Below are 71,652 nucleotides of genomic sequence, written 5' to 3' on the forward strand. Positions count from 1 at the left end.
GGCTTTACTTGGCTCATTTTCATTGGCTCTCTAGCAACTCCTTGTGGTGGGCCAGGTGCCTGCAGGCCTACTTCCGGTTGTCAGTTGAACAGTGTTTCCTCCAACACATTGGTGCGGCTGGCTTCCGGGTTAAGCGAGCGGGTGTTAAGAGGCGCGGTTTGGTGAGTCATGTTTCAGAGAACACATAACTCAACCTTCGCCTCTCCCAAGCCCATTGGGGAGTTTCAGCGATGAGACAAGATCGTAATCACGAAATTGGGGAGAAAAAGAGGGGTCAAAAAATTCAATAGGAAATAATAGGATGTAGTGCAAAATCTACATATTTCTTGCTTTTAATTGGAAATCCTCCATACTCCCTCCATACTCCTTCCATACTCCCTGCTCCCTAATACTGGTTTGGCAGCAGAGGCAAGTTGTGCCTCTCTTCCAGCAGGTCGCAGGGCTGCAGCATGTTGCGGCAGCCACTCCAGCTCCAGCTGTAGGTGGAGAATGTGTCAGAGAAGGCATTGTGGCCCAGAGAGTTGTGGTAGCTCTGCAGCGAGCCCCAGGAGTCCCAGGAATCCCGCTGCTTATACTGGCTCAGCGTCTCCAGGTAGGTGTTCAAGCCCTCTTTGGACTGGGGTGAGAGAGGGACGGAGGGAGGAGATTGAGGGAGGGAGCGAGGGAGATAGATAAATATATGTACTGATAAAGAGAAGTAGAGGGATACAGAGATGGAGGAGAGAGAGAGGGAAGTAGAGTAACTCCCTTTAACCAGACCTTTCCAGGTAGAGATATTGTTTGTACAGTAGCCCTACATTGTATTCACACGTATTACATAGCACATAGCACACTGTTACACAAAAATGGCAGGGATAGAGAGAAGAGAGAGGCATATTTGCTGAGAAGATTTGGAATAGATGGAAGGGGGAGACAGAGACAGGAGGAAAGAGGGGAAGACTCAAACATGGCCATTTCTAACTGAAATACTGCAAAGGTATTGACTAAAATGGCAAATGCATGATGCTGTTGTTATAGTGTGAGCTGGAGCACCTTGATGCGTATTTGGTTGATGTTGTCATAGGTGAGACGTTCTCTGTCCTTCACTTGCAGGTCCACCTTGATCTTGATCGGAGTGATCATGTCCTTAGTCTCCTTTCCTGGGTACTTGATTGATAACTGTGGGAGAGACGGAAGGAAGTGGAGAGAGTGAGCGAGAGAGAGAGTGAGCGAGAGCGAGCGAGAGTGAGCGAGAGAGAGAGTGAGCGAGAGAGAGAGCGAGAGAGAGAGAGAGAGAGAGAGAGAGAGAGAGAGCAAGAGCGATAGGGAGATGAGTAACCCACAATCTCCTCCCTATAGGCTGTGTCATTGTCATTGGTGATTAGGCCTACCAGCATCGTGTCGTTTGCAAACTTAATGATGGTGTTGGAGTCTTGCGCGGCCACAGAGTAGTGGGTGAACAGGGGGTACAGGAGGGGACTAAGCATGCACCCCTGAAGGGCCCCGTGTTGAGGGCCAGCATGGTGAATGTGTTGTTGCCTACCCTCACCACCTGGGGGCGGCCCGTCATGAAGTCCAGGATCCAGTTGCAGAGGGAGGTGTTCGGTCCCAAGGACCTTAGCTTAGTGACGAGCTTTGACGGCACTATGGTGTTGAACGCTGAGCTGTAGTCAATGAACAGCATTCTCACGTAGGGACTATGGTGGTCTGCTGAAACATGTAGGTATTTCAGACGGGGTCAGGGAGAGTTTGAAAATGTCAATGAAGACACTTGCCAGCTTGTTAGCGCATGCTCTTAGTATGCGTCCTGCTAATCTGTCTGGCCCGGCGGCCTTGTGAATGTTAACCTGTTTAAAGGTCTTACTCACATCGGCTAAGGAGAGCATGATTCTACATTCGTCCGGAACAGCTGGTGCTCTTATGCGTGGTTCACTGTTGCTTGCCTCAAAGCAAGCATAGAAGGAATTTAGCCCGTCTAGTAGGCTAGTGTCACTGGGTAGCTCGGGTTTGGGTTGCCCTTTGTAATCCATGATAGTTTGCAAGCTCTGCCACATCTGACAAGCGTCAGACCGGTGTAGTAGGATTGGATCTTAGTCCTGTAGTGACGCTTTGCCTGTTTGATGGTTGATTTCTTATAAGCATCTGGGTTAGTGTCCCACTTCTTGAAAGTGGCAGCTCTAGCCTTTAGCTCAGTGCAGATGTTGACTGTAATCCATGGCTTCTTGTTGGGATATGTATGTCCGGTCTCTATGGGGACTATGTCGTCAATGCACTTAATTAAGCCGGTGACTAATGTGGTAAACTCCTCAATGCCATTGGATGAATCTCAGAACATATTCCAGTAAAACAGTCCTGTAGAGTAGCATCCGCTTCATCGGACCACTTCTTGAGCGTGTCACTGGTACTTCCTGTTTGTTCTTGCTTGGAAGGAGGAATCAGGAGCATAGAGTTATGGTCAGATTTGGGGTGAGGGAGAGCGTTGTATGTGTCTCTATGTGGAGTAAATGTGATCTAAAGTTTTTTTCCACTCTAGTTGCATAGGTGACATGCTGGTAGAAACAAGGTTAAACGGATTTCAGTTTTCCTGCATTAAAATCACCGGCCACTAGGAGTGCTACCTCTGGATGAGTATTTTCTTGTTGGCTTATGGTCCTATATAGCTCGTTGAGTGCGGTCTTAGTGCCAGCATCGGTTTGTGGTGGTAAATAGACAGCTACGAAAAATATAGATGAAAACTCTCTTGGTAAATAGTATGGTCTACACAGCGTATCATAAGGTATTCTAACTCAGGAGAGCAGAACCTCGAGACTTCCTTAATATTAGAGATTGCACGCCTGCTGTTGTTAACAAAGAGCCACGCCCCTGAGTTTACGAGACGCTGCCGTTCAGTCCTGCTGGTGCATAGGGAAAAAACTGTTGAATTGACATAAACCATGTCCTCGTTCAGCCACGGACTCTGTGAAGCATAGGATATTACAGTTCCTCAGGTCCCGTTGATAGGATAGTCTCGAACGGAGCTCGTCCAGTTTGTTCTCCAGTCATTGTACATTCGCCAATAGAACAGAGGGTAGAGGAGGTTTATTTAATCACTGCCGTAGTTTCATCGGGTGCTCCCACGTCGGTTTTTATATCGCCGTCTTTTCATATACTAAAATATACTAAACTTCCCCTGCTATTATCCTTTTATTTTTAGATTCATAAATAGGGATAATAACGAATGAATTGCTGATTCAGAACTGAATTAAAGATAAGAAGCCAGGGAAGATAACATCTAGATAAAGTTTGGTTACATCAATGAAAAACACTTGACAATATTCAACACAGCATGCAATACAGCGGTGATCCAGATGCATTTTCAGTCAATTCAGGTCGTTATTGTAAAATATAATTGATTTATTCTCGATGACTTACCTGGCTAAATAAAGGCGCAATAAATAAAATAAAGTAATAACCGAATTTACTGAATTTAAGTGGAATTGTCTCCAACCCTTCTGTCGTTCTAGCTCATACCTGTCTGATGCGCTCCTCGATCTCCACGGTCTTCCAGGTCTTGGCAGAGGGGACACTTCCCTGTGTCGCCACCCGCTTGCCCACCATGACCTTTGACTTGACGTTCAGGCTGGGCCGCTTAGAGTATGGGCTGGTACTGGGAGCTGAGAGAGTCACACACACAACGCAGTGATTCGGATTCAATTCAATTCAGGAATCCAATGTTGCCAAATAAGGTTTAGGGTCACTTAGAAATGTGCTTCTTTTTGAAAGAAAAGCACATTTTTTGTCCATTGAAATATCATCCAATTGATCAGAAATACAGAGTAGACAGCTGGAAAACAGCAGATTTTTTATGGAATATCTACACAGGTGTTCAGAGGCCCATTATCAGCAAACATCAATCCTGTGTTCCAATGGCACGTTGAGTTAGCTAATCCAACTTTATCATTTTAAAAGGCTAATTGATCATTAGAAAACCCTTCCGCAAATATGTTAGCACAGCTGAAAACTGTTGTTCTGATTAAAGAAGCAATAAAACTGGACTTCTTTAGACTAGTTGAATATCTGGAGCATCCGCATTTGTGGGTTCATTACAGGCTCAAAATGGCCAGAAACAAAGCACTTTCTCCTGAAACACGCCAGTCTATTCTTGTTCTGGGAAATGAAGGCTATTCCATGCGGGAAATTGCCAAGAAACTGAAGATCTGGTACAACGCTGTGTACTACTCCTTTCACAGAACAGCACAAACACGGGCTCTAACCAGAATAGAAAGAGGAGTGGGAGGCCCCGGTGCACAACTGAGCAAGAGGACAAGTAGAGTGTCTAGTTTGAGAAACAGACGCTTCACAAATCCTCAACTGGCAGCTTCATTAAATAGTACCCGCAAAACACCAGTCTCAACGTCAACAGTGAAGAGGCAACTACGGGATGCTGGCCTTCTAGGCAAAGTTCCTCTGTCCAGTGTCTTAATCTTTTCTTTTTATTGGCCAGTCTGAGATATGGATTTTTCTTTGCAACTCTGCCTAGAAGGCCAGCATCCCAGAGTCACCTCTTCACTGTTGAAGAGGCAACTCTTCACATTAACAATGTCTACACTGTATTTATGATCAATTTGATGATACTTTAATGGACAAATATGTGCTTTTCTTTCAAAAACAAGGAAATGTCTAATTGACCCCAAACTTTTGAATGGTAGTGTACAGTGTAAAATTGAAAGATAGGTAAGGAGTACAGGAGGTTGCTGAGGGGAGGACGGCTCATAATAATGGTGGAACGAAGAAAATGGAATGGCTTCAAACACATGGAAATAATGTGTTCTGATGTATTTGATACCATTCCACTGATTCTGCTCCAGCCATTACCACGAGCCCGTACTCCCCAATTCAGGTGCCACCAACCTCCTGTGCTAAGGAGGGGAAGTAATATACACAAAATCGAACCAGGAACTGAAATGATGTAGTTTAGATATGTTTCTCAAACACTGGTCAAACGTGGTTCAGATGTTACACAGACATTGCTCACCATTGGGTTTGATGTACTTCATCAGCTGCTTGGGCTGCAGGCCCACCAGATGGGCCCCCTTGGCGTAGTAGGTGATCACGTGACCCCTGCTTTTGTCCTGATGCGGCGCCACCCGCAACACATGACGCAGCGACTTCTTATGGTAATACCTGGGTGGAGACAGAGAGACTCAAAGAACGAGAACTTAAGCTGACAACATTTTATTTTGGGGCTTTGTTCTTCATATTTTGTCATGAGCAACAGTTTAATCAAATGATTTACTCTAATATTTATTCTCATAATAAACCTCAACATTCTTGGGACCTCCCGAGGGGCGCAGCTGTGTAAGGCACTACATCGCGGTGCTTGAGGCGGCACTACAGATCCCAGGCTGTGTCACAAACGGCCGTCACCGGGAGTCCCATAGGGCGGCGCAAAATTGTCCCAGCATTGTATGGGTTGGGGGAGGGTTTGGCCAGGGGGGCTTTACTTGCCTCATCGCGCACTAGCGACTCCTTGTGGCGGGCCGGGCACCTACAGCCTGACTTTGGTCGTCAGTTCAACCGTGTTTCCTCCGACACATTGGTGCGGCTGGCTTGCGGGTTAAGTGGGTGGGTGGTCATGTTTCGGAGGACACATGACTCGACCTTCGCATCTCCTGAGCCTGTTGAGGAGTTGCAGCGAAGAGACAAGATAGTAATTGGATCGTAATTGGATATCACGAAATTGGGGAGAAAAGGGGGGTATATCTTTTTTAAATATATATAAAAAATTATAAAAAATCTTGCATACATGTACTGCTAGTGTATATTTTCAGAGAACGTTTGTATTTTACCGAACTATCTCCCCAGTGGCACTGCTGGGAATGAGGCCCGCATTCAGCATCTGATTCAAGGCTTTGTAGAATACAGAGTCGGACTGATCCACACTCTGAGATGGGTCAGGGGACTCTGCTACGGGGAGAGAGAGGGAGAGAAAGAGAGAGAATGGAGAGGGAGAGGGGAGGTTTGATGGAGAGGGAAAGGGGAAGAACAGAGGGTGACAATGGAGACTGCCACTTTGTTTACATACTCATCTCATATGTATATACTGTACTCGATATCATCTACTGTATCTTGCCTATGCTGCTCTGTACCATCACTCATTCATATATCCTTATGTACATATTCTTTATCCCCTTACACTGTGTAGTGACAGTAGTTTTGGAATTGTTAGTTAGATTACTTGTTGGTTATTACTGCATTGTCGGAACTAGAAGCACAAGCATTTCGCTACACTCGCATTAACATCTGCTAACCATGTGTATGTGACAAATAAAATTTGATTTGATTTAATTTGATTTGAGAGGGATAGAAAGGGAGAGATTAAGGGAGGAGGAGTAGAGGGAGCAGTTGGCACCTGTTTCATGGCTTGAAAGAATTACGTCATTGTGAACATGTGCATGCCATCTAAAATCTGTCAAAACACACTTCTCTCTCTTACAGGCTTTTTACCGTTTATACACCTGGCGAACTTCTGACTGTCTGTCATCACACACAGAAAGTCTTGAAAACCTACCTCACCATCTCCTAGAAACAAATCACATTTGAATTATTGTTCCTTACAATAAAATTACAGATAGCTTTCATATGTTCTACTAGGGATGGGGATTTGAAAGAACGTCTGTGTTGGAGTACTCTCATCGAAATAATTTTGAGTCATCAAGTTATTGCATGTTAGCGTGAAACGGGGCTGATGGCAAAAAAAAAGTATCCTATTGGATCTTCCAATTAAGCCTGTGGTTGTTCTGATACACAACTGAAAATGTAATTTAACATAATTACTGCACTTGACATACTCATACACATTTAAAAGTTTGAAATGTCCTCTGTGCTTATACATTGTACCTGATAAATAGCTGCATTTGTACATTTTTGAATATTTGTTAATAAGCAATTGAGTACAAACCTTGAATCGACTACTCACACCCACCCCATATTCTACCCGTCTTTGATTTCACAAACATCTGAAAGGCTAGTTTGGAGTAAATTTTTAGTTCCTAAATACATTTAAAATGTATTGGAAGCAGGTTATAAAGGCATTCCACATTCAGTGGAACATGTTAGAATTGCAAATGGAATGTTTTCATCTTGTGAAATTTCCAATAGCGTCATTCCTTGATCCCGCATTGGGATACATTGCATGTGTATGTCCTTGTGAGTGACCTCACCGTCATAGTCGGCCCTATGTAGGGCAGCCTCAATCTGCTCAGGGCTGAGTCTCATGTTTACTGTGTCCAATAGGGAAGAGAGACCCACTACGTCGATGCAGCCAAGACTATCGGTGGCAAACAACTTAAAGACAGCCTGGAAAGCTATGGGATAGGATAGAAAAGGAAAGGATTAACTTGATTGTCCCCGAGGAGAAAACAAACTCCTTCTGGTTGAAAATGGCTGGTTTGTACACTGATGAAGGTCCTATAACCAAAACTTAAGCTTGAGATCCCTTAAATATACAATTTTTCCAATTGTATTATTTTTCTGTTTGTTCTACTGGAATTAACTAACCTTTTCATTTTAAATTCTTTCGACAGGCATGCATAGCGATTGACACTCATTTAAAGTATAGAAATGATTGTGTTTGTCTTTTTTCACTATTGGTGTCACAAGGTGAATTTTGTCACCTTCAACTTGAGCATCCGACAGTGGCTCCTCTGCAACCATGGTTGCCAAGTCCTTGAGCTGACCCACACCCCTGTTGGTCAGAGCCATGGTGTGACATTGGTAACTAAGAAGGGACATTGTCATCAAACAGTTCTAAAATTCTAAAACCTCTTTATATTCAATAATACCGACTCAGCACTGTTGGCATACTTGCTCAATGAATCTCTTCTAGATTCCTCGCCTCCTCCCTCCTCGTCTCCTTGCCAAGACGCCTTGAAGGAGAAGGTGCGAGAGGAGGTACCTTGGACCTTCTCCTCCAATATAATTGACAAGGAGGTGAGGAAATAGGATATGAAAATTGCGGAAAGACAAATTGAGGTAAGAGATGTAGTTACAAAAATTTGGAATGATAAAACAGACTGCACTTTACACTGTGTGTACAAAACATGAAGGACACCTTCCTAATATTTTGTTCCCCCCCCAGAAACTCCAGAAAGTTGAGTGAAATTCAGTCTCGTGCTTTTCTATGCAGGCTGATACTTCTTCAGCGCTGCAGCTTAGAGGGAACATTGATGCTCGCCCATGTTGACTCCAATGCTTCCCACAGTTGTGTCAAGTTGGCTGGATGTCCTTTGGGTAGTGGACCATTCTTGATACACACAGGAAACTGTTGAGTGTGAAAACCCCAGCAGAGATGCAGTTCTTGACACAAACGGGTGTACCTGACACCTACTACCATACCCCGTTCAAAGGCACTTAAATATTTTTGTCTTGCCCATTCACCCTCTGAAAGGCACACATACACAATCCATGGCTCAAGGCTTAAAAATACTCTAACATGTCTCCTCAACTTCATTAACACTGATTGAAGTGGATTGACATTGATAAGGAATTATAGCTTTTCACCTGGATTCACCTGGTCAGTCTGTCATGAAAAGAGCAGGTGTCCTTAATGTTTTGTACGATCCATTGGAGGAGTAGGCCTAGTAGCATATAATGCTTGTCTGATTCAAGTTGTTCTGATCAAAAATCTGAAGAAGAAAACAACGCGTACTCACAGAGAATCTAGGACTTCCTTCAAGTCTGAGGTTATCCTGTTGGGGTCTATGCCTCTGCTGCCCTGACCCACAGGGTTTTGGGTGCCCTAGAAATACAAGTGATAGGTGAATTATTTAGGAAATGTTTTTTTTTAATGAAAAATGTTGTAATTATTATTATATCAATAACCTGTTTGTTTTTTTCTCCAGTAGAATATGTTTGGCTTATTATATCAATAGCCTATCTTTGTCTTACTTTTTACTTTATCACCAATATAATAAAAAGGCTAAATAGTGGGAAATGTATGTTACTAGCCTAACCTTCATCCTGCCTGCTGGGGTCTCTCTCATTGTGACAGGTATGGGATGGTCCATGCTTTTCAGATAAGCTCACATAGGGCGTTGACCCTGCAGGAAGGACAATTGGAGAGTTTTAGTGCAGTGATGGGAGTATAAAATGATATCAAAACCATGACGTCACAACCAGACCTACATCATAGAGGTCCTATTAAATAACGTATTCTTGATCCTAATTCTATTGCCTAAAAAAACACGTTCAAAATAAGCTTACCATCTAAAATGAAAACGCTGAAATAAACGCTCAAATGACCACATTGGTTACTTATAGACCGTCTAAAGTTAACGATCAGAATTGCCCATTTTGTGTTCTCACGTTGAGAGTAAAAGGAATGGTTTCCAACATCACTTCCCAAAGCACCTCTTATAGAAACAATCGAAGGGACTCAGGTTCTCACAGCCATTTCATTTGCACTAATTTTGGGGACACGAGTGTCATGGGTTACCAATGACGTACGCATCAGTGACGTTTCTTATTTATTCGACAAAGTTGCAGAAATCCCAATTACTCCGTCTCGCACCTGCCGTTTTATCTTGAACATTTTTTTCCTCAACAACAACAAAAAGTGTTACAAAAGCATAATACTGTATCTAATGTAGGTTCATTGTCCTGTCATGGCAAAAGTCATTTTTTATAATAATGAAAAATGTTTAACTAGGCTATAACACTTGATAGTCAAACTATCATCGCTGTAGAACAAGTTTCTCAGAGACCTTTGCATAAACCGTGTTCAATACCATTCGTCAGATGCGTAATTTGTTTAGGTCTGGTTCACAATTTCGGAAAATGAGAATAGGATAATTCTATATATTCAGTGGAGACATCACCATTTCCATCCTTTGTTCTCCGCTAATACCCTTACATTTGGAATAATAATTTAGCCTACGGGGTAAGACATTTCATTTCGTGATCAGAATTGAATAACCTTTTTTTTTGTGTCACCAAAATTCTAAGAATATTCTGCATTAAGTTCCTTTTCATTTGATTTGTATATATAGCCTACCATTAGTCTTTACCATTCATCTTAATAAAGCTAATAACTCACCAAAAAAATGTATTGAGAAATAATGCATTTACTGTATATGGTACTATATATAAAAGCCTATGTGTTATGGCATGAAGGATATATAATTCTTCAGAGCACATTGCAAGGGCTAAATGGCAGATTACTATGCCAAGGTAAATGCTCATTCATTGTAACAAAATGTAGCCTATACTTTTTTATGATACACTCTATTTAAAAATAAAAAAGTTCCAAACACTTTGATAGGATATTTTGATATGAGGATATGTCTTCAAGTCTTGTCTTGCCAGAACTAGACGAAGTGTATTGACTTTCATCACATCTTTCTTTTTTTGAGGGTCAAAATACTAATATAGGCCTACGCTCAACTATACTTAGACTTGTGTCTCAAACCACTTTTAAATGTTTTAATACAACATCTATTTGAAGCAGTAATACTCTTATTGTCAATGGGTCAATGTCGCTCTCGAAATACACAGAGATAGCGACTTTCACCGGCAGTGGTCTGTCCCGCACCTCCATGTTGCTTATCGCACAGGGGCATCATCGTAGTGGGCATCACAGTCTCGGTCATCTTCCTTGGGTGCTTCGGGGCGCGGACCGACAGTCGCTCCCTTCGGGCCTCAGTGAGTAACATCCAATTAATTAGACCTACTGCATTTTTGCCCTGTAACCATTGTTAGCATTACAGCCCCTTAAAGTTCCAGTGCAGTCAAACTTGATTTTCCTGTGTTTTATATATATTTCCACGCTATGAGGTTGGATTCATACTTTGGAATTGTGAAAATGATGATAATGCCGTTTAAGTGTAAGAGCTGTTAGAAAAGACCTGACATTTCAGCCTGTTTTGGATGAGAGGGAGTTTTGGCCTTTCAAGATGACATCACCATGAGGTAAATGAGTTAATTGACCAATAAGAAAAAAAGTTCCAAACCTCTCTACCCATAACAGCAAATGTTCAGTTTCCCCTCCCCACTCAAACCACTCCCAGACAGTCCTAGCAAAATTCTTGCTTGGGAAATAGCTTTTTGCTAAGAAGCTATTTAAAAAAAAGTTTTTAAAACTATTTTAATTGAAAGCAATCACAGTACGGTACTTAATTGTTACCCAGAAATAATTTGATATTAAGATTTTTTTAAATCTTGGACCTTGGCATTGGACCTTTAAAGCTAATTATTTTGGATACCATGAGTGCAGGCTGAATCAGGTTGGAATCAACACCTTGTGGTCATCAGGACCAGAATTAAAGAAAGCCCCATGAGCTTGCAATACTCAGCAGCATACACCCTGCTGGCTTGCTTCTGAAGCTAAGCAGGGTTGGTCCTGGTCAGTTCCTGAATGGGAGACCAGATGCTGCTGGAAGTGGTGTTGGAGGGCCAGTAGGAAGCACTCTTTCCTCTGGTCTAAAAAAATATCCCAATGCCCCAGGGCAGTGATTGGGGACACTGCCCTGTGTAGGGTGCTGTCTTTCAGATGGGTGTCCTGACTCTCTGAGGTCATTAAAGATCCCATGGCTGGAAAATAATAAACATATTATAAAAAATAAAATAAAAAGATCCCATGGCACTTATTGTAAGAGGAGGGGTGTTAACCCCGGTGTCCTGGCTAAATTCCCAATCTGGCCCTCAAACCATCATGGTTGCCTAATAATCCCCAGTTTACAATTGGCTCATTTTTATTTTATTTATTTTATTTTACCTTTATTTAACCAGGTAGGCAAGTTGAGAACAAAGTTCTCATTTACAATTGCGACCTGGCCAAGATAAAGCAAAGCAGTTCGACAGATAAAACGACACAGAGTTACACATGGAGTAAAAACAAACATACAGTCAATAATGCAGTATAAACAAGTCTATATACAATGTGAGGTGAGAAGGGAGGTAAAGGCAAAAAAGGCCATGATGGCAAAGTAAATACAATATAGCAAGTAAAATACTGGAATGGTAGTTTTGCAATGGAAGAATGTGCAAAGTAGAAATAAAAAATAATGGGGTGCAAAGGAGCAAAATAAATAAATTAATTAAAATTAAATACAGTTGGGAAAGAGGTAGTTGTTTGGGCTAAATTATAGGTGGGCTATGTACAGGTGCAGTAATCTGTGAGCTGCTCTGACAGTTGGTGCTTAAAGCTAGTGAGGGAGATAAGTGTTTCCAGTTTCAGAGATTTTTGTAGTTCGTTCCAGTCATTGGCAGCAGAGAACTGGAAGGAGAGGCGGCCAAAGAAAGAATTGGTTTTGGGGGTGACTAGAGAGATATACCTGCTGGAGCGTGTGTTACAGATGGGAGATGCTATGGTGACCAGCGAGCTGAGATAAGGGGGGACTTTACCTAGCAGGGTCTTGTAGATGACATGGAGCCAGTGGGTTTGGCGACGAGTATGAAGCGAGGGCCAGCCAACGAGAGCGTACAGGTCGCAATGGTGGGTAGTATATGGGGCTTTGGTGATAAAACGGATTGCACTGTGATAGACTGCATCCAATTTGTTGAGTAGGGTATTGGAGGCTATTTTGTAAATGACATCGCCAAAGTCGAGGATTGGTAGGATGGTCAGTTTTACAAGGGTATGTTTGGCAGCATGAGTGAAGGATGCTTTGTTGCGAAATAGGAAGCCAATTCTAGATTTAACTTTGGATTGGAGATGTTTGATATGGGTCTGGAAGGAGAGTTTACAGTCTAACCAGACACCTAAGTATTTGTAGTTGTCCACGTATTCTAAGTCAGAGCCGTCCAGAGTAGTGATGTTGGACAGGCGGGTAGGTGCAGGTAGCGATCGGTTGAAGAGCATGCATTTAGTTTTACTTGTATTTAAGAGCAATTGGAGGCCACGGAAGGAGAGTTGTATGGCATTGAAGCTTGCCTGGAGGGTTGTTAACACAGTGTCCAAAGAAGGGCCGGAAGTATACAGAATGGTGTCGTCTGCGTAGAGGTGGATCAGGGACTCACCAGCAGCAAGAGCGACCTCATTGATGTATACAGAGAAGAGAGTCGGTCCAAGAATTGAACCCTGTGGCACCCCCATAGAGACTGCCAGAGGTCCGGACAGCAGACCCTCCGATTTGACACACTGAACTCTATCAGAGAAGTAGTTGGTGAACCAGGCGAGGCAATCATTTGAGAAACCAAGGCTGTCGAGTCTGCCGATGAGGATATGGTGATTGACAGAGTCGAAAGCCTTGGCCAGATCAATGAATACGGCTGCACAGTAATGTTTCTTATCGATGGCGGTTAAGATATCGTTTAGGACCTTGAGCGTGGCTGAGGTGCACCCATGACCAGCTCTGAAACCGGATTGCATAGCAGAGAAGGTATGGTGAGATTCGAAATGGTCGGTAATCTGTTTGTTGACTTGGCTTTCGAAGACCTTAGAAAGGCACGGTAGGATAGATATAGGTCTGTAGCAGTTTGGGTCAAGAGTGTCCCCCCCTTTGAAGAGGGGGATGACCGCAGCTGCTTTCCAATCTTTGGGAATCTCAGACGACACGAAAGAGAGGTTGAACAGGCTAGTAATAGGGGTGGCAACAATTTCGGCAGATAATTTTAGGAAGAAAGGGTCCAGATTGTCTAGCCCGGCTGATTTGTAGGGGTCCAGATTTTGCAGCTCTTTCAGAACATCAGCTGAATGGATTTGGGAGAAGGAGAAATGGGGAAGGCTTGGGCGAGTTGCTGTTGGGGGTGCAGTGCTGTTGTCCGGGGTAGGAGTAGCCAGGTGGAAAGCATGGCCAGCCGTAGAAAAATGCTTATTGAAATTCTCAATTATGGTGGATTTATCAGTGGTGACAGTGTTTCCTATCTTCAGTGCAGTGGGCAGCTGGGAGGAGGTGTTCTTATTCTCCATGGACTTTACAGTGTCCCAGAACTTTTTTGAGTTAGTGTTGCAGGAAGCAAATTTCTGCTTGAAAAAGCTAGCCTTGGCTTTTCTAACTGCATGTGTATAATGATTTCTAGCTTCCCTGAACAGCTGCATATCACGGGGGCTGTTCGATGCTAATGCAGAACGCCATAGGATGTTTTTGTGTTGGTTAAGGGCAGTCAGGTCTGGGGAGAACCAAGGGCTATATCTGTTCCTGGTTCTAAATTTCTTAAATGGGGCATGTTTATTTAAGATGGTTAGGAAGGCATTTTTAAAAAATATCCAGGCATCCTCTACTGACGGGATGAGATCAATATCCTTCCAGGATACCCCGGCCAGGTCGATTAGAAAGGCCTGCTCGCAGAAGTGTTTCAGGGAGCGTTTTACAGTGATGAGTGGAGGTCGTTTGACCGCTGACCCATTACGGATGCAGGCAATGAGGCAGTGATCGCTGAGATCTTGGTTGAAGACAGCAGAGGTGTATTTAGAGGGGAAGTTGGTTAGGATGATATCTATGAGGGTGCCCGTGTTTAAGGTTTTGGGGAGGTACCTGGTAGGTTCATTGATTATTTGTGTGAGATTGAGGGCATCAAGTTTAGATTGTAGGATGGCTGGGGTGTTAAGCATGTTCCAGTTTAGGTCGCCTAGCAGCACGAACTCTGAAGATAGATGGGGGGCAATCAGTTCACATATGGTGTCCAGAGCACAGCTGGGGGCAGAGGGTGGTCTATAGCAGGCGGCAACGGTGAGAGACTTGTTTTTAGAGAGGTGGATTTTTAAAAGTAGAAGTTCAAATTGTTTGGGTACAGACCTGGATAGTAGGACAGAACTCTGCAGGCTATCTTTGCAGTAGATTGCAACACCGCCCCCTTTGGCAGTTCTATCTTGTCTGAAAATGTTGTAGTTTGGAATTAAAATGTCTGAGTTTTTGGTGGTCTTCCTAAGCCAGGATTCAGACACAGCTAGAACATCCGGGTTGGCAGAGTGTGCTAAAGCAGTGAATAGAACAAACTTAGGGAGGAGGCTTCTAATGTTAACATGCATGAAACCAAGGCTATTACGGTTACAGAAGTCGTCAAAAGAGAGCGCCTGGGGAATAGGAGTGGAGCTAGGCACTGCAGGGCCTGGATTCACCTCTACATCGCCAGAGGAACATAGGAGGAGTAGAATAAGGGTACGGCTAAAAGCTATGAGAATTGGTCGTCTAGAACGTCTGGAACATAGAGTAAAAGGAGGTTTCTGGGGGCGATAAAATAGCATCAAGGTATAATGTACAGACAAATGTATGGTAGGATGTGAATACAGTGGAGGTAAACCTAGGTATTGAGTGATGAAGAGAGAGATATTGTCTCTAGAAACATCGTTGAAACCAGGAGATGTCATTGCATGTGTGGGTGGTGGAACTAATAGGTTGGATAAGGTATAGTGAGCAGGACTAGAGGCTCTACAGTGAAATAAGCCAATAAACACTAACCAGAACAGAAATGGGCAAGACATATTGACATTAAGGAGAGGCATGCTTAGTCGAGTGATCAAAAGGGTCCGGTGAGTGGAGAGGTTGGTTGGTGATTTAGACAGCTAGCCAGGGCATCGGTAGCAAGCTAGCATAGGATGGAGGTCTGTTGTTAGCCACCTCCTGCGCTCCGTCAGTAGATTAGTGGGGTTCCGTGTGGTAGAGGGGATCAATCCAAATCACACAACAACAACAAAAATAAAAACAATAGATATAGTTATAGAGGCCCAAGAAGAAAACATAATAATAATAATAAAAAATAAATAAAAAAATAAAAAAATAAAAAAAATATCATTCATCCCTCTCCCCTGTAACTATTCCCTAGGTCGTTGCTGCAAGTGAGAATGTGTTCTCAGTCAACTTACCTGGTAAAATAATGAATAAATAAATAACATAATTTGCAATAACACATTTTCTTTGCTCTGCCATTTAATAATGCTGAGATCCTTGTCATGATCCTGACTATGGAGATTGTAGCAGGGATTTCCCTGTAATGTCCTTCGAAGTATGGTGATATATGTCAATTGTGTGTTGCATTTTGCAAATGCTTTTCAGTATTGAAGATAAATATTTCACAATAAACAGCACTGCTTCTCGAGTTCCCATGCATTTTGTTGGGCAGAAAGCTACGCCCCTCTGCCTAGCTCTGCTGCCCCCTACCTCAAAGCCCACAATAGTTTCAATAGGAAAGGTTTGTGGTTGCTGCTGCAATTGTTACATCTAAAGCCTCTGTGCGGCGCCTTGGACGAAATAGTGGGGAACGGATGAGCTGTTTTGGTGAATTGTGCTGTATATTTGCAAATGTAATTAATTATGTCCTATACTGCCCTCTGCAGGTGGATGAGACAATCAAAAAGAAAGCCCGCTCCGTGATCTCAGAGTACAGCGTGAAGAACAGACCTGTCATAGATGATGTTCAGGATGAGGTGACACAGTTACCACAGCTTTATTCAACCATTGGCCTATTACTATTGACGAGAACAATGATCACCTGTTGTATCCGTCAGTAACTTGCTGTGATGCATTATGAAAAAGGAAATCCATCCATTGGAAGTTGTATATTACACACAACTGTAATTGGTTGGACCTGTGTGTGTGGGTGTGTGCGTGTGTTTTGCATGTGTGTGTGTGTACTTCATATGTTGCCCTGTATGTTGCTGTGTTGCAGTACCACTGCTGTGGTGCAGAGAACTACACCGACTGGTTCCGCAGTAAGGGCTGGGCTGGGGCAACAGAAGCTCAGTCCCAGCCTCATGCTGCCTGGTAGAGTATGATTTCTGTGGCCACGTCATCAGTAAAACCACTGTATAACTGAAGGTCAGCAAATACACACACACACACACACACACACACACACACACACAGAGAATGAGAGAGCCATCATAGTGTCATCATATTGATTGATGATAGTGACTGTATGATCCTTAGGGTTGTGTCCAAACCATCAGACAATGCCCGGGGAAGAACCTGGAATGGGTGGCTGCTGCCTGTATTGGTCTGGGGGTTGTGGAGGTAAACAAATGTCAATCTGTCCATCATGTTCTATTTTGACAGCATAAGACATGCGTTATTGTGTCATTTTCACACAAACAAGAGGCATATGTAGAACATGTGTGTCAACACATTCACAGCTAACTGACTAATTTGTTGTGTCCTCTAGGTCTTTGGAGCCTTACTCGGAATGTGTCTATTTCAAGACTTGAGACGAAGAAGCTACGAAAAAATGTACTTAAAAATGATACTATCATGACAAATTCCACACATCTGCTACTGTTAGTAAGATGCTGATATTGTGTTTGCTTGGCGTGCTTTCTGTCCACATATATTTTACCCTGTCATTGGAAACTTTCTTAGCTTGAAATGTATTCTTTGTTGGGAATAAAGTTTATTTGATGATGTCATGCTTTATATTTGTTTATTTATAGCCAACAACATAAACATAAAAATATAAGATATAGCTGCCTAAAATACCAATGAGTGTCAACAATGAACTGCAACTCCCAGAAACCCTTAGAGGAAATAAGTCCGTCTAGAATTTGCGTCTGATTCAGAACGAACTGAAGCGTTATTTCCAAGGTAGAGGCACGAGTTAAGCATGCATTGTCACGTTTTTACCAAAGTATCTTGATAGGGAATGATAACCTTACTCATCAAAGCTACACGTCAAAGTAAAGGTAAAATATGTTGATATTATTGTGCTGATGCAAGCAGAAACTATTTTCACTGGTGCCTCGTTCTCAGAATATAGCTAGCTAGCTAACTAGCTACCACTCGAAAACACGTTTTATTCATGTGTAGCGCAGAAGGTTGGTGGCACCTTAATTGGGGAGACCGGGCTCGAGGTAATGGCTGGGGCGAAATAGGTGGAATGGTATCAAATACATTGGTTTCCATGTGTTTGATGCCATTCCATTTGCGACATTCCAGCCATTATTATGGGCCGTCCTCCCCTCAGCAGCCTCCACTGAGAAGGTAGGGTTTTCAGCCGTTACATTCGCCTGCATTTGGCTCCACATAAACTACCATTCCGACGCAGTGTTTTTACGTTTAGAAAAGTAAACCTTCGCTTTCAAATAAAATACAATTTCAAATAAAAATAGTTGTTGTAGCAGTTTTGAACAGATACTCAAGCCTTGTGTTCCTCCAGTTGACGGACTACATTACCTCCCCAGTTATGCTTACACACAGGTGTTCAGAGCAGTTAGATAACTAATTAGCACATGTGGCTGCCTATGTCTTCCATCTGTCTTCAGTAAACAAGCAATGTAACATGGAGATATGGCCGTGTGGGAACAGTAAACCTAACCAATATAAAGCTGTGTAGTGATTTAACCTTTTTTACATTTATTTTATTTGATAATTTCTTGCTGATATGAAAGATGCGATCCTTATGTTTCCAAAAATGTATGTCGTGGAAATTCTAATTCAATAATGAGGAGAGAGGAGGTCAATCACCAATCGGGATATGACTTTATGCTCTCCTTATTAATAAGTTTTGAATAGAGTAATTAATTGCTTCTGTAATAACGAGGCTGGTCATCTCAACACTCCCGTGTTGTGGCAAGCAAATTTGATGTACAAAGAATACAAATATATTTTACAGCAAAGTTATGCCCTTTTAGTCTACATGAAAAACAATAGATGTATGGAATGGATCACAGGGTGAAACTTGATATATAAGAAAGGAGTATCCCGGAGCCAGATAGTATTTGCTATGAAGGTTGTTCTTATTGTTCAGAGTTTGGCCCCTAAGACGAGGCTCTGATCTCATCCCTGTTACTTCATAACACAAACACCAACTCATTCTATGGCATACATCCAATTGTGAACTCCAGACACCCCTATCTCAAGTAAAACCCCTTCTTGACCACACGCCTGGACAAGCTCACTGAGGGGAGTGAGCCTCTAGGTCATACATTATCCCAGGATAGGTGCAACATCCGAGATGACATACAATGGTTCGAGACACTACCCCACACATCTTGTCTCAGACCTCATCTTGCCCAAGGCCAAAGGAGGGAGTGACTGGTGCACAGACATTGTGGAGACAAGTAATTGGCTCCCCATTAATCACACCATCCCTTCACGTGTTTTAAAATAGTTAGACACATTCACATATGAAGACGATGTTCCCTCCTGTCCTTCTCTTTCTGATATTCTGCATAGCACCAGGGACAGACAAGTGATAGACAAGCCTGACTTCTCCTCTCTCTGGGCCCCAGGTGACTGAGCCCCAACTGAGGGAGGAAGTGCAACTGCCAACACCAGAGTCCGAAGGGAAACATTCTAATAATGAGTTAAACCATTCAATTATATAAGCATATTATGCAGTTAAGACATCTTAATTATCTATGTCACCTAACTAATTCTGACTCTTCCGCCACATGTACTGCAAGTAATCCGTATTAATGTTTAGAGCAAGCGTCAGGGCTCTTAATAAAACTCCGGTCAGAAGATACTATCGTCAATAGGTGCTAAAGCATTTACCGTCAGTGAATGGGGTAGCTAGCTAGCTAACATGCTAACTACATCTGAATCACATACTAGACTAATTCAATTTATATATCTTTACACAGCTAGCAAGCTGACCTTCTGCAGCAGACACATGTGTAGGTTAAGTTCGTATGTTAGATTTGTCACTGTCTGGTGACTAACTAAATCAGAAATACTCTAAAAAGGAATGTCTTAGTTACTAGCTACATTCAAACACAGTCCAACTCTTTGTCATTCTAACTTACTTTCCAGATAAGTTATTTTGCCGTTTGCAAAGCAACATGTCTGAGGAATTACTACAGAGAGTGAGAGACCTGGAAGGAGAGGTGGGGAGACTGAAAGCACAGCTAAGAGAGAAGGTCAAGGAAGGAACTGGAGGTGAGATGGCGGTGTCAACCAACTCTGATGGAAAGAAGGATACCAGCAAGCCTGATGCTGGTGGCAGGAAAAAGGGCAAAAGAGGGAGTCGGGACCGACCATTTGATTTCTCTGCCCATCCTCGGCGCCATGTTGCGCTCCGCTTAGCCTACCTGGGCTGGGCCTATCAGGGCTTTGCTGTCCAGGAGAACACAGACAGCACTGTGGAAGCCCGGCTCTTCGAGGCTCTTCTAAAGACTCGACTGATCCAGGATCGCCAGAGTTCTAACTATCACCGTTGTGGCCGCACTGACAAAGGAGTCAGTGCCTTTTCCCAGGTCAGATAACTTGACCTACTACACCTCCAACAATAATAGTTCTTGAAAACATTGGCACAATAGCGGGCAACCTCTCCCAACCCAACTATGTTACTTCAAATCATATGGACAAGTTTGTTATGCCTTAGATTAAGCTAGCAAGGCTATATGGTTTCTAGCTGTCCATGCATGGACATAAACATGTATATTGTAACAAATTCCCAACTCCCATTTGTTTTTTGCCCTCATGTAGCCTTAACAGTATATATATTTTTTTCTTGACATAGGTCATGTCCATAGACTTGCGCTCCACTCAGTTTTGTGGAGGCCTAGGAGTGACTCTCCCGTCCAATGTCGACGCTGGTGTCAAGAACGAAGTGGACGTGGCGGAGCTACCTTATGTGAAGATGCTGAACAGAGTCCTGCCCCAGGACATCAGGATTCTTGACTGGTCACCTGCTCCGCAGGGCTTCAGTGCACGCTTCGACTGTCAGTCTAGAACCTATCGGTACTACTTCCCACGCGGGGCTCTGGATGTAACGTTGATGGCAGAGGCTGCCAAACGGTGGGTGGTGCCAAATTATCCTGCATGTAATTTGAAGACGGGTCAAATAAACAATGAGCTATATTGTCTTGTTTACCCTAGATTCTTTCTAGGGCAGGTTGCAAAGCTTAGGCCTTCTAAACAATATTTTCTATGGAATCTAAAAATGTCAAATGATGCTGACTGAAGCTAAATTATTTAGTCAGGTTGGCAGCAGTTTGGGTAGGCTGGGACAACCCGCCCTGCTAGATTAAAAAGCAGGTGAAACGCTTCCTGTATGTTCTCACCACCACAGTTTGAAACAATAGTCATTTTAGAAGCTGAACTGAAAGCCCCGCATCTTCTCCCTACTCATTGGTCTACAGCTACGAGGGCACTCACGACTTCCGCAACCTCTGCAAGATGGACGTGGGCAATGGAGTGCTGCAGTTCCAGAGGACCATCCTGTCTGCCACGGTCCAGCCTGTCCATCAAACTCCCCCTCCTGCGCCCACTACCGCAGACCCATACGACCTCTACATATTTGAGATCAAAGGACTGGCCTTCCTCTATCACCAGGTCAGAGAATGCTCCCTGACTCATTGGGCATACATGTTTTCATCTGTGGCTTATTGCATATGTTTATAGCGCTTTGGGTTTTTGAACAGCTCGTTACAAATAAAATGTATTATTATATCACCCAGTACTAACTCCATGCTATGTTGTCTTGTTGTTCTTTCCACCAGGTGCGGTGCATAATGGCAGTGCTGCTGCTGATTGGCCAGAAGCTGGAGCCCCCAGAGATAGTGGATCAACTCCTGGATGTGAAGACGAATCCCAGGAAACCCCAATACAGGTGAGTTGGTCTAGGCATTGCTATCCAGAGACTCTTCCAAACACTTATTAGAAAAGCAAATAACATCTATTTTCGACACAAGACAAGTCATTAGAAAACATGTCCACCATAGTGCTTTGTCGTGTTCACCAAACGAAAGAAAACTCTCAAACAGGGAGGTAATATCTGAACATGTCCAAAACTTGTCATTTATCCATTGTAAAATATTTTGACTTGGTGTGCCCTAATGAACACAACCCAGTACAAAAGCGAGTGGTCTTTCTATTTTTCATTCAGCATGGCGGTGGACTTTCCCCTGGTGCTGTTTGACTGCCATTTTGAGGGGTTGAGTTGGCGCAGGGAGGCTGAGGAGGTGGAACATGCCCTGGCCACGCTGCAGCACCACTGGACACAGACAGCAGTCAAGACCCAGGTCATTCACGGCATGATCCAAGGCCTAGACAGCACAGGTCTGTCAATCCTTCATTGAAATCCCTATATGTATCCCTACCCTATCCTATTGTCTAGCACTGCATAGGACTGTGGTCAAGAAGTATAAAAGCTACAGGTAACTGACAAAATAAAGGAAACGCCAACATAGTGTCTTTAATAGGGCTTTGGGCCACCACGAGCCAGAACGGCTTCAATGCATCTTGTCATAGATTCTACAAGTGTCTGGAACTCTATTGGAGGGATGCTTAACCATTCTTCAACGGGAAATTCCAGTGGTGGAAAACGCTGTCTCAAGCGCCGCTTCTAAATCCTCCGTAAGTCTTCAATTGGATTGAGATCTGGTGAACGAGACTGCCATGGCATATGGTTTGCATCGTTTTCGTGCTCAAACCTTTCCGGGACCATTCATGCCCTGTGGATGGAGGCATAGCCATTGTTTTGAAAATAATGGCCTGCCCAGCACAGTGGAACCTCATAATAATGGCCGGAACGGAGCAAATGGAATGGCATCAAACCCCTGGAACACGTATGTTCTGATGTATTTGATACCATTCCACTGATTCCGCTCCAGTCAATACCACAAGCCCGTTCTCCCCAATTAAGGTGCCACCAACCTGTGATTTTTATACATGACCCTAAGCATGAGGGAATGTTAATTAACTCAGTAACCATACCTGTGTGAAAGCACCCTTCTTTCAGTGTACTTTGTATCTCTCATTTACTCAAGACTTACCATTATTTTGGCAGTTGCCTGTATGAGCAAGTGCTAGTTGTCTTGTACTCAGGTTACATTGGGATTTTGTATGGGGATGTGTAATGGAACAACCCATTTTCTCCATCAACAGGTGGGACCTCCTCTCCCCATTGCTGGCTGATGGAAGGTACCAAACAGCGGACCTATCGGCCCTTGCTTGAGCGTCCACGCTGCGAGAGCCTGGAGTCCAGGATAGAACACTTTGTTAAAAGAGGCAGGCTTGAACGAGAAGAAGGGGAAAATGGTGGCGAAACGGTACACAAGGGCAAAAGGCCAAAGCACTCGCACAATACCTCCATTTCGTCTGTCCTCCCCGACGTGTCGCCGTCCTTCTGACCCCAGGGCCAATCAGAAACCATAAGATTGACACCTGCTAGAGAAATTGGACTTATCATATAATATTGTCTGAATTCTTAATGCTGTTATTTTACTTTTAGATAAAAAAAATATGTAATGGAGAAACAATTGTAGGTTTTTGTTATTCTCTGGAATAAATCAATTTGAGATTCATCCGAAAGGGTTTAATGTCTAATGGAGAACTTGGATAGGGGATTACAATAGCCTTTCATCATTGAAGATTTGTCAAGTTATGTGGCCTACCCATAGAATTAGAATTAATTATAGTAATTTAATAGGATCTCTGTTCCCACCAAGCTCAAGTCGAAACATTTGTCACAATTAGGCAGAACCTTTCGTAGAATTTGAGTGAATACCGGGAGCTTATTATCGATGCACTGAGCTAAACTAGCTCGTAAGCTAAAGAAAGTTGACTAGCTAACTTAGATGTTTCTTACCTAACCACAGATAGAACAATGAACCAGATGTATAAATCTGAAGCATCCGGTTGGCATTTCCAATCACCACCAAATATGTTGATGAGAGGAAGCCCAGTGGCCGGCATTGGGAGAAGATGGCGCGAGATGGATTTTTCCAACATTCTGCATATTTTCTCATCTATTAAACACTTGATTGCAATAGCTCTGCCTCCTTTCAACGCAGATGCGGAAGTGCGACATCGGCGGATGCAGTGGATTGAGAGGCACCCAGATATCTCTAGCTTAAACTAACAGATTTTGATGATCATTTTTTCCCAAAAGGATGTTATATAGATTGACATGTAACATTCTCAGAACACCACCAATTGTGTGCTATTCTAGGTACCCAAGGCAGAGCATCTATCCTCTCAGAACAGAGATTATGTCATTGTTGGCTTGCAAAAGAATCAGGGCACATCAACACAAAGTGATGCTCGAAATGAGATTTTACAAGTTCAAGGTAAACATTAATTATGTTATCACTGAACCAATTTCCATTGCTTATTGTATCAATATTCTCAGCTGTGAATGAAGACAGTTTCCTCTGAGTTGGCTTAGTCGACTAACCTGTACCCCAGCACATTGACTCTGTATTTATTTTGATTTATCCTTTATTTAACCAGGTAGGCTAGTTGAGAACAAGTTCTCATTTACAACTGCGACCTGGCCAAGATAAAGCAAAGCAGTGCGACACAACAACAGAGTTATACGTGGCATAAACAGCGTGCAGTCAATAACACAATAGTAAAAAAAGAAAGTCTATATACAGTGTGTACAAATGCCGTGAGGAGGTAAGGCAGTAAATAGGCCGTAGTAGCGAAGTAATTACAATTTAGCAAATTAACACTGGAGTGATAGATGAGCAGATGATGATGTGCAAGTATAAATACTGGTGTACAAAAGAGCAGAAAAGTTTTAAAAAACAATATGGGGATGAGGTAGGTAGATTGGATGATCTATTTACAGATGAGCTATGTACAGCTGTAGCGATCGGTTAGCTGCCCTGATAGCTGATGTTTAAAGTTAGTGAGGGAAATATAAGTCTCCAGCTTCAGAGTAAAAAAAAAATATATATAATATTGCAATTCGTTCCAGTCATTGGCAGCAGAAAACTGGAAGGAAAGGCTTTGTGGATGACCAGTGAGATATACCTTCTGGAGCGTGTGCTCCGGGTGGGTGTTGTTATCGTGACCAGTGAGGTGAGATAAGGCGGAGCTTTACCTAGCATAGACTTATAGATGACCTGGAGCCGGTGGGTTTGGCGACAAATAAGTAACCATTTCACGGTAAGGTAACCTGTTGTATTCGGCGCATGTGACTTGTATGCCTTTTATGTTAAAGAATCACATTCCTTGCAGTTGACAGTGCATAAGTGAATGACTTCTTTCAGACCAAAGTGGAGAACCTCTACACTACTTATGTGGTCCCTTGTGGCTCAGTTAGTAGAGCATGGCATTTGCAATGCCAGGGTTGTGGGTTTGAATCCCATGGGGGACCAGTACAAAGGAAAATATGCACTCACTACTCTAAGTTGCTCTGGTTAAGAGCGTCTGCTACATTATTAAAATGTCAATTGCAGCTAGACAACGTGTCTTTGTGCAGCTATTTGTTGAGTGATTCAAATCTATAGCCCACTGATGACTCATGTCTCAGTGCAGTTTACGTGCCAAAGATGGTTGTGACATGAATACCCATTTGTGAAATTGTATATGTCTGAAAATGTGACTACTGGACAAATTCTATGTATGTTTGATAAATATGCAAGGTAGAGGAAAGCTACTAGGTAATTTGATCCTAGCCATGTCCATTTTTACAAGCAAAGTCTGTGGGGCATTGGTTACATAAAAGCTCATTAAGAGCCTTTTGAGTTCTTAGATATATTGTGCACACTTCTCTGTCGATTCGAACCAACAAGGTATTTCTTGCGGCAGAAATGTCCCTGGGTTCTATCAGTTTTGTAGTCTGGCCATACACTGCCTGGGTATCACACTGACTGGAAATGTTTAGACTGTGAATTTAGAGAATATCATTTGCGGGTGGAATTTCCTGAACACTAATGTTCAACTATGTCCTTTACACCACTGTAATGCAGTTCTTGAACCGTGGGTTGTGAAAATGTCACTGAATTCAATGCTTCAAACTGGGAAATTTGACTTTTTGAAGTGAGGAGACGGTTTCCATTGGTTAGCTCTAAGTAATCTATTATGGCAGCCAGAGAATTGTGATGCGGTATTGAGAAAGATGTAAATGGGTAACATTTTATCTACTGTGTGACTGGAAAGTATTCATACTGTGGAATTACAGAAATTATATCATTTTGAATCAAGTTTTGTTTGTGTCTGATGCTCATTTAACTACTTCATAGAAATATAAAACCCCTTCTGTCCAATCCCTTCCCTAGTCGTGCCAGCTGAAATGTGTAAGTCATTTGCCCGTATCTTAAGTGTTCAAATCTAGCTCTGACCAGAAATGCCCCCTTGTTGATTTTGTGCCTGAGTGAAATATTACAGAACTCAATCTGTACATCTGTTTCTTGTTGCCAACAACTGGGATTTCAATTGTACTGGATGGAAAAATGGGGTCTCTTAACTGTAACATTTTCTGCTACATGGGTACAACAAGAACAATTAGTATCTGGTGTGGTGGTCAACTACACTGTAAATTCTGATCATTGTTCATCCCGGTCTTTTTATTAAGACTGAACGATTTAGAATGTATAGCTGGAGGAATTTGAAAAGACCTTCAGAGATAATTTGGTTCTTTATTTTCCTTTTTCACAGCTTTCCTCAGGTTGGCAGCTTTGTGTTTTTTGGGATTGCGAAGTTTGATTTCCTCACGTCTCTCTGGCCAGCTTTATGCAGAGTATACAATTTGACATTACAATAGTCAATTCTATGTTTTGTTTCATCAAGAAATAAAAAAACAAAAGACGTTACCTCACTAATTGCTGTACTTATTCTGTCTTGGGTTTGACTTGTATAAGGCTGAAAACATCTGTAAATCTTCTGCCAAAAGGTCAGATCAAATTGGTATTACAAGGAGGATGTTTTTGAAAAGTGTGTCCAACATCCCTTAAAGGTTTTGATCTGTGCATTGGACACTACTACTATTGTCTTTGATGATTTTTGTTTCTTTCAGAACTTTGCCCAGTTGCTCAGATAAACTGCAGCGCAGTTCATCCATTGCATTGCGTGGTTCACTTAAGTAACTTTTTCACTGGCTCGTATGATACAGGAGTCCAGATCTTTTGCCGTGGCTTGTCCTGTGACTATTTTTCAGCAGCGCCGCAAATACAGCAACATACTGTCGCTATTGAACATTTTCATAGCTGTATTCAACAACACTTATGGACCTACCACCATTTGTACAGATACCGTTTTACTGTCATGCACCAGCCTTTCTTTGTCCCTCTGTCACGCCCTGGTCGAAGTATTATTGTGTTTGTCTTTATTTATTTGGTCAGGCCGGGTGTGACATGGGTTTATTGTGGTGTGTTTTGTCTTGGGGTTTTGTTAGTTATTGTGTGTGTGGCTTAGTGGAGGTATCTAGCAAAGTCTATGGCTGTCTGGAGTGGTTCTCAATCAGAGGCAGGTGTTTATCGTTGTCTCTGATTGGGAACCATATTTAGGCAGCCATATTCTTTGAGTGTTTTGTGGGTGATTGTTCCTGTCTTTGTGTTTGCACCAGATAGGGCTGTTTCGGTTTTCACATTTCATTATTTTGTAGTTTCTTCATGTATAGTTTTTTTCCTTCATTAAAATATCATGAAACATCATCACGCTGCATTTTGGTCCGACTCTCCTTCACACCTAGAAAACCGTTACACCCTCATTGCATAAAAAAACTGCTCTATTACAATTTGTGTGTGATCCTCGCTTACTATAACTGCTACAGGGGCATAGTAGTTTGCTGCGGCAAGGCAAGCTACAAGCATCATAGAGCAAAATCCTTATTTTTATTGACTCTAGACTTGATCCCACCACCAGTGGTGTCCCAGAATACTGCACTGTGCTTTGTCATATCATGCCAGAGTCTGTTTTTTTTCTCCCACCCGCCCCCCCAGTAAAACAAAGAACCTTTTTTAATAGGATTTACTTGTAAAACATAAACCCCTTGATAGCTGTATTTTGGTAATCTTCAAGTTCTTTCTTTCAGTAATTGCAGTGATTTGATTTCATCAGAATCCCAAAAGTTGTTTTTGTGCGTCGTTCAGATGTTTGTCAACACTGATGTATCTAGTCCAATGCCACTTCTGTTCTGAGCAGCCAAACATCTGAAGTCGGCATTGGCTGTTAATACAGCCCCATATAAAGTTCACAGGAAATTATGTGATGAAGTCGATCCCTCTCTGGAGCTCGGAATGGTCTTCATACCATCATCTGAATGTGTGATATCGCCTGAACATAAAACAAGGACATCAAGTGCATTCAGTGTCCACAACACATTTTAGCTCGCATGACGAAAGGCCACAGTATCCGTTTATTTTTAAATGTTTTTTTTTACATAGCCTTTTCTGAGCGACTGACATTAGATATTGAAAATATACTACATAGTAAGGATTTTAATATTTCCTGGAAATAGGCCTACCCATGAGAACTTGCTGTTATTACAGTGTAACTATGAGTTATTACAATACTTGTTAGTGTAATAAGAACCCCTTAAAATTAAGTGTTACCACAAGTTCTCATGGGTAGGCATATTTCCAGGAAATATTCAAATGCTTACTATGTAGTACATTTTCAATATCCATTATTCATAGTTACACTAATAACACCATGTAATTGCAGTCTAATTACAGGAGTGAAACAGCGAACGCTTGTTACAAATGTTAATGATTCCGATAGCATCCCAATGCACCATAAACAGGTCAACATTCACAAGGCTGCAGGGCCAGACGTATAACCAGGATGTCTACTCAGAGCATTCGCAGACCAACTGGCAAGTGTCTTCACTGACATTTTCAACCTGTCCCTGACCGAGTCTGTAATACCTGCATGTTTCAAGCAGACCAACATAGTCCCTGTGCCCAAGAACCCCAAGGTAACCTGCCTGAATGACTACCGACCCTTCGCACTCATGTCTGTAGCATGAGTGCAGATCATCTCATCTGCACAACACGCTTGAAATAAAAATGACATGGAACGTGTAACACAGTGTTTTGGGTTTATTTGTTGTGTGACCTATTCTCAACATATTTATGTGTCACCTCATTTCTCCTTCCCACTCTGTGTTTGGTGTTTTTGTGCCAATTAGTGTACTGTCTTTGACTATGTTGCACTGACTTGGGTTTTATCTCCCATCTCCTTACATATGGGTGACAGGCTCAAAGGTTTGATGAACTTAATCTGATTAAGAAGACTTTGAATGTTACTTCTATTCTTGTTCCACAATGGTTGTTCCTTCTGGCCATTGCAAAGATTTGGCAACTGTCTTCCAAAATTGGAAATCAAATATTTGATTATACTGCCATTGAAATAGCATGATAATCCAAACATGTATTTTTTCCCCCTTTCTTGGGCAAGTCTTAACTTTCTGTTGCTCCTCAACATCACGACCACCCCATACAATGTATTTGTCAAATTTGGTTCAGCAGTGTTTATAATCTGTCAAATTATTCTGATCAATGGTCAAATTATCAGTACGGTCAACTCCACAGTTAAGTCTATCACCACAGACAACAGCATCACTATCTGTACAGTCATCTCCTACTATGGGACTAGGTCCACCCTACTACTCCTTCCTGTGACTCAATTCATTCAAGCACTTGATTACACCAGTGTTTGGCACAGACTCTTTACATAGTTATTGCCTCGGCACCTTACTCTGCTTAATCCTTCCTTTAGCTGCATAACACGAGTGCATGTATCACCATTCTCATCTTTCCACAGCCACTTAAGCTGCCTGACACTAATCTTTTCTGTGTTTTTTGTAGCAGTTGGCCATTGCAGAACTTCTTTCCAAAATGCATTATCAATGTTTTCATTGTGCTGCAGATCAGAATGAATTGCAAATGAAATAGCAGGATTATCCATGGGTCTCTGTCCTCTTTTTCAGTGTCTGAGCATGCCCTGATCTGCTGCCTTCTCCCTGACCTTACCCTGCTGCCTGCCCCTTCTCCCCCTGATCTTACCCTTCTGCCTGCCCCCTTCTCCCCCTGACCACTCCCTGATCTTACCCTGCTGTCTGCCCCTTCTCCCCCTGACCACTTCCTGATCTTACCCTGCTGCCTTTCACCAGACCACTCCCTGATCTTACCCTGCCGCCTGCCCCTTCTCCCCCTGACCACTCCCTGGGTTGGGTCTCTCTCTCAGAGGTTCCTTCTGAACTCTGTAGGACTTTGTGAAGCACAGCATGTCCACCTTTGAGGGTCAGCGTTTTTGCAATGGTTAGGTTTTGCAGTGATTATTATACTTTTATACTTTTATACTAACACATGCACTTAAAATAAATGTGGATGAAATCTCAGCCAATAGCAACAGTAAATAACATACCCTATAGATGTCCTGAAAGTACTTATTTGCACGCCACTGTTGCACAAAAAAACATCTTGCATCCACATGTCTGAACTGATGGAGAAGCAACAGGAGTAGGAGCATGTGGGCCATCAGGTGAGGCTCTACGCAGGGGTCCTAATGGGTATCCTCTAGAAGTGGGGGCCCTGGAGATCTGGACAACCTTGCCTCCACTCCATTGTGAAATCCTTAATTTTTATTTTATTTAACCTTTATTTAACTAGGACAGTCAGTTAAGAACAAATTCTTATTTACAATGACGGCCTACCAAAAGGCAAAAGGCCTCCTGCGGGGACGGGGCCTGGGATTTAGATAAATAAATACACATCACCACAGGACAAAACACACATCACCACAACACACCATGAAGAGAGACCTAAGACGACAACATAGCAAGACAGCAACACATGACAAAACATCATTGTAGCAACACAACATAACAACAACATGGTAGCAACACATGGTACAAACATTGTTGGGCACAGTCAACAGCACAAAGGTCAAGAAGGTAGAGACAACAATGGGATCATTGTGCTGAATTTGATTTGAAAAACGTAATTTGTGATCTGGACAGTGCTGAGAAAATAAGGAAACACTGTATTATTCAGAGGTCCTACTATAGGCCCTACTGCGTATTGCCTGCTAGAATAGTGTTGGCTCTATAAGCCAATATGTATTCCATACACAGTGATTTGGATTGTGGCCAATGGAATGGGTGGAGTAAAAGGCCAGCAATACTCCATATTATTCAGAGCCTCATGAAATGACACCATATACATCCTACTGAGTATTTCCTACAATACTTTTACTGCGGCACCTAGAATAGTTTTTGCTCTATAAACCAATGTGTATTTCATATACAGTGATTTGCTTTGGGGGCATTTATTTGACCTTGGAACATGTTTAAAAACCCACATTTAATTCAAATGTCACTTAAATATGAAGAAATATGAATCATTGTTAATGTTTAGACAATTATTTTTCATATATCATGAATACATACAGGCTATTGACACTTTTCTACTATTACGTGGGGGACTTTTATTTTGAATATTTTCTCAATTCTGTGACCCGGACGTTCTTTTTTAGTGTTGCTGATGAGACAGCGATCTGATGTGGTCTACAGCGGATTAGTTATAAAAAATATTTGACCTAACGTAACCGAACACTGTCAACTTTCGTCAAGCTGGGCTTGTATTGCGCTGAAATCGTCGACAACGGTATGCGTAATGTCTGTGGCCGAGATGGCAGTGACTGTGCAGACTTATTGGAGCAAATAGGTATGATTTTGAAAACGTGTTATCCAACAAGAAAAAGACTTGTCAACAACTGACGTCAGCTAGCGAGCTAACGTTATAGCTGCAGTGCAGTCTCTTGGACCGGATTGCCCTAACGTTACCCCTGCACACTTTTTAATTGAAAGAAAGGACTCTTGAGGTCAAAAGTAAGTTAATACAAAATGTGTTTACTGATTTAATCAGGGTTATCACAAGTTGCCACAAAGTAATAAACCCCGCCTATTTCTACAATTGATCTTGAAGTGTGATTTTTAAACCTAACCACACTGCAAACCTTATCCCTAATTACTTGTATTTGTGAGAGTTGTTGACATGGTGAATGCACCGAGCTGTCTGTTTGAACTACTGCCACACAGCTCAGACACCCATGCATCCCCCACAAGAAATGTCACCAGAGGTCTCTTCACAGTCCTCAAGTCCAGAACAGACTATGGGAGGCGCACAGTACTACTGCTGATCCAAGCAGTAGAATCAGATTTTTTTTAAACCGATACAAATGCACCTTATAGAACGGTGGGGACTGTGAAGAGACACACAGGCTCAGACACCTGCATACATACGATAACATGCATACCAAACAGACACGTACACATGGATTTTGTGTTGTAGATATGTGGTAGTAGAGTAGCGGCCTGAGGGCACACTTAATGTGTCGTGAAATCTGTTTTGAATGTATTGTAAGGTTTTTAAAATTGTATAACTTTCCTCAACTTTGCTGGACCCCAGGAAGAGTAGCTGATGCCTTGGTAGCAGCTAATGGGGATCCATAATAAATACAAATACCTACTCTGACCTATCTTCGTGTTTCTGTAGGATGTTTTTGGTGGGGTTGACGGGAGGAATCGCCTCAGGGAAGAGCACTGTGTCCTCTCTGCTGCGAGAGCTTGGCTGCCCCATTATCGATGCCGATGTGGTGGCTAGAAAAGGTACAGGCTATGGGACTGAAAGGGATTTCCCCCCCCCCCTCTCTCGCACACACACACACACACACACACACAATGTTGGGTCCATTTTGACATTCCACACACCTGTATTTGCATTCATTTTAAAAACCATTGTGCAGTTTAAAGCCCTTGCAAAATTTACTTGAGCGTGCCCCAATTATTTGTATTGATCACTATGTCATGCAAAGGAGGTTGGTGGGAGGAGATATGAGTATGGGCTCATTGTAAAGACTCGAATGGAATCGATAGAACAGTATCAAACATGGAAACCACATATTTGGCGCCATTCCATTAATTCCATTCCAGCCATTCTATCAATATAGTGGTTATGGAAAGTCATCACCCCCTTTCAAAATGTTCACCTTTTGTTGCCTTATAGCCTGAAATGAAAACACATAAATCTGACTTTATTTACACACAGTAACCCACAATATTCAAGTGAATTGTTTTAATACAAAAACATCTGAAAGTTAATACTTGGTGGAACTGCCGTTTGCTGGAATTACAGCCATGAGTCTCTTTGAATACGTCTCTGCTAACTTTGTACATCTAGACTGTGCAATATTTGCCCGTTCTTCCTTGCAGAGTTGTTCAAGGTCAGTCAAATTGCACGGTGACCACTCATGGACTGCACTCTTCAAGTCATTCCACAGGTTCTTGATGGGATTTAGGTCGGGGCTCTGATTAGGCCATCCTTGGACATTCACCTTCTTGTCCTTCAACCACTGTACGGTTGCTTTGGCGGTTTGCTTTGGGTCATTGTCATGTTGAAACGTGAACCATTTTCAACTTCCTGGCAGAGGGCTGCAGGTTCTCATGAATCTGTCAGTATTTTGCACTGTCCATTTTCCCTTCTTTCCTGACAAGTGCTCCTGTCTCTGCGGAAGAGAAACAACCCTACAACAGGATGCTGCCACGGCCATACTTTACTGTAGACATGGTGTTCTTTGGGTGGAAAGATGTATTGGGTTTTCGACCAGACCTTTTTACATTCAGCCCAAAAAGTTCAATTTTGGTCTCATCTGACCACAGCACCTTTTGCCACTTGGCCTCGGAATCTACAATGTGCTTTTTGGCAAAGCTCAAACGAGACTTGATGTGTTTTTTCTTCTTCTTGCCTCTCTGATCAGTCTCCTCCTTGCCCGGTCATCCAGTTCGGAGGGATGGCTTGATCTATGCATGGTCTGGGTGGTGCCATACGCCTTCCACTTCTTAATAATGGTCTTCACTGTGCTCCAAGGGATAGACAAAGCCTTTGAAATATTTTATATCCATCCCCTGACTTGTGCCTTTCCACAACTTTATCTCGTAGATCTTTTGAAAGTACCTTTCCGCCCATAGTGGATTCTTTGCTTTGAATTGCACTACTAAGCAGTGGAGTCCTCTATCAACAACTGCTTTTATTCTGAACTAATCAAAGTCACTACAATTGATCACAGATGGAAGCCAATTAACTCGATTTGTGATCTGGAAGGTGGTTGGTTATACCTCAGCAAGTTTGCAATTGCAATTCTAAGGGGGGGGTCAGTTATTACTGTTTTACTTTTAATTCGTTTCCAGAGTGTAAAAAATATGTTTTACTTGAATATTGTGGGTTACTGTGTGTAAATCAAGCTGGATGTTATGTTTTCATTTCAGGCTGTAAGGCAACAAAATGTGAATATTTTTGAAAGGGGTGGTGACTTTCTGTACCCACTGTAGCTCCTCCCACCAGCCTTTTCTGATATGCCATCATGAATCCAGTCGTATTCAATCCAGACTCATTTTGAAATAACTGTCCTGTTGACATATTTAAAGGGATTCCGTCTGTTTTGACAACACTAGGGTTGAATAGCGGGAACCGGGTTACCGAGAATTACTGAGATTTACATCCCAAACTCACTCCCTTTTCCAAGGATAAGTACCTGCGAAACTGGTATATTACACTAAACAAACGCAACATATAAAGTGTTGATCCCATGTTTCACGAGCTGAAATAAAATATCCCTGGAATTTTCCATATGCACCAAAAGCTTATTTCTCTAAAATGTTGTCCACAAATTTGTTTACATTCCCGTTAGTTAACATTTCTCCTTTGCCAAAATAATCCATCCATCTGACAGGTATCAGTTTGCGCTAGGGACAATAAAAGGCCACTCTAATTGTGCAGTTTTGTCACACAATACAGTGCCACAGATATCCCATTGAATTTAATGTTCATTTCTCTACCATAAGCAGCCTCCAACGTTGTTTTAAAGAATTTGGCAGTATGTCCAACCGGCATCACAACATCAGACCATCTGTAACCATACCAGCCCAGGACCTCCACATCAGGGCTCTTCACCAGCAGAATCGTCTGAGACCTGCCACCTGGACAGCTGATGAAACTGGGTTTGTACAACGGAACAATTTCTGCAGAAACAATCTCATGGAAGCTAACCTGCCTGCTCATTGACCTCACCAGGGTCTGGACCTGACTGTAGTTTGGCGTCGTAACCAACTTCATGGCCACTAGCACACTAGAGAAGTGTGCTCTTCACGGCTGAATCCCGGTTTCAACTGTACTGGACAGATGACGTTGTGTGTGCGAGTGGTTTGCTGACGTCAACATTGTGAACAGACTGCCCCGCGGTGGCGGTGGGGTTATCCTATAGGCAGGCATAAGCTACAGCCAATGAACACAATTGCATTTTAACAATGGCAATTTGAATGCACAGAGATACCGTGACGAGATCTTGAGGCCCATTGTTGTGCATTCATCTGCTGCCATCACCACATTTTTCAGCCTGATAATGCACGACCACATGTCACAAGGATATGTACAAAATTCCTGGAGGCTGAAAATGTCCCAGTTCTTTCATGGCCTGCATACACACCAGACATATCATGCATTGAGCATGTTTGGGATGCTCTGGTTTGACGTGTACACAGCGTGTTCCAGTTCCCACCAATATCCAGCAACTTTGCACAGCCATTGAAGAAGCCCCAATCAACAGCCTGATCAACTCTATGCAAAGGAGATGTCGCGCTGCATGAGGCAAATGGTGGTCACACCGGATACTGACAGTGTTTCTGATTTACGCCCCCCCAAAAAACTATTTAATAAATTTTAGAATAAGTCTGTAACATAACAAAATGTGGAATAAATGCACTGTATACACACTGAACAAAAATCTAAATGCAATATGCAACGATTTCAAAAAATTAATTAGGCCCTAATCTATGGATTTCATGTGACTGGGAATATGGATATGCATCTGTTGGTCACAGATTTCCATCGATAAAATGCAATTGTGTTTGTCTGTAGTTTATGCCTGCCATAGCATAACCCCACCTCCACCATAGGGCACTCTGTTCATAACGTTGACATAAGCAAACCGCTCACCCACACGAAGCCATACACGTGGTCTGTGGTTGAGGCCAGTTGGACGTACTGCCAAATTCTCTAAAAAGACGTTGGCTTAGGGTATAGAAATTAACATTACATTCTCTGGCAACAGCACTGGTGGACGTTCCCTGCAGTTAGCATTCAAATTGCACGCTCCCTCAACTTGAGACATCTGTGGTATTGTGTTGTGTGACAACTGTTCATTTTAGAGTGGCCTTTCATTGTCCACAGCACAAGGTGCACCTGTGTAACCATGCTGTTTAATCAGCTTCTTGATATACCACACCTGTCAGGTGGATGGATTATCTTGGCATCGGAGAAATGCTCACTAACTGGAATGTAAACAAATTTGTGCACCACATTTGAGAGAGAAGCATTTTGTTCATATTGAACATTTGTGGGATCTTATGAAACATTGAACCAATACTTTACACTTGCGTTTATATTGTTGTTCAGTATATATCAAATCCTACCCTACCTCTTTCAGGTAATAAATTGAATGCAGTATTAGCGTTATTTATCTAATGAATGATGGGTGATGCATAAACTTCTAACTTATAGCCTCTGTCTCTTGCGCAATACGCACCTGCGCTACGCTGGCCTCTCCTTTAAACGCTTCTTCCCACTGGGCGCACACTGGTTGAACCAATGTGGAACAGACGTTGAATTGACATCTGTGCCAAGTGGGTTAGCTCTTGGAGTCCCAGGAAAAGCTAGACTAAAATCTCTTGCTGGACATTTTTGTTTCTTTTCCGTTTAATAATAGACTATTCGAAGTGGGATGCAAGCTCTTGTTTGCTGATTGTTAATTACAGCAGCCAATAGAACTCGCGGGGAGTTTTGAAAGAAGAGAGAACACACGCAATGGGAATAGGCTACAGAAGTTAGGCCTATTTATTCAGACCATAACCATTCAATCTTTGTGAAAATAATTGAAAGCTGTCTGCATCTTATTCTAGTCCTATATTATTCATTATGTCATTACAATTATGAAGATAAGTACAACATATTTAATTTAGCTGTTGAAAGCGAGGAAGAAATGAAGCAACAATAGAGAGAGAAATGGGTAGGATTATTATGAAAGGTAGCCTATACAGTTGAAGTCAGAAGTTTACAGTCATTAACTTGTTTTTCACTCCACACATTTCTTGTTTACAAACTATAGTTTTGGCAAGTCGGATAGGACATCTACTTTGTGGATGACACAAGTAATTTTTCCAAAAATTGTTTACAGACAGGTTATTTCACTTACAATTCACTGTATCTCAATTCCAGTGGGTCAGAAGTTTACATACACTAAGTTGACTGTGCCTTTAAACAGCTTTGAAAATTCCAGAAAATTCCATCATACAATAGTACGCAAGTATAAACAACATGGGATCACGCATCCGTCATACCGCTCAGGAAGGAGACGTGTTCTGTCTCCTAGAGATGAACGTACTTTGGTGCGAAAAGTGAAAATCAATCCCAGAACAACAGCAACGGACCTTGTGAAGATGCTGGAGGAAACGGGTACAAAAGTATCTATATCCACAGTCAAACGAGTCTTATATCGACATAACCTGAAAGGCCGCTCAGCAAGGAAGAAGCCACTGCTCCAAAACCGCCATAAAAAAAATCCAAACTACGGTTTGCAACTGCACATGGGGACAAAGATCGTACTTTTTGGAGAAATGTCCTCTGGTCTGATGAAACAAAAATAGAACTGTTTGGCCATAATGACCATCGTCATTTTTGGAGGAAAAAGGGGGAGGCTTGCAAGCCGAAGATCACCATCCCAACCGTTAAGCACGGGGGTGGCAGCATCATGTTGTGGTGGTCTTCCAAATGCACCAGCTCTGTCAGGAGGAATGGGACAAAATTCACCCAACTTATTGTGGGAAGCTTGTGGAAGGCTACCTGAAACGTTTGACCCAAGTTAAACAATTTCAAGGCAATGCTACCAAATACAAATTGAGTGCATGTAAACTTCTGACCCACTGGGAATGTGATGAAAGAAATAAAAGCTGAAATAAATCATTCTCTCTACCATTATGCTGACATTTCACATTCTTAAAATAAAGTGGTGATCCTAACTGACCTAAGACAGGGAATTTTTACTAGGATTAAATGTCAGGAACTGTGAAAAGCTGAGTGTAAATGTATTTGGCTAAGGTGTATGTAAACTTCTGACTTCAACTGTATATGCTTAAAAGAAGCTCTATTATATTTCACAATTTAAATCAAATTCGCTAAACTTTGTAGGCTGCATATCCAGCACCAGCATCGCATGGTTTGAACGCGGTGTGTAATTCCAGTCCATGTAATGCAGCATAATACAGCCCACACTCAAAAAGATTAGCTTACTGGAGCTTGTTGCATTCATTTACCATTTAGCATAACTAAATCTATGGGCTTTTATGTTCTTCTGTCGTGCATAATGTGCGGTAGTCTATCTATCATGTAAATCATTGGTTAATGGCAAAATCGTTTGGGCATTTTTAGGCATGGGCTCATAAAATATCCTTAATGTAGGGTTCATCAGGCTCAGGTATCATCAGGCTTGAATTTTCAAACCGTTAGAAGCTCTAATCAAATCCAGACATATTTATATGCTTTAGATTGAGACTACCTGTTTTGGCGGTTAAATACTGGGTTACCCGTAGAAAATGTGTTAAATCTTGGGATGGAAAATTTTTGTAAAATACCGGTAAACTATTCAATCTTAGACAACACAGGCATCTTTATATTGGATGGCTGTGAGAAAGCCGTGGCAAGGGTTGTCGTATTCATTAGGCACCAAATAGGGGGAAAAATGTGACTGAAACCGAGAGGTACTTCATGGACTTGTCAATTTAAGAAATGCTCATTTTTGTTTTCCGATGCAAATGTTTGAGAACACATTCTGTTGCGTGCCTTAATGAACATGTCTTTAATCAGGTTAAGCTAACCGTGTCCTGTGTCTTTGCCAGTGGTGGAGCCCCACAGTCCGGCCTACTGCCGGATCGTGAAGCACTTTGGCCCCGAGATCCTGCTGGAAAATGGGGAGATCGACCGGCAGAAGCTGGGTCAGCTCATCTTCGCCAGCGAGGACAAGCGGCGCCTGCTTAACTCCATCACCCACCCAGAGATCCACAAGGCCATGCTCAAACAGATCTTCTTTTTCTTCCTCCGAGGTTAGCTAACTAAGTGTGGTCCTGGGGTGGTCTTCCCGTCTACAGCAAATGTATCATATATTGTAAAGCCACTAAATTGCATATGTCATAACAATCATATGAAAAAGTGTAATGAATTCTTAATGGGACATGGAGAATAAACCATGGAATACCTAACATTGTAACTTTCCATAGAGGGTGGATTGGTAGGAGCCACAGTACAGTACAGCAGTTCCACGGCTCTGGTGTGAGGGCTCTATTGTAGTGCTGCTGCTCTTTCCCCTCCAGGTTATCGCTACGTGGTGCTAGACGTGCCCCTGCTCTTCGAGACGAGGCGTCTCACCCGCTTCCTTAACCACACTGTGGTGGTGTACTGGTAAGACCAACTACGGCTCTCCGACCTTTCATTTCTAAAAGTTTGAACCTGCTTAAAGGTTTCAACCTAAAATATGATGTGCTTTAGCTTGGAAAATAAACGTGACAATATCTGTTTGCTTCCTACCTTAGGACTGTTTTCCTCAAGAAATGTGTTCTGCTTCATGTTGACTTTCCTTCCCATGATACATAGAGTTTTGTGATACTGAGTATCATGACAACTATTGCAGCACGGCGCTTTGGGGTAGTGCGCTGCGCTCAGAATTCAGGTAAATTGAATGCTGACCTCGTGTAGCGCACGACCAAGCGGCACCTTTTTAGCTTTCTTAAACCTAGACCAGAGAGAAGTTCAACAAGGACAAGTACTGTTTCCAAGAGACCATTTCCTTAATGTCAAACAGAACTTACCCAGAACGTGGTCACCATGACCTCAGAATATTCAATATTAATGTTCTAGACACGTTTCGTGAGAACGCTGCAAGAACATTTCTGTGTCCAGTTCTCTGAGGGTTATGGGAATATTCCTTCAAAGAATATTCCATGGATACAGTTCTTGCAGTGTTCCAATTAAACGTGTCTAGAACATTTAATATGGACTATTCTGAGGTCATGGTGACCACGTTCTGTTTAATATTTAGGGAATAATCTCCTAACTCTAATGCCAGAACCTGCTAAATAGGTTTCAGGAGGTTTTTGCTAACGTACATAGAATGTTCCCCTAACTAACTGAAAACTGGACACTCAAACATCTGGGGAACATTATGGGTAAAATAAAATGTTATTTGTCACATCAGCCTAATACAACAGGTGTAGACCTTGAAATGCTTACTTTACAAGCCCTTAACAAACAGTGCAGAGTGAGAAAGTATTTTCTAAATAATCTAAAGTAAAATAACAATAATGAGGCTATATATAGGGGGTACCAGTACCAAGTCAATGTACGGGTTACTGGGCCATACACACTACCCTTTGTAGCGCCTTGCGGTCAGACGCCGAGCAGTTTCCATACCAGGCGGTGATGCTCTCGATGGTGCAGCTGTAGAACTTTTTGAGGATTTGGGGACACTCTTTTCCGTCTCCTGAGGGGAATAGGCGTTCTCATGTCCTGTTCAAAACTGTCTTGGTGTGTTTGGACCATGATAGTTTGTTGGTGATGTGGACACCAAGGAACTTGAAGCTTTGGCCCCACTCCACTACAGACCTGTCAATTTGTGCTCGGCCCTCCTTTTCCTGTAGTCCTCGATCAGCTCTTTGTCTTAATGTTGAGGGAGAGGTTGTTGTCCTGGTACCACACTGCCAGGTCTCTGTCTCATCGTTGTCAGTGATCAGGCCTACCACCGTTGTGTCGTCTGCAAACTTATTGATGGTGTTGGAGTCGTGCTTGGCCACACAGTCGTGGATGAACAGGGTGTACAGGAGGGGACTAAGCACAAACACCCCTGAGGAAGCCCCCTTGTTGACGTTCAGCGTGTCAGATGTGTTGTTACCTACCCTTACCACCTGTGGGCGGCCTTTCAGGAAGTCCAGGATCCTGTTGCAGAGGGAGGTGTTAGCTTAGTGATGAGCTTTGACGGCACTGTGGTGGGTAACATTACAAAAACGTTATCTCTGTCGCTAGAATTGTTAGTTGGGGAAACTGTCACTAGAAATAATAATGTGGTGATACAACCTGACAGGATGCTCTCAATTGTGCATCTGTAAAAGTTTGTGAGGGTTTTAGGTTTTAGCCAAATTTATTCAGCCTCCTAAAGTTGAAGAGGTACTGTTGCGCCTTCATCAACACACTGTCTGTGGGTGGATATTTTCAGATTGTCAGTGATGTGTATGCCAAGAAACTTGAACCTCTCCTCCTTCTCCACTGCGGTCCCGTCTATGTGGATAGAGGCGTTCTCCCTCTACTGTCTCCTGTAGTCCATGATCAGCTCCTTTGTTTTGTTGACGTTGAGAGGGAGTTTTTTTCCCTTTCACCACTCCGCCAGGGCCCTCACCACCTCCCCGTAGGCTGTCTCGTCATTGTTGATAATCAGGTCTACTACTCTTGTGACATCTGCAACCTAGATGATTGAATTGGAGGCTTGCGTGGCCACGCAGTCATTGGTGAACAGGGAGTACAGGAGGGGTCTGAGCACGCACCCCTGTGGGGCCCCTGTGTTGAAGATCAGCGAAGTGGAGGTGTTGTTTCCAACAACGGTCCATTATAAATCGTAATCTGGGTCAGGTGGGCATACATATAAAGTTTGTTCTATTGCTAACATTACCAGCTAAATGATGAAATACTATATTAGTGTTAGGCTTTCACAAGGCAATTCACAGAAGCACATTGTAATTTTGGTGGCCATAGAACAGAGTCATGAGTGCATTGTATGACATCAAATCAGTATTATAATCCTCAAGTCTCATTTTTGTAATTTACAGCATTTCCCTCACCCAGACAACTAAACAATTGCAAAAGTTGCCCAATTAGCTGGAGGGATGGGTGCAACTTATTCTCAAGCAATGCTCAAGTTTAGAACGGCTGTCAGTCAAAACCCTCTGATGTCATGTATATCATGTTACTGTACAGCCACTGCATTCCAATTTAGGCGCTTATCATTGTCTAAATCTGCCAGTGTAAAGGGTTAAGCATGTTCTCTTTTCCTGATTCAGTGACCCGGCCACCCAGCTGTCGCGCCTCATGAACCGGGACGGGCTGACCCAGGAGCAGGCGGAGCAGCGTGTGGCCGCCCAGATGCCCCTAAATGAGAAGCGGGGATTGGCCAGTCACGTGGTGGAAAACTCGGGCAGCCGCGAGGACACCCAGCGCCAGGTGCTGCGGTTGCACACAAAGCTCGAGGACTCTATGGAGTTCCTGCTGGCCAGGGCCATCGCCATAGCGACCGCTGCCGGCCTGGGCGGACTACTTCTATACGCCGCCAAATTGCTGGCGTCTTAGCGAATGGAGTGAGATTTTGACGAGAGTCGTCCTCCTATGGCAATGCAGTGTTGAATTGTGATTGAGACTGCGGCACTTTGAACTTAAGCCATAGCACGTAACCGACCACTGGGCCCAGCACGGGTGGTGAGAGGTCCTATGGTCGGTTATGTGTTATGGCTTGAGTTGAAAGTTCGCAAGCAGTTTGTACTTAGAAAGTGGTCAAGTAACGTGAGATGTTTTCTTGTGTAAATTCCTTGTTGCTCTTTGAATGCTACAGGAAACAGTAAACACCTAGGTTTCCTTGGTTTGCATTTTAAAAGCCAAGAAGTTAATTGGGAAAATATTTTTGGAGTCACTAGACTGCTTTTTTTTAAAGCAAATATATTTTTTGTATGAGATATCTGGACAGAATAGTTCAGCATGGGCTGAGAAGCAATGCTGGTGATGTAAGAATGTTTTTAGCTCATTGTGCCTATTTGTTTTACATTTTAAAGGGATAGTTCACTGAAATTGCATATTTACCTTTAGTGAGTGGTCTATGGACCTGGAGAGTCAGCGACCGAAGATTTTGATTTCTTAAAATAAAATGTTATTGTTTGCGTACACAGTTTAACAAGTGCTATATAGTGGGTGCAGTGATATGTTCCTATCGATCGGTGCAGTAAATTTCAACAAGCACACAATAATCGCAAATGTATTTTTTAAATATTTTATGTAGTACAGCAATGGATGTATAAATAGTATGTAAATATTATTAAAGTGACCAGTGGTCATTGACTATGTAGTAGTCCCTAAGGTGCAGGCTAGAGTACCCGGTGGTGGCCAGCTAGTGATAGTGACTGAGGGGCAGAGTAGGGTAGTGGGCAGATAGCACAGTACTGGGTGGAGGCCATCTAGTGGTGGCTATTTAACACTCTGATGGCCTGGGGATATAAGCTGTTTATCAGTCTCTCGGTCCCAGCTTTGATGTACTGTCTCTGTCTTCTAGATGGTAGCGGGGTGAACAGTCCGTGGCTCGGGTGGCTGAGGTCCTTGATGATGATCTTGGCCTTCCTGTGACACCGGGTGCTGTAGATATCCTGGAGGGCAGGCAGTGTGCCCCCGATGGTGCATTGGGCGGACCGTACCACCCCTAGAGTGCCCTGCTGTTATCGACGGTACAATTGCCTTACCAGGCGGTTATACTGCCTGACAGGATGCTCTTAAGAGTGCATCTGTAGATGTTTGTGAGGGACTTAGGTGTTGAAGAGGCGTTGTTGCGCCTTCTTCACCACATTGTTGGTGTGAAGGGATCATTTCAGGTCTCTGTCAATTTGGATGGGGGTGTGCTCTCTCTGCTGTCTCCTGTAGTTCACGATCAGCTCCTGTCCACGATAAGCTTTTGTTGACGTTGAGGAAGAGGTATGGTCAGATTTCCGAAGGGAGGTTAGGGCCTTGTAGCCATCCCGGAAGGGAGAGTAGCAATGAACAAGAATTTTCGCACCATGAGTAGTTTTCCTCAGATTTCCTTTGTTAAAGTCCCCAGCTACAATAAATGTTCCTTCAGGATATGCGGTTTCTTGAGTGCCGTCGCAGTGTCTGCTTGTGAGGAAATGTACATGGCAGTGACTATTACCGAAGACAATTGTCTTGGGAGGTAATGTGGTCGGTATTTGAAGGAGGTATTCCAGATCGGGAGAACCAAAGGACTTGAGTTCCTGTACGTTACCCAATAACACCATGAGTTGTTTGTCATGAAACATGCTCCTTACCTTTATGTGTCCCGGAAAGTTCTTTGTTCCTGACCACACAATGAACGTAGGACCACGCTGGTTCTATGGACGGGGACAATGTGTCCAGAGATAGCCATGATTCTGTAAAGCAGAATATTTCTCTGCCTGGACGATCCTTGCCCTGAGCTCATATATTTTATTGTCCAGGGATTGACTGTTCCAGAGTAATATACTCTGAAGCAGTGGGTGGTATGCCTGTTTCCTGAGTCTGACTAAGTCCCCACTTGGAGTGTCACCCGGGATGAATGGAGTTGCCCCGGGCAGTTTAAACAAAGGGTCCAGGAAGTTCAATTTATGGTGAGTGACCACCAATCTAATATCCAAAAGTGATTTTCGCCTGTAGGTAATAGAGAAAATAATGTAAGAAATAATAAAAATAAAATACTGCAAAGTTGTCTAGGAGCTAGAAGCAGGGCGACTATGTCTGTTGGCGCGATCTTTAAAGTTGTTTACTTAGTGTTAACGGTGTTGGATACTGTTAGATTCTGCGTTAAACTTGGAACATTGTTATACTCAGAAGTATAGTATCTAAGGAGTGAAAGAGACTGGTTTTTACATCAGAAGTTAATGGTTATCTGTAGGAGCCAGAGGACTTTGGAATGTATTGGATGGACGGGAAGAAGTCACAGGAGTGCTATAGGGGATACGGATGGACATCTGTGGATTAGGCAAATGAGGGGTTGAGGTAAGGTCAGATCCCCTTAAGGGAGAAATTATGGTTTATTACCCTATTACTTAGTCTTCCTGTTGAACCATAAAATATATAAGGATTTGAGAGAAGGAGGAGTGCCTAAATTGGAGTTTATATACTTGTGGTGGTGGAAACGTGTTTTGTCTGAATGCAGCTGTATTGACCCTCTGGGATTTCATAATGTGTGTTTTTACTCTGAGAATTAGAACCTAACAACACAAGGCAATGGGAATGGTAGGGAATTGGAATGAAGTGACTGAGTTGATTTGGGAATGCTTCGATCATGCTACCATGGCTCCTATAAGTCTTATTATTTTGCGCAACAATGCTAATGCTAATATGTGAGAAAGTAAACTCCCAGGTTCCATAGATTACTTCCTGTTTATCAATAAAATTAGGTACATTTGTGATTTAGGATAAATATAATTTTAAGGATGGGGTAACTATGTAATATGGGTAAACTAATCAGTTTTTAAAATATTTGATTGACTCTGTGATGACGCTAGAATGAAGACATAGGTGATGTATTTCGACAATCCACTTTTCAAACTAAAGAGTTTTCTAAACGGTCGAAGGAATGAAGATGAAAACTTCCTTGATGCCACTGTGTCTTTTCTAACACTTGAAGCTACAGTATCTTCTGTACTTTTTCAGTCAACTCTAGTTGACTAAAAGATTCTATCTGTTTTATCAGCTGCTGTAAAAAAAAAAGTCAAAGAAGAATGTCAATGATCTCTTATCCATGTCTGAAAATAAACAGAACTATATTACTACAATGTCCCATCCTACATTGTGTTTTTGCATCCTTTCGTAATATTGCATTCTCATACTCTTAAGATAACATTTTTATAGAGGCATACTACATTCTGTCATACTATAACAATGGTACCATAAAGATAGTTATAATAAAGTTAATGTTGCATTTATTGGGTGGGCCGAATAAACACAAAGTCTTTCTTTGACCGATTTACTTTCAAATGACTTTAAAAATATAACGGCACCTCACAGACTTGAAGGACCTAATTATTTCATTTCGGGATGCAATGAGGATGACTAACTTGCCGACATTTATTGTTCACAGCCTTGAGAGGGGAGACCTCCATTGGTATGATCCTGGCTGGGCCTTGTCTGTTTGTGTGTTGGCAGGAGTCAGGCTAGTGGGAGGGCGGCAGGGAATAACATCATCCACATGTGTCTGGTGCTGTGTGTGGTGGGTAATGTGTGTGGTGGGTACCAATTTTGTGTGTGTATACCAAGTACATGTGTGTGTAGTGCGTAGCATTTGTGTGTCTTTGTGTCACCCTTGCACTGCACTGGGTCTCTCCTCTATCAGGGGACTTGGGGTGGCCTGAGTGTACTGGCTACTTGGATTCCTTCGTACATCGCTGCTGGCCGACGCTCCTCTTTTATCAAGTGACTGCAGATTAATGCAAAGTGAAGGGGCTAAAGGGCAGTGAGCCACCGGGGACCCACAGTCACACACACACACAAACACACACACAAACAAATTAAGTCAGACACGCACATATATGCATGCACAGATACACATACACATGCAGACAAGCACACACACACACTTGGTACTGACAATCAGACACATACTCACTCATACGCAGACACGCACGCACACACATACACACACACAGGCTGTACCAGAAATCACCTCTGAGCTGTCCGGTCCATCAGCAACAGTAGAGGAATGAAGCACAGTCTATTTTTAATAGTGGTTTTCAGCTGTCAGTCCACAGGCCACTGTACTTACTGGTCTGGTCAGCCAGCTGTTTAGGGGAGATTCCAAGTGTCCCTTTGTCAGTCCTCTGAAAGACAGACAAGGACCTGATGTAGAACTGGTGGGGTTTTTGAGATGAGGTCTCTATATCGGGAATCTGGATGCCAAAGTATCAACTCCTCAGGCAGAGCAGGGTGGAATTGAGCTCCCTTTATAATTCAAATTCAGTAACTTTCCCACCAAGTGACAAGTTTATTTGACTAGAACCCATGCATAGTGCATATATGTGCAACTACACACAGTGCACACACACAAACAATGTATACATGTGCAGCACATGCACACGCACGCACACACAAATGCATGCATGTACACACACAATTCACACACACTTTTTTGTGTGATTTATAGAGGGGAAGATAGCAGATAATTGTTTCTTGGCAGGGGATAGAGAGTTTACGGTGTCTTGTTGTTTTCATTTAGAGATTAGCCTCAGGCTCCACCAAAGTGTGGCGACATTTTGGAATCTCTTGTCCGAGTGATTTCCTATCTGTCTCTGCCACCCACTGTTGTCAAAGAGAGAGAAATACAAACACTTTGAATGCAATATAGTACTTAGTTTTTTATTTGTTACAAATACGACTATTCGTCTCAAGCACCAACCATACTATGTTTCTTGTATTTCATATGGGGTATTTAGTATGCACCTATACGAACAAACTCAGAGTGTGGCGTCAGGAAAACAACCTCTCACTCAATGTCAAAAACAAAGGAGATGATTGTGGACTTCAGGAAACAGCAGAGGGAGCACCCCCCTATCCACATCGACGGGACAGCAGTGGAGAAGTTGGAAGGTTTTAAGTTCCTTGGGCATAAACATCACAGACAAACTGAAATGGCCCACCCACACAGACAGTCTGGTGAAGAAGGCGCACCAGTGCCTCTTCAACCTCAGGAGGCTAAAGAAATGTGTCTTGTCACCTAAAACCCTCAAACTTTTACAGATGCACAATTGAGAGCATCCCGCCGGGTTGTATCACTGCCTGATACAGCAACTGCACCACCCATAACCACAGGGCTTTCCAGAGGGTGGTGCGGGCTGCACAACGCATCACCGGGGACAAACTACCTGTCCTCCAGGACACCTACAGCACCCGATGTCACAGGAAGGCCAAAAAGGTCATCAAGGACAACAACCACCCGAGCCACTGCCTGTCCACCTGCTACCATCCAGGAGGCGAGGTCAGTACAGGTGCGTCAAAGCTGGGACCGAGAGTCAGAAGCTATTTTTCAGTCTCAAGGCCATCAGACTGTTAAATAGCCACCACTATCACAATGAGGCTGCTGCCTTCATACAGACATGTAATGAATGGCCACTTTAATAAATTGATCACTAGTCACTTTAATAATGCCACTTTAATAAGGTTTACAAATCTTGCATTACTCATCTCATATGTACAGTATAAGTCGGAAGTTTACATACACCTTATACTCAGTTTTTCACAATTCCTGACATTTAATCTGAGTAAAAATTCCCTGTCTTAGGTCAGTTAGGATCACCACTTTATTTTAAGAATGTGAAATGTCAGTAGAGAGACTGATTTATTTCAGCTTTTATTTATTTCATCACATTCCCAGTGGGTCAGAAGTTTACATACACTCAATTAGTATTTGGTAGCATTGCCTTTAAACTGTTTAACTTGTGTCAAACATTTCTGGTAGCCTTCCACAAGCTTCACACAATAACTTGGGTGAATTTTGTCACATTCCTCCTGACAGAGCTGTTGTAACTGAGTCAGGTTTGTAGGCCTCCTTGCTCGCACACATTTTTACTGTTCTGCCCACACATTTTCTATGGGATTGAGGTCAGGGCTTTGTGATGGCCACTCCAATACCTTGACTTTGTTGTCCATAAGCTATTTTGCCACAACTTTGGAAGTATGCTTGGGCTCATTATCCATTTGGAAGACCCATTTGCGACCAAGCTTTAACCTCTTGACTGATGTCTTCAGATGTTGCTTCAATATATCCACATCATTTTCTGTCCTCATGATGCCATCTATTTTGTGAAGTGCACCAGTCCCTCCTGCAGAAAAGCACCCCCACAACATGAGGCTGCCACCCCCATGCTTCACGGTTGGGATGGTGTTCTTCGGCTTGCAAGCCTCCTCCTTTTTCCTCCAAACATCATTATGGCCAAACAGTTCTATTTTTGTTTCATCATGCCAGAGGACATTTCTCCAAAAAGTACGATCTTTGTCCCCATGTGCAGTTGCAAACCGTAGTCTGGCTTTTTTATGGCGGTTTTGGAGCAGTGGCTTCTTTCTTGCTGAGCAGCCTTTTAGGTTGATATAGGAATATATCGTTTGACTGTGGATATAGATACTTTTGTATTCACAGCAGCATCTTCACAAGGTCCGTTGCTGTTGTTCTGGGATTGATTTGCACATTTCGGACCAAAGTAAGTTCATCTCTAGGAGACAGAACGCGTCTCCTTCCTGAGCGGTATGATGACTGCATGGTCCCATGGTGTTTATACACTGCTCAAAAAAATAAAGGGAATTCTTAAACAACACAATGTAACTCCAAGTCAATCACACTTCTGTGAAATCAAACTGTCCACTTAGGAAGTAACACTGATTGACAATAAATTTCACATGCTGTTGTGCAAATGGAATAGACAACAGGTGGAAATTATAGGCAATTAGCAAGACACTCCCAATAAAGGAGTGGTACTGCAGGTGGGGACCACACTTCTCAGTTCCTTTGCTTCCTGGCTGATGTTTTGGTCACTTTTGAATGCTGGCGGTGATTTCACTCCAGTGGTAGTATGAGACGGAGTCTACAACCCACACAAGTGGCTCAGGTAGTGCAGCTCATCCAGGATGGCACATCAATGCGAGCTGTGGCAAGAAGGTTTGCTGTGTCTGTCAGTGTAGTGTCCAGAGCATGGAGGCGCTACCAGGAGACAGGCCAGTACATCAGGAGACGGGGAGGAGGCCGTAGGAGGGCAACAACCCAGCAGCAGGACCGCTACCTCCGCCTTTGTGCAAGGAGGAGCAGGAGGAGCACTGCCAGAGCCCTGCAAAATGACCTCCAGCAGGCCACAATTGTGCATGTGTCTGCTCAAACGGTCAGAAACAGACTCCATGAGGGTGGTATGAGGGCCCGACGTCCACAGGTGGAGGTTGTGCTTACAGCCCAACACCGTGCAGGACGTTTTTCATTTGCCAGAGAACACCAAGATTGGCAAATTCGCCACTGGCGCCCTGTGCTCTTCACAGATGAAAGCAGGTTCACACTGAGCACGTGACAGTCTGGAGACGCCATGGAGAACGTTCTGCTGCCTGCAACATCCTCCAGCATGACCGGTTTGGCGGTGGGTCAGTCATGGTGTCGGGTGGCATTTCTTTGGGGGGCCGCACAGCCCTCCATGTGCTCGCCAGAGGTAGCCTGACTGCCATTAGGTACCGAGATGGGATCCTCAGACCCCTTGTTAGACCATATGCTGGTGCTGTTGGCCCTGGGTTCCTCCTAATGCAAGACAATGCTAGACCTCATGTGGCTGGAGTGTGTCAGCTGTTCCTACAAGAGGAAGGCATTGATGCTATGGACTGGCCCGCCCGTTCCCCAGACCTGAATCCAATTGAGCACATCTGGGACATCATGTCTCGGTCCATCCACCAACGCCACGTTACACCACAGACTGTCCAGGAGTTGGCGGATGCTTTAGTCCAGGTCTGGGAGGAGATCCCTCAGGAGACCATCCGCCACCTCATCAGGAGCATGCCCAGGCGTTGTAGGGAGGTCCTACAGGCATGTGGAGGCCACACACACTACTGAGCCTCATTTTGACTTGTTTTAAGGACATTACATCAAAGTTGGATCAGCCTGTAGTGTGGTTTTCCACTTTAATTTTGAGTGTGACTCCAAATCCAGACCTCCATGGGTTGATACATTTGATTTCCATTGATACTTTTTGTGTGATTTTGTTGTCAGCACATTCAACTATGTAAAGAAAAAAGTATTTAATAAGAATATTTCATTCATTCAGATCTAGGATAATTTTTTTGAGCAGTGTATTATTATTCCATTCTTTTACTTAGATTTGTGTGTATTATGTAATTGTAACTATCTAACAAGTCATCTATCAATTACACAATGTCAGAACTAGCATTTAGCTACACTCACATTAACATCTGCTGAACATGTATATGTGACCAACAAAATGTGATTTTATTTGATTTACTGTCTGGCACCTAGATGGTCACTTATAGGCGTTGATAATGGTCTGTTCATTAAACTATACCAACACCTTCACTCCAAACCTCTTGAAATTCATAGAGATTTCAATTCCCAACCCATGCTCATTATACTACAATAATCCAGCGTACTAGTGTAAATAGTTTCTCTTTACTTCAGGTTTTTTTGTACTGTTTTTACAGATCGTAAATTCACCATGGTAACAAATTAAACCCCATGTGTCTTTATGCGTTCAAAGGTTCTAATGTCAGCCCGAGGACAGTGGGTTTGCAGGGGCGAAAGAATATTGCTCAGAAGTCCTTTGACAGCCCATAGACACAACACATGACTGTTGCGGGGGTGAGGAGACAGCCAACATGGCAGCCTGTCCCACCCGATGACTCAAACTGTCCTTGCTCATTAGCCCGGGATGGGTCAGGGCTGTGGGAAAAGCCTGTTAGGGTTGAGTCACTGACACACCGACCACCCCGGAGAAATCATGCATGTCAAAGGTATGTTATATTCACTGACTCAAAAACGAAATGAGCGCATTGATCAGGTGGAAAGTCGGCTAGCGAGAGAGGGTGAGAGAAAAAGGGATGGGGTATGCTGTATGTGTGTGTGTGTGACTAAGAGGGAGAGTGAGCATGTGATTTAAAAGTAAGAGACAGTCAAAACATGTAACCGTGATTTGTGATCTTTCTCTCTTGCCTGATGGGATGGATACGTTGCTGTATGCTGAAGATATGATGCTGTATGCTGAAGATATGATGCTGTATGCTGAAGATATGATGCTGCATGCTGAAGATAACATATAAAGGCGCCATTGACATAGCATCAGACCTTTGAGTAGAACAGCTCTCACTAAGCCTATACTGGGAAACTGAGCTCCACACCTCACACACAGTGCTATCCTGATAAGACCCAAGCCTCACCAGTTGCCAAGCCTCAACATTTGGTAGCTGCAAATGTTAGCCCCATGCACTTCCACACACAGGCAAGGAGTGAGTGTGCAAATTATGATTTCCATTTATTTGCCTACAAGGGGATTTCCTATATTTAAATAGTTCAGGAGTTTGAGAATGGATCCCTTGAACATTTAGCCGAATATCTTCGTTTAGCCTCTGTCAAAACCCAACATAGCTAAGAGGAAGCTGTTTTTCCCCTGTGCACTCAAACACAATCACCGGAGTCTGGAATTAAAGATGGTGCCCGACAAGAGAGATAACATTGTCTGCCTTCTCTTCATATGCCTCTAGACAGAACATTAGTCAGACTTGGGAAGGGGGGATGAACGTTCTAAGCCTAAGGCATGGTAGCGAGAAGAAAGTAGTTAGCATTGCATTGCTAACTAGGGTTATTTGTGACCTTGCTAATGAGTAGGGATATACATTGCAACTGCAACTGCATTAAATGATGTGGTGTGATCCTCGGGGGATATCGTTGTCCTATTGACTGCCTCCTAGTAAACCACTATACTGTATGGTCAGTATTTCAAGGAGTCCGGCTGTTGTCTATTAGGCATAGCAATAAAGCTATGTTCGCTGAATCAATGTCTGCACAACATCATAAGGTAAAATGCGACATTGTACGAGCTTTGTTCTGCGGGCATTTTTACAGCGTAAAGACAACTCGATGTTAAATCTTGACAAGATTGGCTTCTAAGCCTAGCCGGACTTCCGACTTAGCTTCTTTCCAATCACGGCTCACAATTTAGCTCAGTGGAAGTTGTGAAAGTTAAAAGAGTTTTAGAAAGTACAGATGTTGCCACTTGCCGCTGATGTTCAGTTCAGCGTGTTTGTAGAACAGAAGCTAGTTCTCTCAGAAGACGGAGGGGCTTTTGCCTTTGACATGGTGACATGAAGTCACTAATTTGACGATGTGCTCACATGCCCTCGCCCCCCGGGATAAGTGACCTCTGCATTGGAAAAGGACCCTCAGTTCTAATTGTGTCCAGAGGATTTCTGCTGTCTCTGAGACTCTAAAGAGAAGCTGAAGCTTTGAACCTGGAGGCCTCGGAAGCTCTCGGAATCTCTGAGCGTACTGCAGTTGGGTAGACATGGAGAGAGCTGAAGCACGAGCATGGTATGCTAATAGGCCACCCGCTTTCCAAGAATAGTGAATAGTAAGGTTGAATTTTAATGTAGATATGTGTGCTTTTCACAAAAATTCTTGACCTTTCAAGAATAAAATTTTCAAGCCAACTATAATTTAATATCTATCACTTTCATGTCTATCATAAACCATGCTGCTTGAACAGTGGATTACATTTTACATTTGAATTCTAAATCTTGATATAAAATTACATTAGGTCAGTTACATTTAATTGACTGTATTATGATTCATGCAGGATTAATGTTTTTCATTGTTGTGTTTTGGTAGCCACCAGCAAGATAATCATATTTCAAACATAAAAATATTACACCAAAGCAAACTCTTCACGCAAAGGATTTGTCCGGTTAACAGGTATGGTGTCTTAACAACATACAGTGTCGTCCTGTGTGGCTTAGTTGGTTGTGCATGGCGCTTGCAACATCAGAGACCGGTTCGAATCCCGCTGGGGCCACGCAATGCGAAAATGTTTACACGCACTGCTGTAAGTCGTCTTTCATAAAAGCATCCACTAAATGGCATATGAAAATAAGCCATTTGTATGCGCTTGGTTTTGTTATTGCGGAACCTAATTTCCCACTCCACCAGGCCTGATCTGATCTCTGCCGGGATTTTTGCTCAAACAACACCCGTCCCTCCCTCTTCTTCCCCACTGTGCCTCCCGGCAACTCAACACGTATCTTCCTCACCCATTAGGAAAGGAACGATAGCTTCCCTTTGATTGTGATAGGCAATTATGTCTTTAGTTGTTTGGCATTTAACACAGCTGTGAGCTCCCCTCGCTTTCTCTCTCTCTTTATCTCTCTTTTGATCAGACTCTCGCTGTGCTGTTTTGATATGACTCAATCTCATCCTTCACCTTCTAGAGTGTGAGAATGCCAACAGCCGAGGTCTGCATGGGTCCTTGGAAGTGGGAAGCTGATCGGACGGACCAATTTCTGATAGATAAAAAAGGAGGAGAGCGTGAATAAAAGGAGTGACATTAACTAGGGGACGTGAGAGGAGAAGCAAAAAATCCCATTTATTACCAAAAGTCATGAACGATTAAAGCATGAAATAAAAAAAGCACACAAAAATCCCTTCCACTCCCTGCCATCAATTGCATTGTCATTGGCCGACATCTTAGCTAACTTTCATTGGTTGAAACGGATAACATTGACTAGAAAAGAAAATATGCATGCACTATCAGAATCAATGGCTTTTGGTAGATGGATGTGGTGAACATCAAAATGCAAGTACCACTCACTTGTGACATTTTACATCAATATCCTAAATGGCTGTATCATTTATTAGCCAGGGTACCAGTCTATTTGTACTATCATGCCTCTCCTTGTCACTCCTTTTCATGCCAAGCAGTGCTCCTTTTCAACAAGGAGTTGGCATGATACCACAAACAGATCTGGGAACAGGTGAATCATGTAATAAGGATATTTTAAGGATATTTATATACACTGAGTGTACAAAACATTACATTTCCACGACATAGACTAACCAGGTGAAAGCTATGTTCCCTTATTGATATCACTTGTTAAATCTACTTCAATCAGTGTAGATGAAGGGGAGGATTTTTAAGCCTTGAGACAATTGAGAGATGGATTGTGTATGTATGCCATTCAGAGGGTGAATGGGCAAGACAAAAGATTGAAGTGCCTTTGAAGGGGGGTATGGTAGTACCCCCCACTTTGAGTGTGTCAAGAACTGCAACGCTGCTGTGTTTTTCACACTCAACAATTTGCTGTGTGTATCAAGAATGGTAGAATGTTCCACCACCCAAGGAACAACCAGCCAACTTGATACAACTGTGGGAAGCATTGGAGTCAACATGGGCCCCGACAAATTGAAGCTGTTCTAAGAGGAAAGGGGGTTGTGACAAAATATTAGGAAGGTATATTCCTAATGTATTGAACACTCAGTGTATGTCAATTATAGTGGGGTCCATCGTTATTGACACCCTTGATTAAAAAAATATGGGAAAAAACACAGGGTAAAGTAAATAGTACAACTACGTGAGCTATTTTGTGTGCAAAAAAAGGACCATAATATTATTTTATACTAATACAGAGATTTTGCTTAAAAATAGCTTTTTGGCCACGCACACAATAAATGGGATTTTTGTTTGGCGTCTACAAACAGAAGCATATGCAGAAAAGTACCTCATTCCTACAAAAAAGAAAATATGGTGCTGGATCTTTGATTTTATGGGGATATGTAGCTGTTACTGTTCCTAAGGCCCTTGTTAAGGTCAAAGGCATCATGAACTTTACCAGAGAGTAAGAGGCGAAGGTCAATTTCCTAAGTGAGGCTTATTTGAACAAATAGAAATTAAGTAATGGTTAGGTTGTTTACGAATGCACAAAATATAAGTGGATGTGGCATTTCGGCAACTTACCCAAATACGACTTTAAAATCGAAGTTGTGCCTGTTGTCATATAGATAGATAGAGGACTCATCATGGATATAACCTGTTTTAGCATGAACATTGCCATTGAGGGCTTTCACCATTTTAAAGTAGTCAACTGGGTGGGGATTCCTATGAGTGAGCAAGCGGCCAATGAAGAAGAAAGCCTCTGCTGTCACAGATGCTATAATGGCACAGATACAAAGATGAGTCCTCTATCTATCTCAATGGCCTGTTATTCACACTCATATCTGCCCTGTCATTGGCTAGAATTGTCCCACCTGAGCACGCCTCCTACCGCCTGCCTTCCATCTTTGAGGACATGTATTTCCATTGTTTGAGTGGTCACTAGAATATTTTGTCAATGTAAAAGCAATCTTTGACTTTACCAAGTACCAGAACATTTTAGTCAAAACCCTGTTTGCATCTGCCAGGAGGCTGACACTAGGCCACAAGTGGATCTTCCAGCAAGACAATAAACTGAAGCACTAATCAAATTTCACAAATAAATCATTAAAATGTACACAAAATCAACATTTTGCATTTGCCATCTCAGTCTCCAGACATTTCAGAAAAAGGCTCAGTGTCGTTATCCTCACAAGTCTATTGAGTTTTGAAGAGTATTGAAAACAGGGGAGTCAAAAAAATGTTACGCCTATCTTTTAGAGATTTTTTTTACATTACATGTTAAACAAAGTCTCGTTCTCTGAGCAATTGTATAATATAATTGTCCACTTTTTTTGGCATACAATATAGCTCAGTATTTGTATTATTTATTTTATACAGTCTTTTTTGCTCATTTTTATCAAGGGTGTCAATAATTATGGACCCCAGTGTATATTGCATGCACTGAGTGTACAAACCATTAGGAACACCTTCCTAATATTGAGTTGCATCCCCTTTTGCCCTCAGAACAGCCTCAATTCGTTGGGGCACGGATTTACAAGGTGTCGAATGCATTCTACAGTGATGCTGGCCAATGTTGACTCCAATGCTTTCCACAGTTGTATCAAGTTGGCTGGATGTCCTTTGGGTGGTGGACCATTCTTGATACACAAGAGTAACTGATGAGTGTGAAAAACCCAGCAGCGTTGCAGTTCTTAACACTCAAACCAGTGATTCTGGAAACTACTACCATACCTCGTTCAAAGGCACTTAAATATTTTGTCTTGCCCATTCACCCTCTGAATGGCACATATAGACAATCCATGTCTTAATGCTCTCGAGACATAAACATCCTTCTTTCACATGTCTCCTCTCTTTCATCTACATTGACTGAAGTGGATTTAACAGGTGACATCAATAAGGGATCAGAACTTTCACCTGGATTCGCCTGGTCAGTCTATGTACACTCTAATTGTATTTATATACACACAGGGTTATAAGTACAGTACAGGCACTGCTCCAATCAGTGTTGGAGTCAATTTGAATTGAAGGCACTCAATTCAGGAAGTGATTTGAATAAACAATTCTAAAACTTAACCACTTATGGAATAAATAGCTTCTACTTTTTAGTTGATTGAGAATTCAGTAAAAATAGAGGCCCTTTTTTCAATTCTTGAATGGGAATTTCAGTTTAGTTTCTGTATTGAATGCCTTCAATTTGAATTGACCCGAACCCTGGCTCCAATGGTGTTTGCACATTGATATTTATTTACATAGAAATGAATGAATAATATTTAAAAATGTACTGGGTAATATTACAAGATCTCTTATTCATCAGACAACACTGGGTTAAAAAACTTGGTCGGTTTAATGACACGTGTCTTAATTCCAAAATTGCTCTAACATAAAGAGACCCAATGGACCTCAATTTTGACAATGTGAAAAAGCAATACTAGTGTCAAAAAATACTATTTGTTTTTACCAATACTTGTAAGCTAGTAGCATAATTCACCCAAAATATAAACGTGACTTCCTTACCCTGTAAACAGTCGTTGATTTGGGTATGAAGTGTAAAACATGCTAATTTGGCAGACATTGGCGTGACATTAATCTGAAATGGTTTTTGGACAAAAATACTAAAGGTAGCAATTGGTGACCGCAGCCTGGTAAACAAAACCAAAGCATGGATTGCTGTCTCCAAAGACTGCTTACAGGGAAAGGAAAAACATATCTATTTTGTAATTTGGTTGAACTATCCCTTTAATGTGGGTTTACCATGTAACAATACCAGACCAGGGTTGAATCTTTAGTGACAGATGCACTTTTAAGATTCAATTCAAGATTCAATTCATTCCACTGTGCCAGGGGAGCTCAAGTTTTTGAAGGAAAACAGTACTATTTGAACCCAGGTCTGAACGATGGATATTATTGATACGCAATACAGTCACGTAACCATTGAATTCCAGACGTACATTTGAAGTGATGCAGGTTTCGGTTGACAACAGCGCTGCTTTTCTGCACTGTCAAAATGTCACCCTTACATCAGCGTCATAACTGAAAGAACAACCATAAGTGAACCACTATTGTCGATAGACCTCCCTGCATCTTCAAAATGATAATAGGCAACCCATTAAAAAAAATGGAGCTTAATATGGAGAATGAATGAGAGCGAGGAGTGAAAGACAGGAAGTGAATGCCCTGTAAAACCATGACCTACGACCCCCTAATCAGTCAGCATAGAGGATGAACCCTGAGAAGGTGCTGTATTTGTTGCTGTTGCCCCCGTGGGCCTTGCCCCCGTCCAGTTTGATGAAGACCGCATCCCCGGCATCCAAATGAAGGATGACACTGTTGCTTGCGTAGTCATAACTCTGGTCCTGGTCTTGGGCTATGGCACTGGCCCTGACCTGAAAAAGATACAGCACATGTGTAAGAGAGGGGGAAAGAAAGAGAGTGAGTGCAGGAAGGAGAGAGTAGGAGAGAGAGGGGGAAAAGAGAGTGAAGGAGAGAGAGTGAGAGAGTAGGAGAGAGAGAAAGCAAGATTTTAACAATGACATTAAAACAGATCACATTGAATTGCACAAAAGAAGTCCTGGGTGTATTTAGTTTTGCTGTACTTTACAGGAGTAAAAGAAAAAGGTATCCATTGCCAAAAACGAATAACAATGACGTGCATGTAATTCAAACATCATTTACCAACAACAAACAACGAATTCGAAACGGCAAAAACAATGGTGGCATTGGTTTTCCAGTGAAGCACATCCAGTGAAAAGTGGTTAACTGACTGGAGCACGTCGACCAACGCCACACCTATGAATGTCTTTCGCAAGGACTACTAGATAGTTTTGGGGAAGGGGTGGACTGATTGAATAAGAAGTCAAGTCATCAAGATGTCTGTGTAAAACTGTCCCCCACGGCAAATCCCTTGTTTTTATCCACTGTGAATAAGGCCTATGACTCAATTGGAAAAATGTGCCCCATTTTCTCTACTATTACCCCAGATTTACAGTCAGACCTCCGATATTTCAAGGTTGAACACAGAAAATCAGTGCCCGGTGCTCGAGAGAGAGTTTCAAAAGCAGCCTTGGAGATATTGCTCTTTGCTAAGAATATATTTTTTGGGGACCAATCACAGTAAGGTACTTAATTGTTACCCAGAAATGACCTAATATTGAGATAGAAATGTCTGCATTGGTCCTTTAAATCACAACTGCGCTAAACCTGGAGCAAAGTGTCTTGAACCGCTTTCACACATTCACAGTCGACGTCGGAATAAAAGTGACACTGTGTGACTTCAAGGCGCTTTTCCAACACTGAAGAACATACAAATAGTTTTTTAAAAAGCTATTAGCTAAGAGTTGGTGTTGCCAGGTTGGAGTGCGCTAAGATCTGCCACACTGTAGCCTTAGGCAAGCTAACTTCTCTGGACTGTTTTGCACTGTCTAATCCAACTAGCCCTCCGGGGGCGACTGTCTTGCTGCCTGTTTCAGAGCGAGGAACAAAACAAAAGCATGGGGTTGTAATTAGTGCTGGCTGAACGAGGATGTAAAAAGCTAAATATCATGAGCCCTGGAGGCTCCTGGGAGATGGCTTGGTCAGAGTGACAGGACGATGACGGATGTCAGTGCATGGATGATTGGTGACATGGCATGGCTGTACCCTTCCCTCCCTGTCATCAAGAATATAAACACTTGGCAAAATAATCTACTGCAAGGTTCCCCAACTGGCGGCCCATGAGCCGAATTTGTCCCGCGGGTGGTTTTATTTGGCCCCTCGAGTTTTCTGAGCAAACAATGATATATTGTTGGACATAAAATACTGTAAAAACACCAGGAAATCAGCTCCAATTTCTTTTCATTTTGGAAATCTGTTCCCAGGTATTCACACACATAATAGAGACTTGAAATGATTATAATTTAGTCAAATATTATATCTGTTTGGGCTTCTTGAGGTCAATTTGCAGTCTACAAATGATTTGTAATTATGCTCTGGCCCACCGACCACCCGCTCAAGAAAAAATCAGCCCATGGCTGAATCTAGTTGATGAACCCTGTGATATATAGTACTCTATTACGATAAGGTTTGTGTGTAATATAAAAGGCTCCTTAAAATATTTTCCAAAGGAAGTAAACCTATTGGAGTAGTGGTTAGCAAGTTTGCCTATGGGCTGGGAGACCAAGGTTTGTGATCTGCAAGGGGAATTGCACTGTCTCTGTCCACTACAATGTATTTATGTTCTTCACAATAATGAATAATAAGGACTCTGGCAACAGGAGTAACACATAATTATATAAATACACAATTAATGATACATTGTAAAAGTATGACAATTACATAAGAATTGGCCTAGCTATAATAAAGAATATTATAATAATTTTCTAAATGGGCTCCAGAGTGGCGCATTGGTCTAAGGCACTGTATCTCAGTGCCTTAGACTGCTGGTTCGAGTACCTGGTTCAAATCCAGGCTGTGATTGGGAGTCCCATAGGGCAGGGCGCACAATTGGCCCTGTGTTGTCTGGGCTTGGCTGGAGTAGGCTGTAATTGTAAATAAGAATTTGTTCTTAATTGGTTTGCCTAGTTAAATAAAGGTTTAAATAAAAAGTATGACAACTACATAAGAACTATTGGCCTAGCTATATATATATGTGCCCTTGAGCAAGGCACTTAACCCTCTTTTTTTCCTGTAAATCGCTCTGGATATGAGCGTCTGCTAAATTACTCAAATGTAATGCTAATCTATAATATAAAGTGTGTCCTATAAAGGTTATGGTGGACTGCACCGTCAAGGTTTCCCTCTGTGTCTGTGATATGTCTGTGATATGTCTGCATGAGCAATAAAACCAGAACATTATCGGGTAACTTATACAAGCCGTAAAATCAGATTTAAAAAAAAACTACACCATGTGGAACAGCGCGGACTGTGGAGAGTCACACACACACACAGGCACAGACACACACATACACAAACACATGCTAACACACGCACTGCACACACGTACATATAGATTTTGCGTTGTAGATATGTTGCAATAGTGTGTAATAATGTGTTGTGAAGTGTAATATTTAATTGTATGCAAATTGCCTTAATATTGCTGAACGCCAGGAAACATCCATAATAAAACACAACTACAAAACACTCATCTAAAAGCCAATATTCAATATCTACTAGCCTACACATTGAACGGGTTGATATACAATTGAACAGTTATGCACACTGGCAATGCATCATTGATTGTCCAGGGGCTGTATTAGACGGTGTGTGTGTGTGTGTGTGTGTGTGTGTGTGTGTGTGTGTGTGTGTGTGTGTGTGTGTGTGTGTGTGTGTGTGTGTGTGTGTGTGTGTGTGTGTGTGTGTGTGTGTGTGTGTGGAACTGAGATATTTATATCCTGTTGACATGTCTCAGGAAGCATCATTCAACGATAATCATGTTCCTACAGCTCTGGGGTGAAGTTTAGGATCAGCTGATCTGGGATCAGCTTCCCCTCCCCTATCATTACTTTAACCATGAATGGGAGAAATGCAACTGACCCAGGATCAGCGTCTAGGGGCAACTTCACCCTCTAATCCATTTTTACAGTATATGAAGATACACACGCTCTCTTTCACAATTTCCCACCGCGATTTCCCACCGTCTTCTAGTGATTAACGGACCGTGCCACTGCCAGCCTATGATCACGACACTCATGTATCTCAATTCATCATATTAGGCACTGAGACCCCCATTAAATTGCAAGTAAATGCGAGGCCCATGTTCGGAATGTAATCTTATCATGGCTGTTCCGATAGGGATCATGAAAGGTGCGAGCAATTTTGTGAGCAATTTTGTAAGGCTACATTGTATCGTTGTTTCTTCTTCAGAGCTCACTGTTGAGCGAGTTGATAATATTATAATAATATAATTTTCCCTTCACCTTGAGAACCACACGTTTTTACGTTTAGCACTGTATCCACACATTGTTCTGGTGTTCCTACATTTTGTATGATACAATTGGAATCACCTTCACAATTATTTAAGAAATTAACTCGAGATTTGTATAAAAAAATGACGTGTAGGCTACATTAGATGTCATTGGAGCGTTATACATTTTTCTTACATGAACTGTTTTGCATTTTCCTTCATCCCTTTGACCGTCATTATTAAAATACATTGATTCAAATACATTACATTCAATGCATCATCTTATTTTGGAAAGAACATGGTGATATTTTCTGCCATCTTTGGCGCAAGATTGCAATAACTATTTACCGATTGTGGACTAAACTGTTGGCATCAATTCTGCACAGGTTTGTTGCATATTATGATGAGTGTGAATGGGCTAGTTGATATACAAGGCGCAGTGCACAGCTGGTGGTGCTGAAATAGCAAGGCGGTGCTGAAATAGCAAGGCTTCACTGCGTTTTCTTTGCAATGACTCGCGTAACAGTTCTTGGTCCTGAAACTGTATGGGCTGGCACCGTTTTAAGGGTTACCACAGGTTAGTGAGAAGCATGAGCTGGCGCACACCCCCAAAATGGTTAGTATCGGTGCTGGCTAACGGAGCGTAAACTGTACACTATATATTAATGGGCGCTTATACATGTTATAGATAGTGAGTGTAGGACTCGCTTTATTTTATATAGTATATGGTTACATCAGGCTAACATCAGTATTATGGGGCCTTCTACCTATTTTTTTTAGCTTACAATATGTCAAAGTTGAGGTGCATTGCGGTTGTATTCCCCATTATTGTAATCTTGCTGCTTCGGGAAACATTTTAGTGAGGATTTTAGTGAGGTCTATTATACAAGTTCAGCAAACCGAGAGTGCCATTTTGACCAACTAACATGAACTTTAATTTGATCATGCTCTGTAGGTAATGTAACAGTTACATTCAAAATGTGTTTTGTGGATTTAGGCTAGCTAGCCTATGCGGCCTAACAATTGTCTTCTGGAAATGTGTATTTTAAACAATGTATGGCTACAGTGGCGTATGAACGCAATTATAACGGGTTATAGGCCTAGAGCAAACAAAGCCATCATCACAACATACAGTAGATTGTAATATGGCATTTTTCCTGGTTTGACTCCCCTAGTGATTTTACCCACGCACGCTACTGCCTTCAAAACGCAGGGCTCACGGTTATTCAAATGACATATTCACTGCAGTTTACAGACTTTTGTACTCACTTGAAAACAAAAATATAATTCATCATTGCATTGTATTATTGGATAGGGCGAATACTTGGAGAGTCTGGAGAGCGCACAGAGTGCACCTGTCTTTTGATAATCAGATGTTGTTGTTTTTATTTACTTGCGACTAGATTATCTGCAGTAGGCCTCGTCTACCGTATGTAGGCCCACTGTTTCTAAAAGATATAGCAAAATAGCCTATCTCAAATAACATGTAGCCTACCGGATCATGTGAAGACACAATGTATGAAATTAACTGAAGAAGAAAGTCTGAAGTGATGATGAAGACGAACTTTAAGACAAAAATGATATGCCATCTGTCCTGTAGCCTATAAATAATGATCCGCCATTTATATTTTTTTTTAAAGCAGTTGGTTAAATGTTGACACTATTTGATTGCGATAGTATGCTCTGCCCTCGCACCTTTTTTAAAAATAACTTTATTTTATTTTTATTTAATTTGTGGAACACTGAAGCAGAGTTTAAATAACGCGGGCATATTTTTAGGAGAAGGACTGATAATGTTTCCCACTGAATTTGCTCAGGCTGACCTGATTGCATTTACATGGAGCTGGAACACAATGCGAGCTAATCCACCTCTGGAGGTGGTTAGGCAAATCTGTTTAGATTCTGAACACGCGCATTGTGCACATATAGACCTTGCATTAACATGTGTTTCTTGTTATGCGAATGCCAATGTGCATACAGCTCGCATTTTTTATGCAAGGTTTAAATGGGGTGTGAGTGTGCGCACACTTGTGATTATTTCATGTGCATGTCCACATGAATCATAATTTTAATCGTGCCTACTGTAACCAGCCCCTCGTGGAGTACAGCGAATGTCTAACACCCTCACACCTACCAGTCTGTTTGAGTTATACTTCCACTCCTTGTCACTCCTTGTCATGGTAAACACACATTGTCTACAAGGAATGGAATGTTACCAAAACAGGTTCTGGATTTCACACTACACCAGGGTTAGGGTCAATTTGAATAGAAGTCATTTGAAGTTATTTGAATAAAACATTAAAAAGTGGAAAAACATATACTTAAATAAATAGCTTCCCCTTTTCAGTTTATTGAAAAGTAATTGAAAATGGATGCCCTTTTTAGCCTCTTTCATGGATGACTGACTTTTGTAATTGTCACAAGAATCACAAGAATATGCCACTGTATTTTCAGAGAGAAAAGAGGGAAAAGGCAAGTAAAAAAAGAGTCGCCTAAAAGTAAAAGAGTTAAAGTGTGACAGTGTCACCCACCAGACCGTTCTTCATCAGGTCCGCCCACATGCTGGTGCCATCCCCTCCCCTCATCAGCACATTGTAGATGAAGAAGTAGGTGCCGGGGATCTTGCACGTGAACTTGCCAAGCGAGCTGTCGTAGTTATCCCCCAGGTTGGTGACCACATCGTCAAACTTCAGGACCTCGTAACCCTCCTGGGGGTTCCGGAGTCCCGCAGAGAAAGCCACCCGTGGCGTGGTGCTGTAGGTGGCTGTAGCGATGGCTCCTTGGCCCCCCAGACCCAGTATCCCTGTCTTCAAAGCGTCTCCTCTGTCCCCTGGGGGTCCTTTGGGCCCAGGCGGACCGGGCTCTCCGGGTGGTCCCGGGGGTCCGGGTTTCCCAGGCCGTCCGGGCTTTCCCTGTGAACCATGGCCACCATAGGTGGGCAGCGGCGGGCCGATGCTGTGGTCAATCAGCTCCTCAGCCTCTGCTTCCGCCTGGAGGCCCGTGGTGGAGGTAGCTTTCCCTGTGCCCCCTGAGTCCAGATAGGGATCGCACACCATGCGGCAGGTGCCTAGCATCTCAAAGTGGCTGGCGTCGTCTGTGCTCACTGAGCTGACCAGCACGGGGATGAGGACCACCAGTACCAGGACTAGCATGACTCCCACGGCGGCTGCCACCAGGGTCTTCCTCCCAATGCTGAGCCGCGGAAGGGGCTGCGCTGCCAGCGTGGAGCTCTCCAGGGCGGGAATGGTGGCTCCTGGGTAGTGGGCCGCCGTCCACCTGCGAGACCAGGGATGCGCTTAGGATTCCCGGGAGTGACGCAAGACAGCGCGTGAGTGAGAGAGCAGAGGGAGCAGAGGAGGACGAGAGTGAAATTTTTTGTGGGAAGGGGTAGACAGAGATTAAAATCAGAGGGAGAAGAGAGAGAAGGATGGAGAAAGAGAGACAGAGGAAGACAGATATAAAAAGAAGAGGAAGCAAGAGGAAGAGAAGGAGCAAAATGCACTCACACTCACCGCTGACTCAAATGTATATGACTCAGGGTTGGGGGAAAACAAGAGGTGGGGCCTCATTCCTGGGAGAGAGAGAGAGAGAGAGAGAGATGAGAATCCTCTTTATGTTGCTGAACTGTCACTTTACTGAGAAGCTCTGCGGGTGAAAGACAGAGAGCGAGAGAGAGAGAGAATCTTATTTACTGAGCAGCTTTTGGGGCTTCCCTGAGGTGAGAGGATTGAAAAACACAGACACAAATTTTTCATCCAAACAAATAAAACACCTTTTCGTCTGTACATATCTTGGGGTCACTGTGCTTCATTGAAATATAAACTATAACACACTATCACAGATTATTGTGAAATAGACACAAATGACTTTAAAAATTATTTGTGACAGGCACACACACCTGTGTTACACAGTTTCTATCACAAAGCATTTCATGTGTATTAAACCATTTCCTTTCTTCATAACACATTTGTGTATATTACACAAATTCCAATTTGTTGTGGCTAACATTATCTAGGCTAGCTAGGTGGCTAATACTAGGGTTAGGGGTTAAGGTTAGGGTTAGGTTTAGGGGTTAAGGTTGGGTAACATGCAAGCTAAGTAGTTAAAAGGTTGGGGTTAAGGTTATGCTAAAGAGTTAAGGTTAGGTTAGGGTTAAGAGAAGGGTTAGCTAACATGCTGAGTAGTTGCAAAGTAGTGAAAAGTAGTAAGTTGTTGCAAAGTTGCTAATTTAGTTATAATGCTAAAGTTGTCCTTGATGAGATTGGAACACGCAACCTTTGGGTTACTAGACTTTCCGTTTTATGCCCACCCATCCTCTACGACCAACCACCATTCACCATTGTTTCTGTAACCTAATGTCTTTACCTGTGATTGAAATGCACTGTATACACAATTGTGTACTGCACACAGGGAAATACACTTTTTTGTGTGCCTGTCACGAATTTCCAAGAAGCAATTTGTATCTATTTCACAATAACCTGTGATACTGGGTTGTAAAACTAATATAATCTCGGGGGGCAGCAGGAAGTGCATCTGTGTAAATATTAAAGATGCACTATGCAGAAATCACTCCACCATGTCTTGATCTGTGGTTAGGCTATTAGCTGGCCAAAATGAGGCTACATGGAAAGTGCAATACAATTAATAAAACCGTGTGTTAGTGCGGGTTTTCAGTGAATTAATGTCAATCATGAAGCTCATTTGCATTTCCCTTCGGCGCAGGAAAAATTCTCAGCAACAACAGAGTAATCAAATTTAGATCAACATCTGTAGAACTTAACATAAGTTACTGTATCTTTAACTTTGACCTTAGTAGAGTATAGGGGTGCTATTGTGCCAAAAGGAGTAAATGGATAGAAATATTTTCCAGAAACGACTTTGTTGAACAGAAAAGGGTTGAACAGAAAAGGGTACACCTCCACACACACCCACGAGCAAAATTATATTGTTTGACTAAAACAAAGGATTTGTGTGGTGTTCATTAGATAAGACATTTTTAAAAAGCCTAAATTGGATGTGAACAATTGACTTCCATATGGGATCTTAAACAGCATGTCTAGCTTCTTGGCCATTTATTATTAACACGCTGTCCTTCATGTGAAATGTTTAGTCTAAAGTTTTTAAAAAACATGGGCATTTTTATTTGTATTTTTATTTAGTATTATCTTATTTCTCCCTATATAGGCTAATTAGACATTGAAGCAATTCCAGCTGGAGGGTGTTTGAGATGTCAGACAGAGCAAAGCCAGCGGAGAGTTACTCAATAATGCTGTCATGGCCTCCGACGTATAGCCTCATAAATGTGGGGGCATAGGATTCCTGTTTTTCCTATTGGAACATGACATTATGACATGTTTGTAATGGTTGTAATGGTGTGTGTCTGTGAGTACGTGTGTGTGTGTTGTTATTAATGAATAAATTACAAAACGTTTAGAGGAAACTGTGATGGTGTTTTGTGTCAATGTTCAAATGTATCTTATATACAAAAGAGGTCAAGGAGGAAAAGGGTGGTGTTATGGCCTAGTTGACAAAATTCCTTACAGTCACGATTTGGTTAAATTTATAGACGTTTAAATTCGACAAAATGTGCTCTCAAACAAGTTGTATATATTGCTACATTAGACAAGGACTCCCCCTAGTGGTCAAAAGTATACTAGATTAATGTGTGTTACTGTTACCCAAAGGGGCTCCCGTAAGGTGAAATGCCCAAACCTGACCTAGGTTCCTGGAAGAGAAACAAGCATCACTGCTCACAGACATGCATATAACTTAAGGACAAAAAGAGGACATCAATGTCTTAGGTTTGATATCTTGCCTTCTGATACGTTAGATCATTTATTTTGCCCCAAAATATTGGCATATCACCAAGCATATAAGGGCAAGGGGTCGATTTGGAATGGGCATTAGACAGAATTATTACGTCTACCATTGGCAACATTGTCAGTTCTACTGTGATAAAATGTTTCTCACCCAACCACAGATGTATCTCATACGAGCACAGGGGATATGGAAATGTTTTTTTGTGGCTCAAGGAGCATTGTGTCATCAACCGGAGGGTGTTTGAGACACAACAGAGAGAGAGACAGTAAAGCCATGGGACGGTGACTCAATAATGCTGTCATGGCCCCCCGACAGTATAGCCTCAGAAACGTTGGGGAGTAGAGAGGAGGATTCCTCTTTCCCGTTGGCAAAGAACAACATAGTCCCTGAGCTAAGGACATCCCCTTAAAAGATGCCCTAGCTAAACATGATGAGCATGCAGTATAGCTTTGTCTATGGGACAAATTTAATGAGATTGTTTTTTTCCCTTCTTGCATAAAATGGTAACTGCTGGACTTATTCTGAGGCACCTTTTAGGTATACAATTGATATTTTAATGGTAATTATGCATAATCATGTACAAAATTATGTATAATAATGTGATAACGCCTCAGACCTTGAATGGGCTCATTCTGTGTCGAAACAGAGCAAGATACTAATCCAGACTGAAGAGGTAAATAGAATTACTACGCACACATGAAATGTCTCCTTGTCAATCAATCTTTCCCCGGGTAAGAATGATATGTATTGCAAAATAAAAAATACTTCAGCCATTACTAAGAGTGCGAGGTAGGTGCATACCATAATGTGTCCCAAGAGATAATGCATGTCCAACACAGATAATTTATGTGTCTTTTTTAAAATAAATAAATATATGTCCTCTGTTTCACAGGCGCACAGAGTAGGCCTACAGGTTGACACCTGCGCAAGACAATGGATGCATTCTCCTTTCATAGGACCTGGTCCGTGAAGTTGAATCCACCGACAGTGACTCAGGGTTAGAGGTCTAACAGCACAGCCCTAGAAGTACATGGTACTATCAACTCACACTTGCCAGATACCACATTCTAGTAAAGGTCCAATACGCAGAAATGGCTATGCCATTTCCTGGTTGCTAAAGTTCCAAAAGCTTGGTAGAAACATTGTTGCAACATTGTGGCCAAATACGTGGAAGCTTCAAGTTATGTTTTTATGGTCTTTTATGTATTGCATTGTCATCAACTCCAAAATGAATGTTAGTTCTTTATAGCCTAATTCGTTAAATAGCCCGCCCCATATTTGCTAAATATGTTGAATATCTTTGCAGTACACATTGTTCTAGTTGCATTGCTTCAATATGGAAAGCCCTTTTGAAATGTACAGCGACAGAATTAAGGTCATGGGTCGTTCTTACAGTGTTCTCCCTGTACACCAAGTCAGAACCATAGGATAAATAAAGGGGGCATATAAGCAGACAATGAAAGCTCTTACAATATTTGATGATTATATTTCTCTAAAACAGGTTATAGGCTACATGTGCACCACCAAGTCAGAACAGTAGGCAAAATTAACAGGGGAAAATATACCAAATTATTAGGGCGAGACACATGGGCTACCATTTTTTTCATGAGCATGGCCTTATTTCTATTACAGCGTATTAGATGACTCTCATTCATATTCCATTCACCCAGTTCAATGTTACAGCGAAAGGTTTAGGCTACTACATGATACTCAAATTTTCCCTATACTCATCATTGAGGTTGCTACAACCTAGGCTATAAATGAAAGTTTACAACATAGATGCACATAGGTCAAGAGACAAAGTTGAGGTGACAGACTGACATTCAATACAGAGAGTTTCTATTGGACAAATTCAGGTATGTTTATCCCCGTTTTATTCTGTTTGCTTCCGTTTAAAAAATGTTTTTCAACAGAGTCGGCAGAATGAATATACCCCTGATCACACGTTAACATAGTTCACTCTCATAACAGCCAGGTTGTATTCCTTCTCTTCCCTTTGCTGGTGGACTTCAATGCACAACAAATCTGCTGCATATGAAGTTTGTGGAAAACACGTTCCATGCCAAACCTCTACAAACAGCCTACATCACTGTCATCATATTAGCTAAAGTAACGTCATAGTCAGCATAGCTAATAGAACTAGTAGACCCGCAACAGTCATGCAGTAACATTAGTGTACAGTCAGTTAACAGTTACACCGGCGGGCTCCGGTGGCAATAAATTAGTAATACCAAAACTTGACTTGACTTGGAAGAGTTCCAGTGTTGTGTTGGAAAGTCATAGTCAGCTAGCTAACATAGCATCCCTCTGTTTCAGTAGGCTAAACTAGCTAGCTGCATTTGCTAGCTAAGTAAGTGACAGTGAAAAAAATTACAACCTCTGTCTCTATTTCTCTCATGCTTCTACGTCATTTTGGAAAAAATTAATTTGTTCAAAACTGTTCAACTATTGTCTTTCTCTCTCTTTGAGAGAGAAAGACACCACTCACCACATTTTATGCACTGCAGTGCTAGCTAGCTGTATCTTTGATTGGGTGGAGGATGTCCTGCAGAAGTTGTCATAATTACTGAGTAAGTCTATGGAAGGGGGTGAGAACAATGAGCCTCCTAGGTTTTGTATTGAAGTCAGTGTACCCAGAGAAGGACGGAAGCTAGCTGTCCTCCGTCTACTGTAGACCTTTGCCAAATAATATATTTTAATCAGTATAGTTTTATCTACAAATAAACTTTTTAAATGTTTTACAATTTATATTTTTATGAAATTCACTGAGAAGTATGGTCCTCCCTTTCTTTCTCTGAGGAGCCTCCACTGATGGGCTACTAACAGCTTACTACACAACATACACTTAGTATTACTTTCTTAGCTACAGTATACATATCTCCCTGGCATTTTACATAATTTATGCAGCAGCATACAATACATTTTTGGACTCACCTTGTTGTGCTGTGCTCACTTGAACAGGAAGGTGGTGTGGCGGTCCTTCGTGGGCAAATTTTATTGTCAAACTTTGTAATCAAAGTCTGTCATTCTCTGGATTTATGGTGCTTTCAAGACAACTGGGAACTCGGAAAAAAACAAGGTTGAATCATGATGACGTCAGTGATCTTCAGGTCGTAGCTCTAGAAAGAGGCCCAAGTTCTCAATGTACAATTCAAATCAAATCAAATGTTATTTGTCACATACACATGGTTAGCAGATGTTAATGCGAGTGTAGCGAAATGCTTGTGCTTCTAGTTCCGACAATGCAGTAATAACCAACGAGTAATCTAACCTAACAATTTCACAACAACTACCTTATACACACAAGTGTAAAGGGATGAAGAATATGTACATAAAAATATATGAATGAGTGATGGTACAGAACGGCATAGGCAAGATGCAGTAGATGGTATCGAGTACAGTATATGCATATGAGATGAGTAATGTAGGGTATGTAAACATATAAAAGTGGCATTGTTTAAAGTGGCTAGTGATACATCTATTACATAAAGATGGCAAGATGCAGTAGATGGTATAGAGTACAGTATATACATATAAGATGAGTAATGTAGGGTATGTAAACATGATATTATGTGGCATTGTTTAAAGTGGCTAGGTGGATACATTTTTTAGATACATTTTTCCATTATTAAAGTGGTTGGAGTTGAGTCAGTATGTTGGCAGCAGCCACTCAATGTTAGTGGTGGCTGTTTAACAGTCTGATGGCCTTGAGATAGAAGCTGTTTTTCAGTCTCTCGGTCCCTGCTTTGATGCAGCTGTACTGACCTGGCCTTCTGGATGATAGCGGGGTGAACAGGCAGTGGCTCGGGTGGTTGAATGACCGTTCAAAACGTTTATTGCAATGCTTGCAGTTAGCCACTGATTCCTTTCAAACCACTCATTGTTACATTTTGTGATTTACAACTTGTTGTGTAATGTTTATGTCCAATGGCAGATGAGCACCGATATGTTTTCTCTATAATATCTCTTAATTATTTATCTTCATATGACAAAGATTAAAAATGGATTTGCCAGTAGATTGTCGACTTGATTCATGATGATGACTGCTAGCTAAGCTTTTGAAAGTATGATGTTGACATGATCGGTCCAATCAAAGCTACTGTAGATATAACGTGATTTATCTGTGGCCAATGACCTTGAGCCTTCTTGGATGGGCACTTCTATTGTAACTCAATGGCAGCACCCAAGCGGCTTGAATTTCCGAGCTCTACCCTTAGATTGGGTGGTGACATAGTGTCCCCATGATAGACAGAACATTGAGCCAATCACGGCGCAACTAGAGAACATTACCAACCCCTACATTCTGTATTTTCTGCTGGCTACCCCCACCACCACAGAAAGCACTGAGCTAGGCTGAAACACTTGCACATTGGAGCTGCCTTACTCAAGAAAGCAGAAAAGAGACCATGTTTGTATGCAGCTTTTTAACTCAATGATTTGTATTCTATATTTGTTTTACATTGTTGACATCACTGATATGTGATGCATATTAAATGCCAAAATAACATGCAAAACAGGCAACCCACCCACAATTGTTTTTGCAAAACATTTGGGACTCAAAACAGGTGGAGCCTTGCCTCACCTGACCTGAATGACAGGTCGCCACTGGTTATAAT

General features: G+C 42.3%; 4 protein-coding genes across 6 annotated transcripts; 2 read left to right on the forward strand and 2 right to left on the reverse strand.

Moving 5' to 3' along the window:
- Positions 1 to 385: 385 nt before the first annotated feature.
- On the reverse strand, positions 386 to 7,722 carry LOC109865169 (EF-hand calcium-binding domain-containing protein 3-like). Its single transcript, XM_020453274.1, has 7 exons — positions 7,635 to 7,722; positions 7,182 to 7,325; positions 5,808 to 5,925; positions 4,994 to 5,142; positions 3,490 to 3,632; positions 1,033 to 1,158; positions 386 to 616 (listed from the first exon to the last, which is right to left on the reverse strand). Exons 1-7 carry the CDS (start codon positions 7,720 to 7,722, stop codon positions 386 to 388), a joined length of 999 nt encoding a protein of 332 aa, XP_020308863.1.
- A 9,662-nt stretch (positions 7,723 to 17,384) lies between these two features.
- pus3 (pseudouridylate synthase 3) lies at positions 17,385 to 23,144 on the forward strand. 3 transcript variants are annotated; one of them, XM_020454397.2, is made up of 8 exons: positions 17,455 to 17,569; positions 19,118 to 19,191; positions 19,641 to 20,083; positions 20,350 to 20,627; positions 20,972 to 21,164; positions 21,332 to 21,441; positions 21,718 to 21,890; positions 22,719 to 23,144. In XM_020454397.2, the coding sequence occupies exons 2-8, from the start codon at positions 19,188 to 19,190 to the stop codon at positions 22,961 to 22,963; spliced, it is 1,446 nt and encodes a 481-aa protein (XP_020309986.1). In that variant the 5' UTR covers positions 17,455 to 17,569; positions 19,118 to 19,187; the 3' UTR covers positions 22,964 to 23,144. The 3 variants fall into 3 exon arrangements, with proteins under 3 accessions (XP_020309987.1, XP_020309985.1, XP_020309986.1); XM_020454398.2 differs by lacking the exon at positions 19,118 to 19,191 and having other exon boundaries at positions 17,385 to 17,471; XM_020454396.2 differs by lacking the exon at positions 19,118 to 19,191 and having other exon boundaries at positions 17,413 to 17,569.
- A 7,890-nt stretch (positions 23,145 to 31,034) lies between these two features.
- dcakd (dephospho-CoA kinase domain containing) lies at positions 31,035 to 45,237 on the forward strand. The gene is made up of 5 exons (XM_020453807.2): positions 31,035 to 31,398; positions 32,066 to 32,178; positions 38,515 to 38,718; positions 38,986 to 39,073; positions 41,719 to 45,237. The coding sequence occupies exons 2-5, from the start codon at positions 32,067 to 32,069 to the stop codon at positions 42,002 to 42,004; spliced, it is 690 nt and encodes a 229-aa protein (XP_020309396.1). The 5' UTR covers positions 31,035 to 31,398; position 32,066; the 3' UTR covers positions 42,005 to 45,237.
- An 8,301-nt stretch (positions 45,238 to 53,538) lies between these two features.
- Positions 53,539 to 64,990, reverse strand: c1ql1l (complement component 1, q subcomponent-like 1-like). Its single transcript, XM_020454556.2, has 2 exons — positions 63,748 to 64,990; positions 53,539 to 57,722 (listed from the first exon to the last, which is right to left on the reverse strand). The coding sequence occupies exons 1-2, from the start codon at positions 64,366 to 64,368 to the stop codon at positions 57,543 to 57,545; spliced, it is 801 nt and encodes a 266-aa protein (XP_020310145.1). The 5' UTR covers positions 64,369 to 64,990; the 3' UTR covers positions 53,539 to 57,542.
- Positions 64,991 to 71,652: the final 6,662 nt, after the last annotated feature.

Source organism: Oncorhynchus kisutch, linkage group LG20, assembly GCF_002021735.2.
Source record: "Oncorhynchus kisutch isolate 150728-3 linkage group LG20, Okis_V2, whole genome shotgun sequence".
NCBI lineage: Eukaryota > Metazoa > Chordata > Actinopteri > Salmoniformes > Salmonidae > Oncorhynchus > Oncorhynchus kisutch.

Bases quoted from the DNA above. Each gene is read 5' to 3' on its own strand.
- LOC109865169 (XM_020453274.1), bottom strand. From the start codon at position 7,722: ATGGCTCTGACCAACAGGGGTGTGGGTCAGCTCAAGGACTTGGCAACC. The intron at 5,926-7,181 runs GTGAGGTCACTC...CTCTCCCCGTAG, and splicing joins ACATAGGGCCGACTATGACG to CAGAGTCCCCTGACCCATCT. The intron at 5,143-5,807 runs GTAAAATACAAA...GTCTCCACCCAG, and splicing joins GCCACTGGGGAGATAGTTCG to GTATTACCATAAGAAGTCGC.
- pus3 (XM_020454396.2), top strand. From the start codon at position 17,530: ATGATAACCTTACTCATCAAAGCTACACGTCAAAGTAAAG. The intron at 17,570-19,640 runs GTAAAATATGTT...CTTACTTTCCAG, and splicing joins AGCTACACGTCAAAGTAAAG to ATAAGTTATTTTGCCGTTTG. The intron at 21,891-22,718 runs GTCTGTCAATCC...CTCCATCAACAG, and splicing joins CCAAGGCCTAGACAGCACAG to GTGGGACCTCCTCTCCCCAT.
- dcakd (XM_020453807.2), top strand. From the start codon at position 32,067: ATGTTTTTGGTGGGGTTGACGGGAGGAATCGCCTCAGGGAAGAGCACT. The intron at 32,179-38,514 runs GTACAGGCTATG...TGTCTTTGCCAG, and splicing joins CGATGTGGTGGCTAGAAAAG to TGGTGGAGCCCCACAGTCCG. The intron at 38,719-38,985 runs GTTAGCTAACTA...TTTCCCCTCCAG, and splicing joins CTTCTTTTTCTTCCTCCGAG to GTTATCGCTACGTGGTGCTA.
- c1ql1l (XM_020454556.2), bottom strand. From the start codon at position 64,368: ATGCTAGTCCTGGTACTGGTGGTCCTCATCCCCGTGCTGGTCAGCTCA. The intron at 57,723-63,747 runs GTGGGTGACACT...TATCTTTTTCAG, and splicing joins ACCTGATGAAGAACGGTCTG to GTCAGGGCCAGTGCCATAGC.